We start from the raw sequence: 72,089 nt of genomic DNA, 5'->3' as shown, positions 1-72,089 counted from the left end.
CAATTAATCTCCTTTAAAAAAACTTCTGGAGGGAGCCAAAGGGGTCTAGGGTTCTGAACAGCACCCAGAGGGTGGAGGTGTACTGAATTGCTTTTTTGCAAATACTCTCCTATATTACGACAAGAACTAATAATGTTGAGTGCCAGCACTATTTTTGAGCTTTGCGTGGATTACATTATTCAGATATTGCTGTAACCCTGTGAGGTAGGTGCTGTTTCTTTCTCCTATTTTTACAGAAGAGGAAACTGAAACCCAAAGGGCTTAAGTAACCTGATCAAGCAGAAATGTCAAGAAAGCCAGAGACTAGGACTAGAATGCGGGCTTCTGACTACAGAGCCCTACTGTGTTCTCTGTTTGCCTCTTATGTGTCCCATTGAATTATAATTGATCTTTGCTGCCTCCTCACTGGTCTGTACACTCCCTAAGGGCAGGGCCCCGGCTTTATTATCTATGCCCACAGATGAGCCTCCTTCTCCCACGCCCCATCCCGTTAGTATCCCCATTGGTTGACTTGGTTCCGTGGAGGAAGTCAGTGTGAGCTGACCTCACACTGGCGGCTCCAAGTCAGAACCCAAACATTCTGTAAGGAGCAGAGTTTCTTAGTTCTGCATAAATATAGGGCAGATACTGCACTATAGCTAATATATCCTTTCATCCATATGATAAAAGACTAACAGTTTTGGAGTGATGGACAAGATTCAAAGTTCTTTCACCTTTCTAGTTTTGTTTTTAATGGAATGCCCACTTCTTTTATGCTTGCCTTATGGAGGTGAGTTCCAACCAGCTGAACTAGCAACAGACTAAATGGGTAGCTTCAAACACTGTTTTTACTTGGTTCAGGGGAAATAAAAAGGGTTAATTACATTTCACTGCTACAAGTTTTCTTTTCAAGGCTACAAACAGTCACAAACATCCGCAAATGTCACTAAGCAGGAAGGTGTTTTCTCAAGACTCAGAGGTAAGTCATTCGTTGAAATGAGAACTATAGTCTGGGGTCCTCCTAGTTACTATATGAATGTGTCTTTTCTTGTGTATTTGTTAGTAGCATGCTCCATACAATAATATAATTAGATAAACATTGCTTGGAAATTAGTCCGATGTTATTCTCTCTCTGTAAGCTGTGCTTTCTTTTTAGGGATTACTGTGCTTCTCTTTCATTTCACTTAGCACACACAGAAACTCTGACTGCCTCAGGATCATTTGAATGTGTCTGTATGACTTAATTGTAATTTGGGGCACGTTTTGGCGGTAGACCACAGGAATCCAGATACAGATGCGTTGCAAGTGTAAAATGTTCTTTATAATCATCTGTCTTCTATGCTTTGCATTTTGAGTCCTAAAATCTGTTTATCTCAAAACAGAGAAACTGACCCTGACAATTGGTGAAGTCAGGCAGTAACTCTTCGTGAAGATGTGTGGTACTTATAAACAGTCTCTATTCTGTACAAGGGAAATACGATCTGCACAATATAATAGCATCTAATTTCCGTAGGAGGAAAGGATATTGCCGTGGGGCCCTCCCTGGCACTGGCTGTCTGACCTTCTGATGATAGCACAGGCCCCTTCAAATCTGTCAGGTCCTCAACCAGCTCATGTGACTGCAAAAACAGACCGGAAGCCAAATGTGTTATGTTCTTAACACCATATTCGTGAAAGGAAACACTGGATGCAAACAGAACAAATTGCAAATCAAGCCACATATTTCTATGAGGCATTGTAATAAATTTATTCACAGCATTTTCCTTCTTAGCTGTTAAGTCCCCTTGTCTAATACCAAGTTATCTCTTTATTTTCTTAAATCTGTTAAACTTGTCTCTTCTGTCTAATCCCTTTGAACGGCCTTCTAGCTCCAAGACCTACCACGCGCAAGCAATTCCCAGGGCATAATGGTAAGTCAAGGGATCTGGGAGGGTGGCTGGGATTCAGGACATTCCCAAAGCTGTTGTGGTGTATGGCTCCCGAGGGCACCCCACAGTGGTCATCACTAGTCTGTACAGCCCTTTCTGCAAATTAGAAAATGGAGTGCCCTCTGGATGGTTGGTTTAGTCATGATGCTACTCAGAGCAGATTAGAAAATAGCACAGATGTCAAAGCATCAGAGAAATACAGAAAATCTTAAAAACAATTAATACATGTAGCCATCCCAAATACATTATTAATTTTTCTAAAGCTCAGCTATGAATATCTCACTTGCCTGTTTACCCCCCTACCGCCAAAGCCCAGAGATTGAATTCTTGCCAAGGTATCAGGACACCTGCATTCTGATCTTTACTTTGAAACTAACTTGGGTTATGAGCTTGCATTAGAGGTTTGCTGAGACCTCTGCTGCGCCTGAGCTTTGGGTCCCAAGTGCAGGTTCCAATATGGAGATAGAGGGCAGAATTGTTTTAGATCATTGCAAGACTCCCAATTTTCTCTGTAATCCTCAGTTCTTGGTTATATGGAAAGATGTCTAACTCATAATAAGGGAAATACTCATTGCAGATTTCAGCTATCATGTTGAAAGTGGACAAAATGTTTCATTAAAAAAACTGGTAAAGGAGTTGGGAAATATAATCGCTCGCTTTTTTATTTTATTTTTTTAAGTAGGCTCCACGCCCAGTGTGGAGCCCAACGCAGGGCTTCAACTCACAACCCTGAGATCAAGACCTGAGCCGAAATCGAGTCAGACTCTTAACCGACTGAGTCACCCAGGTGCCCCTAATCTCACATTTTTTAAATTGAAGTATAATTAACGTATAATATCCTACTAGTTTCAAGTGTATATAATCTCATATCTTGTGTGTAGGCGAGGAATGAGAGCAACTTCTATAGAGGGCAATTGGCAATGCTTATAAATACAAAAAGGACGTATTTATTTTTGGGCTCGGAGTATTGAAATATACCTGGAATTTATTTTAATCAGGTATGATAAGACATACAGACACAGAAATGATTGTTCATGAAGGAAGCACGTTATACTCACAGATCCCTAGAAGCAGGAAGCAGGGGGACAAGAGGAAAGAGCATGGCCCAGAGTCTTTATTGGTGTTTTCATGGGAAGGAATGGGTGAAGTGGGGTAGTTACACAGAGAAGTGGATAGTTGGAATGACTTTAATGGCTCTGGGCTATCGGAGTGGTTCCTACTTGTCCAGCACCTGGCCCTGGGATGATTTAGGGCAGAGGGAACATTGGCTTGGTGTGTGAGAGTTAGCTGGGGCTGTGGGCTCTGGATTGGTTGGTTTATGTCAAAGGCATGCTTGCAGGGGAGTTGTCCACGAACTGTTGGAAATAGCTAACCCTAGAAGGGACAGTCTGTCCAGGATCAAAACCTCAAATGGGAGAGCATCGAAAATACAGAAAATAGGAAAGCCTGGCTGGCTCAGTTGGTGGAGCATGCAACTCTTGGTCTCGGGGTTGTGAGTTTGAGCCCCATGTTGGGTGCAGAGATTACTTAAAAATAAAATACCTTTACAAAATACAGAAAATAAAAAATATCGTCAATACACCCAGAAATTTCATTTCTAGGAAACTTTATTAAATAATATGTTTCTCGGGGTGCCTGGGTGGTGCAGTTGGTTAAGCATCTGACTCTTGGTTTCGGCTCAGGTTGTGATCTCAGGGTCTTGAGATCCGAGCCCTGCTTTGGGCTCTGCACTCAGCAGGCAGCCTGCTGGAGATTCTCTCTCTCCCTCTACCCCTACCGCTTGTGCTCTTTCTTTCTCCTTCTAAGATAAATAAATAAATCTTGAAAAAAAATATGTTTCTCACTTCCCTAACCCACCTACTCTCCTGTTCTGCTTGGTGACGTTCGCATTTATTTTCTTGCTCTGCAAACCTCCCAACATGTTTACCTCAGCCTCACCCTCAGGGGATAACCTTGTTTCCTCCATCACTGGCAAAATACAAGCAGTCAAAAGAGAGTATCTGCATCCTCCTCCCCATCTACCTGCAATTGCACCCTTCTTCTCTGCCTTCCTTCCTTTCCAGGCCAAGGATGGCCCCAGCTGGCGCGCCAGCATCCGTGTCCACCAACTGGCACAGGCACAGTCGGCAATTCTCTCCTCATTTCCTGTAGTATCACAATTTTAAGTGTCACTCCCATTCTCCTATGAATGTGCTGTCAATTCTCCCATCTTAGAAAGCAAAACCCATCTCTTGATCCCTTAGCCCTTCTGGGAGCTGCCCTCATGTCTCCCCTCTCCAAAACCAAGTTCCTCAAAAGAGTTTTTAAAACTCACTATCTCTTAGGGGCGCCTGCGTGGCTCAGTCGTTAAGCGTCTGCCTTTGGCTCAGGGCGTGATCCCAGGGTCCTGGGATCAAGCCCCTCATCGGACTCCATGCTCTGCTGGAAGCCTGCTTCTTCCTCTCCTTCTCCCCCTGCTTGTGTTTCCTCGCTGGCTGTCTCTCTCTCTGTCAAATAAATAAATAAACATCTAAAAAAAAAATAAAATAAAACTCACTTTCTCCAATTCCTTCCCTTCTGTTCTCTTGAACTGTTTCAGTCACTGTCGTCGCCACCACATCACTAGCACTGCCTTCATCGATTTCTCCAATGACCTTCCCGTGGCCAAACCCAGCGGCCAGTTTTTAGTACTCACTATATTGAAACCATCTGTAATCCATTTTTTCTCCTTGCCCCAGTATTTCATTGTGAAAACCTGAAAGCTTACAGAAGGGTAGAGAAAATTGTAGAGTGAACACCCATATTCCCCATGCCTGCTGTCTACAATTAAGTATTTTACACCGCTAGCCTTTTCGTAGTCCAAGTTCTTTTTGTCATGATCGCCTGACCTTTCATTGATGGGTGAACCTCAGGGCATTTTTAGTTCACTTGCTGAACTCTTTCTGTCACAGAGAGTGAGGGAAAGCCAAGTGCAGGACGAAGAGTAATCACCTCAATTTGTCAGATTTTCCAAGTGGCTGAATAATGTACTTGCTTTGCCAGTTGCTCTTTTGTTCAATTTGTATGAATGATAACTCTGGTTATTATTATTTTTTAATTTCAGGTAATAGGAAGGGTGATACACCTAACCCTATTAAGAACAACCGGAGTTTTATAGCACATTCAACACCCATGAACACCGACACCTGGAATGCAGGTTCGTGGAATGGCATTCTCAATTTCTCTCTAACACCCTTTCAGCACCACACTGCACACCCTGAAACCATCAGTGCGACACCTGAATCATCAAACTAAAGCCACTCTCCTTTCAGCTACAGGATGGCAGGTGCTGCTAGACTGAGTCAGGGATCCTGTATTTCTACAAAGTAAAAGAGGGTTTTAACAAAGGACAAGAAGCAGAGGAAGCAAATGGAGTTAGGGATGACTTTATGTGGGAATTCAAATTATATTTGTTCACACAGGCTGTGCAATCTAGCCTCCATATTTTTAAAAATTAAGGATGCTATTTTTTAATGCTATTTTTTCTGATTTTGTCTCCCTTCCCCCTTTGAAATAACAATATGATTAACAAATATATTAACTGATAGACACAAGTGAAATGAAATTTTATGAGAACTTTTCTTTCCACTTTCAGCACTGATTTCACATAGACCTGCTCTTGTTCAAGTAATTGTAATTGCGTGTGTAGCCTTTACCATTGCCCTCATATGTGGAATCGCTATTTTCTATGTGATATAGTAAGTATATACTAAGTAACATTTACCATCCTCAACTAAGACATAACAAACTAACTAGATTATTATTTAGTAATGATGATGATGATGATTCTTATAATCACTAAATTAGTATATATAGTCATTCTAAATCTCCACACCAGTGGTTTTCAGAATATGGACTGTACTCATGTTGGGTCAAAATGTAAATGAAAAAAAAGAAATAGGACAGAATACAATTTTGTAGACTAGAAAATATTAAAAAGCATTACATTTGTTAATGTAAATGCTGATTTTTGACTTTTCAGACAGACAAATACACAGTTATGAGGTAAAATGTATTTCCTATTGTGGATCATGGTCAAAATGTTTGAAAGCCACTGTCTGAGATGCTGGCATCCTCCCAAAATGTGGTGTTCTAAAGTGATCTTGAGGCATCTGAATCAGCAAAGAAGCAGTCAAACTCTCAGTCTTTGCAGATGACCTGATACTGTATGTGGAAAACCCAAAAGACTCCACCCCAAAATTGCTAGAACTCATACAGAAATTCAGTAAAGTGGCAGGACATAAAATCAATTTGCAAAAATCAGTTGCATTTCTATACACTAACAATGAGACAGAAGAAAGAGAAATTAAGGAGTCGATCCCATTTACAAACGCACCCAAAACCGTAAGATATCTAGGAATAAACCTAACCAAAGAGGCAAAGGATCTGTACTCAGAAAACTATAGAATGCTCATGAAAGAAATTGAGGAAGACACAAAGAAATGGAAAAATGTCCCATGCTCATGGATTGGAAGAACAAATATTGTTAACAGGTCTATGCTACCTACAGCAATCTACACATTTAATGCAATCCCTATCAAAATACCATCAACTTTTTTCACAGAACTGGAAAAAATAATCCTAAAATTTTTATGGAACCAGAAGAGACCCCGAATAGCCAAAGGAATGTTGAAAAAGAAAACCAAAGCTGGTGGCATCACAATTCCGGACTTCAAGCTCTATTACAAAGTTGTAATCATCAAGACAGTATGGTACTGGCACAAAAACAGACACATAGATCAATGGAACAGAATAGAGAACCCAGAAATGGACCCTCAACTCTATGGTCGACTAATCTTCGACAAAGCAAGAAAGAATATCCAATGGAAAAAAGACAGTCCCTTCAATAAATGGTGTTGGAAAAACTGGACAGCCACTTGCAGAAGAATGAAACTGAACCATTTCCTTCCACCATACAGAAAAATAGACTCAAAATGGATGAAAGACCTCAATGTGAGACAGGAATCCATCAAAATCCTTGAGGAGAACACAAGCAGCAACCTCTTCAACCTCGGCTGCACCAACTTCCGGCTAGACACATCTTCAAAGGCATGGGAAACAAAGGCAAAAATGAACTGGTGGGACTTCATCAAGATAAAAATCTTTTGCACAGCAAACAGTCAACAAAACCAAAAGACAGCCGACAGAATGGGAGGAGATATTTGCAAATGACATATCAGATAAAGGGCTTCAGAATCTATAAGGAACTTATCAAACTCAATACCCAAAGAACAAATAATCTAATCGAGAAATGGGCAGAAGACAAGAACAGGCATTTCTCCAAAGAAGACATCCAAATGGCCAACAGACACATGAAAAAGTGCTCAACATTACTCTACATCAGGGAAATATAAATCAAAATCACAGAGAGATACCACCTCACACCAGTTAGAATGCTAAAATTAACAAATCAGGAACGACAGATGTTGGCGAGGATTCGGAGAAAGGGGAGCCCTCCTACACTGTTGGTGGGAATGCAAGCTGGTGCAGCCGCTGTGGAAAACAGTATGGAGGTTCCTCAAAAAGTTGGAAGTAGAGCTACCCTACAACCCAGCAATTGTACTACTGGGTATTTACCCCAAAGATGCTCATGTAGTGATCCGAAGGGGCACCTGCACCCCAATGTTTATAGCAGTGATGTCCCCAATAGCCAAACTGGAAAGAGTCCAGATGTCCATCGACAGATGAATGGATACAGAAGATGTGGTATGTAGATACAATGGAATATCACACAGCCATAAAAAATGAAATCTTGCCATTCACAACGACGTGGATGGAACTACAGGGTATTATGCTAAGCGAAATAAGTCAATCGGAGAAAGACAATTATCATATGATCTCACTGATATGTGTAATTTAAGAAATAAGGCAGAGAATCATAGGGGAAGAGAGGAAAAAATGAAACAAGACAAAACCAGAGAGGGAGACAAACCATAAGAGACTCTTAGGAAACAAACTGAGGGTTACTAGAGGGGAAGAGGGGAGGATGGGGTAACTGGGTGATAGACATTGGGGAAAGTTATGTGTTATAATGAGCACTGGGTGTTATATAAGACTGATGAATCACAGACCTGTACCCTTGAAACAAATAATATGTTATATGTTAATTAATTCAAATTTTTTTAAAAAGTGAACTTGATACTTTGGCAGGAATCTTAGTGCAAAGCAGAAAATTGTGACTGCTCTCTTTTCACTAGACACTGTTATTATCTGGGAAAACTGTAGCATTGGGGAAGATACTTCATCTTGTTTGCACAAATAACTGTGGTCAAGCTCTTTCAAATGATATGATCATATGTTGAATTAGTATTAGACAGAAGTGCAGACTGTGACATCATGCTACTCTGACCAGAATGCTATACTGATTTCTTCTCCAGGATTCAGTGCCAGGATTCTGTTATATCCCATCAGAAACAGCTTGAGGAAGTAATAAATTATTTGCTCTATTGGACTTGAGTATAAACACAAAGCATATGTTGCCACATATGGGATGTTTTTTAAGGTAGCCATTTTAGGACCACCTTCAAGTATGTCCAGTGAAGGCAAATAAGATTAAAGGTGGGGCGCCTGGGTGGCACAGCGGTTAAGCGTCTGTCTTCGGCTCAGGGTGTGATCCCGGCGTTCTGGGATCGAGCCCCATGTCAGGCTCCTTTGCTATGTGCCTGCTTCTTCCTGCCTTCCTGTCATACTGTTGTCTCCATTAGTCCGTTACCCCCACACAGTACCCAGAGGGGGCTTTGTAAATACAAAATCATTCTCTCCTTCCTGGTTAAAGCTGCTTGGGGGTTCCCAAAGCCCCTAGAATATCCTTCCAATACAGAAACGCGGCTTTCACACATGGTTTTGGGTATCAATGTATTGGAAATGAGAATGTCCAGAGTTAGAGTGTTTGTAACTGGGCTATTTATATCATGACCTTAAAAGACTTGCTTACATACATTTACATATAATGCATGTGAAAGATCTCCTCCCTGCCATTTAAAAATACATAAAAACATGGGGCACCTGGGTGGCACATTTGCTTGGGCCTTCGACTCATGGTTTTGGCTGGGGTCGTAATCTTGGGGTCATGGGATCAAGCCCTGCCGGGAGCTCCACACTCAGTGTGGAGTCTGCTTGGGGCTCTCCCTCTGTCTCCCTCTGCCCTTCCTCACTCCACCCCCTCTCTGAAATAAATAAATAAATCTTAAAAAATGTTTTTAAAGATTTTATTTATCTGAGAGAGAGAGCGAGAGCAAGAGAGAACACAAGCAGGCGGGGGGTGGGCAGAGGGAGTGGGAGAAGCAGACTCCCCACTAAGCAGGGAACCTGACAAGGGGTCAATCCCAGGACCCATGAGAACATGACCTGAACCAAAGGCAGATGCTGCACCGAGCCACCCAGGCACCCCTAAATAAATAAATCTTTTTAAAAATACATAAAAGCATGTATATAGGGATTCGCCTTTTTCTTTTGACTCAGGTTCCCATATGGTTCATTACAGCACTGTTGGATCCTATGTTTATTTGAAATTGTGATATTTGGTTTACCATGGATTTTTCCCATTCATTTCAGCTTGGTAAAATATTGAGCTAAAATATTTATCATTACTGAATTTTTTTGGTATGCCCTTAAATTTTGCAATTGTAATCAAGACATTGGGACAAGACCAGGATTTGGGTAATTACTGTTAATAATGTTTAGGATCAGGCCAGTTCTTCCTAATTACATACATCAACCAGTTGAGAAGGTATGTATGTTAGGGAAAAGGAAAGCATTCTGTTACCCCTTTTCACATCAAACAGAGATAGCTGCTTAAAAATCCACTTCCAGGGCTGCATCTGGGGTGGGGTGAGCAAGGCACTCATCTCAGGTGCAAAATTTAAGAGGGTGCCCAAAAACTCAGTCATCAAGATGAATAATATTTTAATGCAGTGTTTTATAAAATCTAAATTTATTTCAAAAAATATCCACGATGAACAAAATACCAACATTTTACATACAGGATCAGTAACAGTGTTGGGCCAAGCCATATCAGAGAGTGAGCAAAAGGAAGAATCAGTATACCTATATGGACTTTATTTAAAATATTGATACTTTGTTAATCATAGATTTCTTGGCATTCATTTTTCTTTTGTAAAATGTTGCATTAAGGGGCACCTGGGTGGCTCAGTCGTTAGGCGTCTGCCTTCGGCTCAGGGCGTGATCCTGGAGTTCTGGGATTGAGCCCCATGTCGGGCTCTTCCACTGGAAGCCTGCTTCTTCCTCTCCCACTCCCCCTGCTTGTGTTCCCTCTCTCGCTGGCTGTCTCTATCTCTGTCAAATGAATAAATAAAATCTTTAAAAAAATAAAATAAAATATTGCATTAAGATATTATTTAGCTTAAAAAGAAGATATTATTATACTATTTTGAGTTCCTTATTCACCTCACCTAGTCGTGGCCCTGAGCCACATTTGGCATTGTTACTCCTCTTCTGCCATCAGCACACACTAGAGATCAATCTGTTTTTGCCTTCCTCCCCTGCCTACCACCATGTATCAGTGACTGCTTTTCAGTTAAAAGTCACAGGATTAATGATTTCCCATGAAAATTGTGCTCTCAAATTCATCTACATTTATTCTCCAGTCGGCTGGTCCAGGCTGAGGAAAGACAGCAACTGGTGTGGCTTTATAACAATGTCAGGATACCATTCCTGGGAGACGACGTCAATGACCAGGACTCTGAGGAAGACAGCCTGGATGAGTCCACCTGCCTACTTCCAGAGAATGAGAAGGAGCTGGAAAAGTTCATTCACTCAGGTAAATGACCAGTTTATCTTGTCAGATGTGAAGTCACATGAAAGCTGAGCTGGCCATGATGGTGTGGTTTTCAAAGGCAAAGCTAAGAGGGATTTAATGGAGTTTGAGGTAATAAAGGTGAATATTTACAGCCACATCTACAGAAATAAACTGTTCTCATCAAATTATACAGAGGGGCGAACAGCCATGAGTTGCTTGGAATTGTGGGGCAATTCCAAGGACCAAAAACAGAGTTCAGGCGACAAAACTTTCCCCAGACTAAACACTTCCCTTAAACACACTTAGCAGTGAGGCATTATTCCTGAGTCTAGAACACAGATAGACAGATGTCCCTCTTGCCCAGTCTGCCTCCATCTGATGTGGGAACGGCCCACAGAACAAACCCTTGTATGAGAGAAGCTCACCATACCTGCAAACCTTTGTGAGGGGAAGGCAGCATATGTGTTCATATAAACCTGATTTTGTAGAAGTTCTGAGATACCCACTTAAAAAAAATTGTAGAGCAAAAATATGTAGAGTGCAGTGTCTGATTCGACCATATCAGTCTTCTCTCGTATGGATTCTCCTTTCACCCCCAGACACAGACAGTCAGAGACAGGCTGGAAGGCCGGGAGTACAGTGATCAGTGATGCTTACTGACGCAAATGCCCTTGTTTACCCTTAGGAAATACTTTTTCAATGTCTTTTCCTTACATTAAAGTATTGCGTTTCTGCATTCTTTTTTTTTTTAAAGTTTCTATTTAAATCCATTTAGTTAACATACAGTGTAATATTAGTTTCAGATGTACCGTATTAGTGATTCATCACTTCCATACATCACCCAGTGCTCATCACAAGTGCCCTCCTTAATCCCCATCAGCTTCTTCTCCCCATCCCTCCACCCACCTCCCTTCTGGTAGCCATCACTTTATTCTTTATGGTTAAGAGTCTGTTTCTTGGATTGCCTCTCTCTTTTTTCCCCTTTGCTCATTTGTTTCTTAAATTACACATATGAGTGAAATCATCTGGTATTTGTCTTTCTCTGACTGACTTAATTCATTTAGCGTAATATTCTCTAGCTCCAACCATGTCATTGCTAATGGCAAGATTTCATTCTTTTTTATGGCTGAGTAATATTCCATCGTGTATATACGCCACATCTTCTTTATCCATTCATCAGCTGACATTCTTTTTTTTTAAACTGAGCATTTATAAAGCTTGTATATAAGAAGTGGGAAAATAATTTTATTTTGAGGGGGTAAATAATTTTAAAATTCACCTTTCACCATCTTTTTCAGACAAATAACATTTATTATATCTTGAAAATTCTACTGTTTGTACCTTTATTTTTCCATACTTTCCCCCTCACCTCTTTTTTCTCTATTCCTCATTTATTAGTATCTCAATAACATTATATCTATATTTTAGTTATTAGATCCAAAAGAAGAAAGCATATGGAAAACAGGAGCTTGAAGAAAGAACAAATTTTATTAACGGAAGCAAAAATAGGGAATTCAATGGACAGTATATTCTCAGAGGATCTGTGAGAGCAAACGAAAGAGAAGCAGGACACGCTAGCCAGCGTGGAGCCAGCAGTTGCAGGGACAACCCATGACTGGGGACTTTAGTATGACTTACTCCTGGAGAGCTCTGTTCAGAGCACTCTAAGGAAGAAAACTAGAAGTATATAACAAAAAATAAATCCATATGTGCAATGATTCTGGCTTCTTAGGTCTCATAGTCCATTAGTTATTATAACTTAATTGGAAAAGAAAAAAATTCAACTTCGTGAGTACCAAAGAGAGACTTAGGATTTTTTCTCTTTAAAACTTTATTTATTTATTTATTTATTTATTTATTTATTTATTTATTTATTTATATTTTTTAGGGTTTTCTTTCCTTGCTCCTAACGAAAAGCACAAATAATTTCTTTGGGCAGTCTCTCAGACGAAACTAAGGAATTGCTTTCATGATACAAAAGTTTTCCGGGGATATTATCTATCAATTCCAGTACCTTGTCTCCATTTTCCTCACAAGGAAGCTGAGAATATCAAAATAGATATGACACTGGATTAAGATGCAATCATCCCTGTTTTTAAGGAGCTGAGACCTGGTGAGGAAAAAGGGCCTGCAGACAAGGAGCTGTAAAGCATGGCCAGTTGTGGTGGATGCTATAAGCTGGGAGCTGCTGAGAGCTATGGAAATACAGGAGTCAAGGCTGAATCCAGATGGATCAGTGCTTTGGAAAACGGTCTGATGGTTCCTCAGAAAGTTAAATACAGAGTCACTACATGTGACTAGCAATTCCACTCGTAGGGTTAGGTCCGAGAGAACTGAAAACACACATACACAGAAAAACCTGCACATAAATGTTCACAGCAGCATTACTCATAAGAGCAAAAAGGTGGAAACAACCCAGCTGTCCATCAACTGACAAAAAGATAAGTAAAGTGGGGGTCTCTCCATACAATGGAATATTCTTCAGCCATAAGAAAGAAATACCAATACATCTACAGCATAGAAAAACCTTGAAAACATTATGCAAAATGAAATAAGTTAGATGCAAAGGGCATGGATTTTCTGATTTCATTTATCCAAAATGCCCCAAATAATCAAATCCATAGAGGCAGAAAGTAGATAAGTGGTTCCAGGAACTGGGTGAGGGGAGAAAGGGAAGGACTGCTGATGGGTGTGGGGTTTCTTTTTGGGGTAATGAAAATGTTTAAAAATTAGATAGTTGTGATGGTTCTACAACCTGGTGAATATACTAAAAAAAGAAAAAAACACCACGGGATCATACTCTTTAAAAGAGTAAATGTTCTGGTATGTGAAATAGATCTCAAACAAACCATTAAAAAAAAAAAAAAGATCCTGTCTAATTTAAGGGTGAACTGAAGCCAGACCCAGGCTTCCTGACTCTTCCTTTCAGTTTCCATCTTTCCTAAATTAAAAAAATTATAACAACAACAACAAAAATTATAATAGCATGACAAAGGAATAGGGGGGTATATACTAGAAATTGGGACAGTCCAAAGTATCTTTCAGCCAACAGTTTGCCCCTGCCTGGGTGGTGCAGCCAGGAAATAGTTATGTGTGGGATGGGTGGCCCAGGCAACAGCAGGGCAGAGCTGGCCAGTGCGCTGCATGGACTCACAGCCCCCAGACCCTGCATGGGCCTTCAGTGTCCCTCACTGCAACTTCGTATCCTTGGGCAAGACATACACCCAGCCCCTGTGAGATAAAATCCTAAGTTAGGGAGAAAGACTGCTATCTTAGTCAGCTCGGGCTGCCCTAAAAAAAAAAAAATGCTATTGACGAGGTGGCTTAAACAACAAATATTTGTTTCCCACTGTCCTAGAAGCTAGAAGTCCAAGATCAAGGTGCTAGCATGGTTGAGGTCTCCTGCAGGCCCTATTCCTGGTTTCCTCACATGGTGGAGAGAGAGGGAGAGAAGAAACAAGCTGTCTCCTGTTTCTGATTATAAGGGCACTGGTCCCATTCATGAGGGTTCCACCCTCATGGCCTGATTATTTCCCCAAGGCCTCACCTCCAAATGCCATCACTTTGGGGATTAGGGCTTCAGTGTGGAAGATGGGGGAGTCACAAAGAGTCTATAGCAATTGCTTTTTTTAAAAATTCTTTTAAAAGATTTTATTTATTTCAGAGAGAGAGGGCATGTGCAAGCATCAGTGGTGGTGGGGGGGGAGGGGGAGAGGGAGAAGCGGACTTCCTGCCAAGCCAGGAGCCTGATGTGGGGCTTGATCCTGGGACCCGGAGATCATGACCTGAGCCGAAGGCAGATGCTCAACTGACTGAGCCCCCCAGGCATCCCATATTTTACCATTTGTATACTTCATTGCTTCAGAATATATTTGAAAGCTTACATTCCTATTGCTATCTGGTGCCACGTCCCCCATAATCAAGGATCGAAATATACACATGACCCTTTAAATGAGCTCTATATTCTGTTCTGTTACACTTTTTACCTAAATTCTATGCCCCTATAACAATATCACAGTGCTTTTTACTGCTCTTTCAGAGAAATTACTACAGATTTATTTAGATTATCTTTGTATATGATCATTTGCCATATGATTTTTAAAAAGATTTTATATACTTACCTATTTTAGAGAGAAAGAGAGCGTGCACATGGGGGGAGGGGCAGACGGAGAGGGAGAGAGAGACTCTTAAGCAGACTCAGAGCTGAGCGCAGAGCCCAACAGGGAGGCCCAATCGCATGACCTTGAGATCACAACCACAGCCAAAACCAAGAGTCAGACACTCAGCGGACTGAGCCACCCAGGTGCTCCCCATATAATTTTTTTTTTTTTAAGATTATTTATTTATTTATTTAACACAGATAGAGACAGCCAGCGAGAGAGGGAACACAAGCAGGGGGAGTGGGAGAGGAAGAAGCAGGCTCATAGCAGAGGAGCCTGATGTGGGGCTCGATCCCATAACGCCGGGATCACGCCCTGAGCCAAAGGCAGACGCCCAACCGCTGTGCCGCCCAGGCACCCCTGTAACCATGATTTTTCTAAATGGATTTAGAATTACATGCTCTTAATTATTTGATCTTATATTTGCATTTTTTCTCTTGGGATGAAAACTTTGGTTCTCAATAGCATTGACATTTGAAAATAGCAGTGCCATTTGTTTACTAATAATGTGATCATAGAAAACAGTTTGAATATTTTCTTTCTTTTTTTTTTCTTTAGATATAATCCACTAGTGATGTAGAGTCAGTTGTTTATATTTTTAAATCTAATGAGTCTCTCTCTCGGTGTGGAAATGTCACTAACTTTCCAAGTACTCAGAATATTAAAAAAATATTACTTTTGTTTTAATGTTGTTGATTAAATACTATTTTTAATTAGATGAAATGTTTACATTTGTTGAAATGTCAAAGCAATAACATAACATTAATTCAAATAATTGTAGTGTCACCATGATCATGTCTGCTCTTATATGAAAATATGTCAATAACTATTTCCTGTCTTATTTATTAAAAAAATAGATGTATGTTTAAATTCCTCTGCATTTTTTAAACAGACTTTCTTTTTTGGAACAGTTTAGGTTCACACAAAATTGAGCAGAAATTGAGATTTTTTTGCTACACCCCTTCACCTGCACATTCTTGTCTCCCCCATTATCCATATCCACCACAAGAATGCTACATTGTTACAGTTAATAAACCTACACTGACGCATCATTATCATCCAGACCTCAGCTTCTGTTTATTTCTTGATAATTCTGTCTGCTCTAAATGTTCTCCTGAGCTCTCCCGACATGCTGGTATTGCTTAACGTTCTCAAGAATGAAAAAGATTCACACTTTGGAGATGAAACCTTCAGAATGACCATTTTAGTCCTGTGCTAAGTTTCTGTTCTCAGACATTTTTGCTAAGACTTCTCTGAGGTCTTACCTTTTTTCACCACCCATTATGTTTCATCAAGCTATTTGTGCCACCACTTTTGAATCACTACTAAATCTTTAGTTCTTTGTGATTTGCATTTTACAACTTCTGAGTTAATATCAATTACCATGGATGTCAGTCCCTGCAATCACAAAAAAAAATAATAATTTCCCAGCAAAGAGATGAAATCACGGATTTAAGATATTCCCAGTGTCTCAGTGTTCGGAGCAACCTTTATGTATGTGTTCCACGTTTGAAAACTGCAGCCATTGCTCTGTACCAAACATCATGGTTTTTTGGTTCTCTTTTTGACATTGATATCAGATTCCTAAAGGAATTGAATATATGTCAGAATATAAAGGGAAAGAGGGGTGCCTAGCTGGCTCAGTCAGTAGAGTATGCAACTCTTGATCTTGAGGTCATGTGTTTGAGCCCCATATTGGGGGAGTAGAGTTTACTTAAAAAAATAATAATAAAGTGAGGGTTTTCAACACATGGAAGTGTTGTTCAATGAATTGTACACGATTAACTCCAAAGGCAGGAGAGACGTTTTCTGTGGGAACTTCAGAGGTCCATTTTTGTACTTCTACTTCAGGGTGGCCCAGCATCCCTCCTCTATCTTTCTTGTCCTGGCACTATCAGGATTATTTTTTCTCTTGTTCCTGACCAAATATACACAAAGGTGACCGACAAAAATGATTCTAAAGCTTCAGAGTGACGTAGTTGAGCTGCAGTGGGTACTGTTCATTACCGTTAAACAAAATTCAACTGAGTAAATTTTTTCGTAATCTTACTGCCTTTGCTTGGCAATTTATGAATTGGGGAGCATCCAATCTAGCAGATAGTAAAGAGCCCTGAGAGCTGTACAAAATGAACGATTTGTATACGCTTATTTGTATACTCTGAGAAGAGAGCAGGAACAGAGAAGTCATACTAGGCATTTGCTGATTGATGTGGGAAACAAAGGCAGAAGAAAAATGTCCTTACTACTTAACAGCCCATTGACAAGTTCCTTGAAACAGGCAAAGTGGCCATCCTCTGGGAGCTCAGCTGCCTTGATGTTGACACTTTGCTAAGACCAAAAGGCCATCTTATCTTGACTCCTTCAGATCCTGTGAGTCTGCTTTAAACATACAGGAATTCCTTTGGAAACTTTCTTTATCTTTACCCCCACCCCCAAGATGTATGTTAGCAATCATACTCCAAGCATATGGCCCACTGATAGACATCTGAAGGGTCTTATGACTAAGTTTTTAAACAGTAATAAGTGACCTTTTCCTAACAATGGCTAGCCCCCTCAGGGTCCTGGAAACCTTGTTTCCAAAATACCTTGGAGGTTTGTGCTATCCATAACCCCCTCCCAGTTTGAAAGTATATAATCGCCCACCCCTCACAACCCCAGTGCAGCTCCTTCTGCCCACTGGTCCTGCCCCTGTGCTTTAATAAAACCGTCTTTTTGCACTGAAGGTGTTCAAGAGTTCTTTCTTGACCTTTTGCTCCAAATCCCATTTCCAGACTGATTGTTTAAGGCAAGGTTACTTTCCTTAAATGGAGCAAAGAAAAGTCTTGGAGTGGGGTCAGGTAATGTGCAGGACAGGCAAGTGCTAATTGGTTGACCTAAGTGTCTGGTAAAGGTAAACATAGAAATTTAGTTATATTTTGGTTTGTGGACATGGGGCTTAGCATGAGTGACGTCATTTTGGGTGCAGCTGGATTACTTTAACGTTAGATTCAGCTTCCAGTGAACGCATTTTGTGTCTGAATGGCTCTATGGAATTATATATACATTTGGATTTGTAACCTTTTAGAGCATCTAGCAATATTTTTAGCCATTAGAACATGCTGAGCTTCTGGGAATCATAAATCCTGTCTCCAAACACTTGGCTGATTAGTTGTAAACAGTACTCCACAGAAATCCGGTATAGCCCGTTTGGTAAGGTGCAAAGCTTCTCCTCTGCTCTTTAACCAGTAGTCAGCCTCTCCAAGTTCCTGGTGACTTCCTCCAACGGATCAGAATTCGGTTAGGAACCAACCCCCTCGGGCGCCTGTATATCCAGGGAACTAGATTACCCAGAATGCTCAGCGCGGAGCGGCAGCGACGGTGACCAGTGAAATCTCAGGAAATAGGCGGTTCCGTGGGAGGCATGACTCGTAGGGGCGGGACTTCCTGTGTTCTCCTCTCGGCGGTCTTTTTGACTGCTCTGGGAGGGGGTTTCTGTGGTGATGTCCTGCGGAGCGCCGGCTGGGGACTGAGGTGACTAACGGAGAAGGCACGAGGGGACGCACTATCCCCGTCGCACACACTTGAGTCCGGGTGTCCGCTCCTGGTAGCGCTGCCGGCCCACCGACAAGGTAAACGTTCGTCCCCTCGCCCTCCCCGAAGTCCCCGCACCCAGACCCGAGAGGCCCGAGCGCGGGGCGCCTGCTCGCGTCCCTGGGCCCTAGGCCCTTGTGTCCGGGACAGGGAGGCGCCGGCGGGCGGCGGCCCGTGCGTGAGCGCCGGCGTGCTGGCTGCGGGAGCGGGCTCCGGGCTGAGGGGCCGGCTGGGGCAGAGGCTGGAGGGGGCCTGAGACGGGAGGATTCTGCCCTCAGGTGACAGAGAGCGTGAGGTGGAGTCACGCCCAGACTGGTTAGCCAAGGTGAGGTGTGGTACCTTCAGGTGAGGACTCTAGACTCCAAGGAGAGTTTTGGCCCAAAGAGGGACACGATCTCCATTAGGGTTTCGAAACTCCCCCAAGGAGTTCAAAGGAAGAGCAGATTGGAAGAGGGTGATGAGTTCACTGAGGTCACTGCTGGTAAGAGGAGATACTGAGCACTGAGGCCCAGGAGTGAGACAGCTAGCCTTAGGTCACCTGGCACCGGGGCTAGGAAAGGCAACAGAGAGGCATGGATCATTTCTCTAAGACCTGCCTCTTTGCACATGTTCCCATGAGTGCAGAAGCTCTTATGGAACCCACACAGATGGTCCTAGGCCCCCACCCCATGTTTTCTGGATTGTGGTGTTGTGGGACGCTTAGTGCTATTCCTCCAGTCCTCGAGTCTGGGGACACTGGAGAAGTCCCAAGCCCAGGGTCCTAAGTCTATTGCAGGCAGTATATAGGGGTATTCCCATTACTGGGACCTGATGTGAACAGGTGTGGTAAGTGAATCTAGGAGCTGCTACCAGGATGTGCGTATGCTTAGAGGTAAAACTGATCAGAATGGGGAAGTGATATCAAGATCTTAACTGACTCCATCTGGGTGCAGAGTCAACAGTCGACTTGAGAGAGGGGGAAGGAAGATCAGGGTGAAGCTACTATCATAGGCTAGGTGAGAGTTCATGGACAGAGTTGTGACTTATGAGTTGTGGTTGGAATGTGGCTGCCTGTTTTAAAGGGTAAGTAGATTTTCTAATGTGGAGGGTGAGGGAATGAAACAGAATAATCAGTGATGACCCTAGGGTGTTTGGTCTTAGCAACTGTGGGGATGAAAGTTGCATCATTTGAGATGAGCTACTTGGTAATGGGTATAATATTTCCTGGGGATATAAGGAGGTTTGTTTTGACCATGTTAAGAGTCTAAGATATGTCAGAGACCACAAAATGGAGCCCTAAAATAGGCAACTGGACACACAGGTTGAGAAATCTGGGAAGGAATTCAGATTGGATACATCTAAAATGAGGTAGATATTTTGAAGACCAAGGTGAGTGAGCTGTGGTCACATTTAAGAGAGGCAAACTTCAGGTTATGGTGACAATGCTATTAGGAGGTAAGGAAGGAGAGGGGGGAGCTAAGAACTGGGTCTTTTGCTTGGGTACCAGGGTGATGGTGTTGGGTTTCATATCTACAGGTAAGGGGAGATAAGTGACCATGAAGGCAGAGTCTATCAGACAGGATAGTCTGGCAGGTGGTGAAGGCTTCCAAGGGAAAAGTGGACATGAGATGGAGGCAGAGGCAAGGGGTAACCGAGGCAAATTATACTCAGTCTGGAACAGGTGCTTATTTGGACTTTATGGACTCACCAAGATTTTGTTATGATTCTGGTGGAGCCTGGTCTGTTTTCATTCAGCCTGGTATATGGTGAGGAGCAAATGTGGTCATCGGTGGGAATCACTAGGCCTGAGGGGGTTGGTCAGTGGGGCTGGCTTGGAACGAGGATTGGATGGATAGAGGAAAGTTGTACTTGCTGAGGGCACAGCAAGTGCAGCAGAAGTGGAATAGGACCTTGAATGTCTGAGATCCACACTTGTTTCTGAGTGACTAAGTCTGAGGCAAGGTATGTAGCTAGACTGTCAGAATGATTTGGGGCTGCCATTGCTAATGCAAACCATGGGAAGTCTATTGTAATATTGGATCCTGTTTGAATTTGTCTAGCATACTCTGAGTCAGAGGTCATCCTGTGGTGGGAACAGTTGCTATGACAATCTTTCGTGCTTCTAGAGCAACATGATCTTGTTCTCTTGTTCACGGGGGTATTGCATCTTGCTCAGCACTGGTGAGGGATATCTGTTCCCAAGTCCAGCAGTGGAGCCACAGGCCCTGATGTCCTGAATTCCTTAGGGTAGTGTCACTGGTTTTAAGATTATAGGGACACTCATACTTGTTACAGAAACACTGGATTTCTGTGAAGTAGAGGGAGAGACTGCAACAAATTGGTTGAAATGCACTCTTTATTTAAGGGTGTCCACAATGTTTAGTCACTGTGGCTATGAAGGATGAGCAGGCACACAAATTCTCAGGACCTCCAGAACTGTACATCTTGTGTGTCTGAGGCTTGTCAGAGAAAATAATCTAAAGGTTTTGTGGATTTCTGTAGCCTCTCTGGGCTTTTCACCTAAAGACCACTGCAGTACAAGTAGATGATGAGCATGAGGAGGAGGGAAATCTTTTAGTTTAGCTCTGTGGCCTTTGTGACCAGCCTGCGTTCCTGTTGAATCCGGTGGAAATGGCCTTCATTGCTCACCAGTATTTGTTACTGCTGAGGCAAGGTGCCCCTTCCGGGGTGTGCAGAGACAAATGGAATCAATACATGTTGCCAAGCTTGATTTTTCCAAAAACAGAAGAAATTCCAGATTTTTATTGGGAATCACGATTTAAAGCTTTAAGAAAGTACAAATGATGGGCAATAAACTGTATATATTTAAATCGTAAAACTTCGTAAGCTTTGATATTAGTATAAACTACTGAAACCTTTATTACGATCGTGATAATGAACCTATTCATCACCCCCATATTTACTTCATGCCCTTTTATAATCTCTTTTCTTCTGCTCTCCAGTTAGCTATTGATTTAGCTTCCTTTACAGTAGAGTTAATTTTTTTCTAAGAATTTATATCATTGAAGTCATAAAGTGTTTACTGTTTTTCCTGTGGGTACCCTCATGCAGTATATTCATTTTTAGATTCATTATTGTTGCTTATATGAGTAGTTCATGCTTTTTATATTGCTGAAAAAGATAGTGTTCTGTGGATATACCATTAAGTGTTTATTTGTTAATCTGCTTATGGATATTTGAGTTGTTTCCAGTTTTTGGCTGTTGCAAATAATACTGCTACATAGATTTTAATGCAGTTTTTCATATGCATGTTATTTAGGTTGTGTTAATATCTTGGGTTCCAATACCTGAATCACAGGGTAGATGAATGTATAACTTTTTAAGAAACCTCAAACTGTGATCTATAATGGTTTTTCCCTTATGTATTCCTACCAGCAGTGTATGAGTTGAAGTTTTTCCATATCCTAACCAATAGTGGGTATGGTTAGTCTTCTAAAATTTTAACCCTTTTGAATAAACGTGTAGCGGTATCTCACTGTGATTTTAGTTGCATTTCTCTGATATTTCACCATGGTGAGCATTTTTTTTTTCCCATTTATTTGCCACCTCTATGTCTTCTTTGGTAAAACATCTATTCATACCTTTTGCTTTTGTTTTGTTTTGCTGTTTTGTGTAATCTCTGCCCCCAACATGGGGCTTGAACTCACAACCCCAAGATCAAGAGTCACATGCTCCACCAGCCTGCCAGGCATTCCCATCTCTTGTTTATGTTTTAAAGGAATTTTGGCTATTTCTCTTTCTGTTTAACAAATAAGAGAGTGAAACAACAAAATTTATGTTAAAAATTTCATTCTTCAGTGATGTGACTTGTTTGCTGTCAGCCATTATCATTTTTGAATAGCAGGAGAATATTTCCAAAATGTTCTTTGTGCTGTACACAACACAGTGACCGCATATAGCATGTACTTTTAAGTTTTATCTGCATTACTAATATGTTCTCCATCACTTTCTTAGGTATAGATATTCAATACAATAAATCAAGCCGTGATTTGTAGTGTTTGCTTTTTCAGTTTTCCTGGTGTAAATACTACCAGCATGACCAATTTAAAACTGTCAGTGGAAAGGGCAGTTGGGAAAATGGAATTGGGGAGAGGTGCCAGTAGCACAGTTGTATTCTATGTCTACCATATGATAGAATAGCTGCAATTAACACAAGAACATACAAATAATAAAAAGTAGTGTAATGATTAGGAAGTCAGAAGTTTTTATATTTGATTTTAAAACAGGGTAGGTATATTGACTTAAACTGCATGTAATTAAAATGTATATTTTTATCTTTGGATTCATGCTTACACCCTGAAACCAAAAGTTTCCTCCTGCCTTTTAAAATTCATCCTTCTCAACATAGAAAATTACTGATACAATGACATAGTCTATCTTTTGTTATGGCTACTTTCAAATATATGCAAGGGCACCTGGCAGGCTCAGAGCATGCAATCTTGATCTCGGTTTGGCTATGAGTTCAAGCCACAAGTTGGGTGTACAGTGTACATTAAAACACACACACACACACACACAGGAAAAGACAAATGTTATGAAGCCAGATGAACCCTTCTCCAGTTTTCCACCATTATTTATCACTTCATGGCTGTTCTTGTTTTATCTATCCCTGTGTACACAAGTGGGTTAGTTTACATATATTTCCAGACATTGTTATCATTTAATGCATAATCTCTTCAGAACGCATTTTAGAAATGTTAGGTCTCCTTTATAACCCAATAGTTACCAAAATATAAATATTTTGTCGATGTTCGGTTGTCTCAAAATGTGTTTGTTTTTTCTTTTTGTTTTTTAAAGATTTTATTCATTCGACAGAGAGAGAACAAGCAGTGGGAGCAGTAGAAGGAGAGGAAGAAGCAGGCTCCCCGCCGACCAGGGAGTCCAATGTGGGGCTCGATCCTAGGACCCTGGAATCATGACCTAGGCCGAAGGCAGACACTTAACCATCTGAGCCACCCAAGTGCTCCTAAAATGTGTTTAAGTCAGATTAATTGCAATCAGAATCTAAAATACATCCTTACAGCTTTCAGTAGCTGTGTCTCATAAGTCTCTTAGCATGCAAGTTCTGCTTACCTTTTTGAATTCTTATTTATCTGTTGATGTTGCTGGGTCATTTGTTCATTACAATTTGGTATGTTCTAGCTGTGGTTGATGGAGTGTGCTTATTACGGCTTATGGAGTCAGTTGGACACCATCCAACTGATCACCCTCGCCCATAATCTGCTCACTGGATAGCGATGAGGTGGGTGATGGGGTTCGTCACTGTAGACATGTGTGATGGTGACTTTTGGGGATATAAAGCAGAACCTTCTCCCACCCACAGATCCTCTCCACAGAAAGAGTAGAGACAGAAAACACTATTAGCGAATAAGCATATTAAACCAGATGAGACATGCATCACAGGCCATTTACTATGAAACTGCAAAGACTAAAAAAATACCTCACTTCCCCATATAGCCAAACAGACACAACCCATTACATACATGTTTTTATGCTAAACAATAACTAGTCCTCAAGAAAGACAACTTGACGGCAGTATTTGCCGTGCAGAGTTTGTTCTACCTTGACAATTGAGGCGACTTTCTGTGTTAGCTTATTGGGAAAGGAATTGAGGAAAACAAACCTCATCCTAATAACAGGCGGTGGTTTTGTAAGTTGGAGCAAGGTGTCCACTAAGAGGAGGCTTCCACTCTCCCAGGGTAGGGGACTATCGGAAACTAATAGTCCCTAAGGAGCTGTCTCCCTTGATGTTTTCATTTTGAAGGTATGGCTTCTGGGTTCTTGAGAAAGACATTTCTGGGTCCTAAAGCTGGAGAATAGTAGGTGGAAAGGACTATTTAGGGACGCCTGGGTGGCTCAGTTGGTTAAGTGTCTGCCTTCGGCTCGGGTCATGATCCCAGGGTCCTGGGATCAAGTCCCACATTGGGTTCCCTGCTCAGCGGGGAGCCTGCTTCTCCCTCTGCCTGCAGCTCCCCCTGCTTGTACTCTCTCTCTGATAAATAAAATAAAATAAAATAAAATAAAATAAAATAAAATAAAAACAATAAAAACAATAAAAACAATAAAAACAATAAAATAAAATAAAGGCCTATCTGGTCTTGAAAGGCATTCATTTTAAAGAGATTAGCATAATACCCTCTAGTTCTAGCCACGTCATTGTGAATGGCAAGATTTCTTTTTTTGATGGCTGCGTAATATTCCACTGTATGTATACACCACATCTTCTTTATCCATTCATCTGTTGATGGACATCTGGGCTTTTTCCATAGTTTGGCTATTGTGGACATTGCTGCTATAAACATTGGGGTGCACGTGCCCCTTCAGATCACTACATTTGTATCTTTGGGGTAAATACCCAGGAGTGAATTGGGTCATAGGGCAGCTCTATTTTCAACTTCGAAAAAACATTTGAACAATATTCTGGAATGACTCCTGAGAATTTTCAAAATCATCCAAGTGATTCACTCTCACATTCAGCCTTTCTAGAAGGTCTGGATTAAGAGCTGGCTTTACTGGTAGAGCAATATGACTTAGGATGGTCAACATTACTTACTAATGCCCTTGTTTCCCTCGTGGATCAACTTTCTAAGGCTTTGCGAAAGAAAGAAAAGGAAAAAGCAGCTAAAGTTATGAATTTACAATTAAGACAGCTGAATGGTCCCACAAAAATGCCTTTCCAAAAACTCACTCAAAAGCAAAATGACTAGCAGAGAAAGACAACTATCATATGATTTCTCTCATCTATGGAACATAAGAACTAGGATGATCGGTAGGGGAAGAAAGGGATAAAGAAAGGGGGGGTAATCAGAAGGGGGAATGAAACATGAGAGACTATGGACTCTGAGAAACAAACTGAGGACTTCAGAGGGGAGGGGGGTGGGGGAATGGGATAGACCGGTGATGGGTAGTAAGGAGGGCACGTATTGCATGGTGCACTGGGTGTTATACACAACTAATGAATCATCGAGCCTTACATCGGAAACCGGGGATGTACTGTATGGTGACTAAGATAATATAATAAAAAATCATTAAAAAAAAAAAAAAAGCAAAATGACTGTCTATTACTGTAAAATAACCTGGACATTTCAAATTAGACTGTCACAAATTTAAGTGGGACATCAAACATTATAATAATAATAATAATAATAATAATAAAGAATAAGGATGCTCCAAGGGAAATGAGGACATTTCCTTCCTCCTCACTGATAACTTTAGAAGTTGACATCACTGTTGGAGGGAAAACTTCAAAAGCCCTACTACATCTTGGGGCTATATTATCTGTTCCCAGCCTACCTTTTTCCATTGCCCTCTCCCTTGGAGTAAAAATTCATTTTCACAAAATTCATTTGGTAGGGGTTTCAGGGGCACCTGGCTGGCTTAGTTGGTACAGCTTACGACTCTTGACCTCCTGGTTGTGAGTTTGAGGCCTACTCTGGGTGTAGAAATTAAAAAAAAAATTGTGGTGGTTTCACATCTGCCAGTTTGAGTATTTAAGTCAGAATCAATGATTTTACAGTTAGGAAATATTACAGGAAATTGTGTCTTTTTGCTGACCAGTTTTGCTCCAATTCATCTTAAAGGGTAAGATCTTTTAGAAACATAATGCTCATATCACCTTTTCTCTAAAAAGGCAAAATGTTTTTGGGTTTAGAAGATATACATGAAGACCACAATTTGGTCTGAACACCTAGTGATTATAAAACAAGTAGTCCAAACAAACCAACAGGAAGATAACCATTTATTATTACAAATCCTGAAAGAATTATAGTCCTCTCCTTCTGATATTGAGAAAAGTAAATCAACTCGTTTTAAGGTCACAGTTGATAACATTAAATCATTACCTAATATTCAACAGTATCCACTGAAATCAGAAGCATTAAGTGGAATAGGACCAATTATCCAGTATACCTAGAAAAGGGGCTCATAATTCCTTGTACTAGCCCTTGTAACACACCTATTTTACCAGTAAAAAGGCCAGTTGGAATAGGTTGGAGAGTCATTCAAGACCTGACAGCTATAAATAATATTGTGGTGCCTCAACATCCGGTGGTTCCAAATCCACATACTTTGCTCTCCTCAGTGCCAGCCAATATACATTACTTTTCAGTGTGTAGCGCCTTCTACACGATTTCCTGTAGACGAAGGTAGTCAGTATCTTTTTTGCTTTTACATGGGAAGGCTGACCACATACATGGACAGTCCTACCTCAAGGTTATGCTGAGAGTCCTACTTTCTTTTCTCATAGTCTCAGGGCTGATCTAGCTGATGTTGAATTCCCTAATGGTCCTACCTTAATTCAATGTGTAGATGACATGCTTCTGTGTTACAAAGCTAAATTAGACTCCCAAAAGGACACTATTAAAGCAATTGGCTGCTAAGGGACATAAAGTCCCTCCCCTTCCCCCTTCCTTTTCCTTTCTTTCCCTTCCTTTTAAAGGGCCTCTATTAGGGAAAACTTTTCAAAAAGTATTCCTTTAATGGGGCACCTGGGTGGCACAGTCAGTTGAGCGTCTGGCTCTGGTCATGATCTCAGGGTCGTGAATTTGCTTGCGTTTCTCTCTCCCTCTCCCCCTCCCACCTTTGTGCTCTCTCTCTCTCTAAAATAAATAAATCTTAAAAAAAAGAGAAGAATTTCCTAACTCATATTTAACCCATGTTATATATAACACTCAACAGATTGACTATTGTGTCTCTGCAAACCTTGATGATAATGTATTAAGAAAGGTTTCCAGGGGGCGCCTGGGTGGCACAGCGGTTAAGCGTCTGCCTTCGGCTCAGGGCGTGATCCCGGCGATCTGGGATCGAGCCCCACATCAGGCTCTTCGGCTATGAGCCTGCTTCTTCCTCTCCCACTCCCCCTGCTTGTGTTCCCTCTCTCACTGGCTGTCTCTATCTCTGTCAAATAAATAAATAAAATCTTAAAAAAAAAAAAAAAAAAGCATTAAAAAAAAAAAAAAAAAGAAAGGTTTCCAGGTACAATGGAAGAATCTTAGCAGCTTGTCTAAGATGCCAAAATATCCAGTATACTCACGAACCATATTTTTGTGGATGGAATGGTCTAAGATAAGAAAAAACATTGAGTATCTATCAAAGATGGTACATTAGGAGTAACATGATTGCATTCAGCCACCTCATAACTCTAACTTTGGCATACAGCCCAGGTGATTATGGGAAGCCTTATGGCATACTCAGACTAATTTACACTAGTTCTTACTATTATTCACTTAACACTTATCTGGGGAAACCCACAGTTTTGGATTCAAAATATTTATCCTAATTATTACTAAGGCTGTTAGTTTACAATGGAAACAACACATCTGGTGGATGAATCAACATAAGCCCCAAAGAAATAAGGGTATTGTATGATCAGACCCGGGTATGCTCAGTCAGGCCAAGTTTGCCTTTAATGAAGAAAGACATGCCAAAGAGAAAAACACTTGTACCAAAAGGAAAATTAAGATTTTTTTTTTTTTTCAGGAAGAAAGTAAAGGATGGAAATCTGCTTGGCCCAATAATCGAGCATTAATAAAACGGCTAAATCAAACTCCATATATTATGACCCAAAATGCTCATATCCCACAATGGGAAAGAGCATGTACTTTAATCCTACAAAGACTCCTTGACACCCTAATCCAAATGGAATCAGAGGTAGCCATGGGTTATTGGCATTCTTTATTAACTGCAGAAACCCCAAATTTACATTTATGGAAATTATATAGCTCTCCTAATGTACAGAAAATCATTAAAGACTCCTTTAACTTAGATAAATGTTTAATTACTGCCTTGGTACCCAAATTTATGGCCAGCCAGTCTTATGGCATTGTTCAATTAGTGGGAATGAGGCATGTAGAATAGGGAAATGTTGGTTAACTGGAAAAGGAAGAAGGATAAGAAAGAGTGTGACCACTCTCTAGCTAGCTCTGGTTTCTTATGCCCACAAGCATCCTGTCATTGCTCAAGCCCATGGCCTGCATGTGCATACGGACCCACTTAGCTTGGAAATGACTGAGAATGAACCCTCCATTGCGGGCACTAGAGGACTCCTACCAGATCTTGATTATATATGGAGTATCCACAACAGAAAAAGCAGACTGCACCTGCAATTAATAACTAGCATAGAGCATGCACAATGGTATGCGGAGTTCTCAGAAATCCCTGCTTAATCCCCAGAACCCCACATGAATATTCTCTGCCCAAATTATGCCTCTTCATAAAAAGCAGAACCCCGCATCTATCCTGCACAATTCAGATCCTCTATCTGCCTGTGCCTGCACTCCCCCTCCCTTCAAGTGTGTTCTTTTGCTTTGCAATAGCTGTTTCTGCGATACTTTACTCTGTCTGGTTCTTGAATTCTTTCATGCAGGGAAGTCAAGAACCTGGCACCTACTGGTGGTTGAGGTCTCAGGGCCAAGAACTCCCCCGGTATCCAGCATCAGGAAAAGGAACTATTATAAATACCACCAGGATTCTTCCAGATGGAGGAAGATAAGCCTTATTAGCCAGTGATTTTTAAAAAAAAAAAAAATTTATTTATTTGAGAGAGAACACAAACGGGGGGGCAGCAGGCAGAGAGAGAGAGGGAGAAGCAGGCTCCCCAGTGAGCAGGGAGCCTGATGTGGGGCTCAGTCTCAGTCCCCTGAGATCATGACCTGAGCCAAAGGCAGCCGCTTAACCACTGAGCCACCCTGGTGCCCCTAGTGAGTGATTCTTACGGATTCCAGTATCTATTGACATCTGTGAATTCATGCAAAATATGTGGTTATGCCCTAAACAATAGTGGTATCTCCTGAATTTGGTCCATCTTGGCCTATGTAGCTACACCTATACAAACTAACACCTGGAAATGGGAAAAATAAGATTTTGTTGGGAAGGTTCACAAAACAACTTTCTAATGCTTGATTTATTTTGTAACCATAGGACTTTTCATCATAACTCTATTGGTATGTGGTGTAATACTAGCTTTGCAACTCAAATTAGAATTGCCTAATGTTAACAAAAATTATGCTAATGTTGATACTGATGACCAAATGTTTTGAGAGTCAGAGTAACAACCATCACAAGATGTAATATCTATGGAAGCTGGTTGGCCAGAGAAATCATTACATATAATAACAAAACTTAATTGCCATTTCCATTTTATTTTTATTTTCTTTAAAGATTTATGAGAGAGAGTGAGCATGCATGCCTGCGCAGAGGGGAGGGTCGGAAGAAGAGGGAGAGAGACACTCAAGCAGACCCCCTGCTGAGCACAGAGCCTCATGTGGGGCTTGATCTCACAACCCTGAGATCATGACCTGAGCTGAAATCCAGATTCGGATGCTTAGGCGACTGAGGCACCCAGGCACCCAAAACAATTCTTTTCTTATATTGCAGTTCTTTCTGATCAGTTTGTGTTAACACAGGCTAGACCAGATCTAGATCTAGCCTCTCCTAAAGCCTTCATCTGTCACACAGGGCGCTCCAGATACACTTGGATCTCCAGGCTGTGTTGCAGTATCATCACATACTGGTCACATTTGATTCTTGAAATGTTTGATTCCAGACTGTGGAGCTGTGTGCTTGGAAAACACACTGTATGTGTTTCCAGGAATGTCATGTAAAAAGACAAATACAAATGAAGAGTCTTAATTCTCCCTGTTGAAAATGAGGTGTTTCTACTCCCCTCCCTGTTCTCATTGACCTTAGAAAACGTGTAATTCTCCATCTCTTTTTTGACAGATAGGTCTCTCCTTTTTTTTTTTTTTTTCACCTTTATGAACAGGAATGTCTTTCTCAAATATCCGGGATCCACCTCTTAAAATAAAAACATATTGAGAGCTTTCTTTTTGAAAAGCATATATCAAAGGAGATGGCACAGGCCCTGTGGCAAGGTTAGGAGCCTCTTCTTGGTGGATACCTTGTTCCAGTTTACAAAACTACATCCCATCGTAAAGATATGAGATATCTGGGGGCGCCTGGGTGGCACAGCGGTTAAGTGTCTGCCTTCGGCTCAGGGCGTGATCCCGGCGTTATGGGATCGAGTCCCACATCAGGCTCCTCCGCTATGAGCCTGCTTCTTCCTCTCCCACTCCCCCTGCTTGTGTTCCCTCTCTCGCTGGCTGTCTCTATCTCTGTCGAATAAATAAATAAAATCTTAAAAAAAAAAAAAAAGATATGAGATATCTGTTTTACCTCTTAGTAAACGCAGTTAGCTAAAACAGTCAACCCCATTTGGGAAGAACCATGGGTGATAAGTGGTACCATCCAATTCTCTTTTTTGACTAGCTGGTTTTTGGTTCTTTGTTTTTTTTCAGGGCTAATTTCCTTACTTTTAGACTAGACCTACTTTTGATGCTTTTAAGAAATGAGATGGAAATTTCAGAAACTAAGAGATAAACCCGTCAAAGGGTTATTCTGCCTCTTTACTCTGTCCAAACCATATTTAAAATTATTCAAATATAAACGATATAGTTTCAGTCTTGGGCAGCTATGGAAGTGTGATGCTGGACTCTCCCTTCATGCAGGATCCTGCTGTAAGGAGTGTAGTTGGCCAACAGCCCCCAGCTACTCTTCCCTGGGGATCCACTGTAGTATTCCAGAAACTACTGGGTGGGCTGCTCTCAGCCAGTGAATAAGCATGGTGTGAATATTAGAGATGACGGCTAGTTATTGTTTATCTTCAAAATGTGTATATAACGGGATGTAATTGCTTAGCTAAATAAGGGGTTTGTCGGGGCGCCTGGGTGGCTCAGTGATTAAGTGTCTGCCTTTGGCTCAGGGCTTGATCCCAGGGTCTTGGGATCGAGCCCCGCATCGGTCTCCCTGGTCTGCTGGGAACCTGCTTCTTCCTCTCCCACTCCCCCTGCTTGTGTTCCCTTTCTCGATGGCTATCTCTCTCTCTGTCAAATAAATAAATAAAATCTTAGAAAAAAAATTAGGGGTTTTTCTGCCTTTGCAATTCTGTAAAACATTGCCCATGATGTGCATATGATTTTTATTTAATGCTTATTCAGCCTTGAAGTGTTTTCTGTCTCTCCTGTGTCTGGAGAATATCTGTAGGTGGGAGAAGATTCTGTTTTATGTCCCCAACAGTCACCATCACATATGTCTGCAGAGGCAAACCTCATGACCTGTCTCAATACTATCTAGTTGGACAGTGTCAGAGACTCAACAAGTCTTATCTAGAAAGTGGCAACTCTAATGAGCAAATGTCTCAGCAAATTCAATGAACAAATGAGTAAGGGTAAGTCAGACATAGATAGGGGCTAATAGACACAACTACAGAAAGTAGTCAAGATACATTTTGCTCCTGGTTGCAGTAAATCTGCCTTAAGCACATTTTGAGAATACTGATTGGTAATGTAATTGCCATACTTTAAAGTGTTTTTATTTTGTGTGATAGTTATTTGGGTCATGAAGAAGCCCTCAAATTTTAAAAATGCAGTCTGAAGAGATTTTATATTAAAAGGTATGTCAGAGATTAAAAGTGTAAAAGTACACCCACTAGGGGCACTTGGTTGGCTCAGTTGGTAAAGCATGTGACTCATAATCTTGGGGTCATGAGTTCAAGCCCCATGTTGGGCATAGAGGTTTCTTTAAAAAATTTATAAGTACACCCACTAGTGTCCATGGGGTAAATGAAACAAGAGTGGCCATGAAGTGATAAGTAATGGTGGAGGATTGGAGAAGGGTCCATCTGGCTTCACAACATAGTCTTTTCCATTTTTGTAAAGACCAAAAAACAGCCATAACAAAAGATATGTTATTGTATCAGTAATTTTATATGTTGAGAAGTTAAAAAGAATAATAGGGGAGAAATGGGGGTAATAGGAAACATTTTTTTTTTAAGATTTTATTTATTTATTTGCGCTACCCAGGCGCCCCGGTAATAGGAAACTTTTGGTGTCAGGTATAAGCATGTAGCAAAATATTAAAATGTACATTTGAAATATGTGCAGCTTTTTAAATGCAGTTGTACTGAAATGAAAGTGCTTAAAAAGGTATAAAAACTTCCACCTTCCTAGTCACTCCGCTACATTTTTTTCTGTGTTCTTGAGGTTACTTGTGGCTACTGGATTGCTATGGTGGAAATAAAATATATTGGTGGAACTCTGAACTCCATGTTCAGTGATGTCACACTGGCAGTTTTAAGTCGGCTATGCTGGGAATATTCATATTGGGGAAATTGCAAACACTACAGATCATGGCTTGATTTATTTTATTGTTGAATATCTAGACTTAAGTGATAGAGAATATGTTAATGCGGGTTAAACTATAAAGTATATGCTATATGTGGCCACTGCGTTGTGTACAGCACAAGAAGATTTAGGAAATAGTCTTCTGGTATTTAAAAAGAATTATTTCTTACTGCAAAAAAGCCACATCACTAAAGAACAAATAAAGTTCTGAATAAGTCTTTGTTGTTTCATTATCTTATTTGTAAAGGCAAATGCATCTTAAAAACTTGGCAAAAGTATGAAAAGACATTTTTACCAAAAGAGACATACAGTTGGCAAAGAAACAAATGAAAAAATGCCCAACATCAAAAAATATCTGAGAACTGCAATTTAAGGGGGGCCTGGGTGTCTCAGTTTAGCATCTGCCTTTGGCTCAGGCCATGATCCCAGGGTCCTGGGATTGAGCCAGTCTTCTCCCTCTCCCCCCTGCTCGTGCTCTCTCCTGCTCTCTCTCAAATAAGTAAAATCTTTGTTAAAAAAAAAAAAAGAAAAGAAAGAAAGGAAAAAAAAAAAGAAAAGCAATTTAAAACCACAGTGAGATACTGCTATACAATTATTAGAAGAGTTAAAGGTTTAAAAAGATTAACCATACCCACTACTGCCAAGTATATGGCAGAATTGGCGGTCCCAAACACTGCTGTCAGGAATTCAAAAGGAAACAAACATTTTAGATCACAGTATGGAGTTCATTAAAAAGTTATATATCCATTAGCCGTGTAACTTAGACATTTCACTCCAAAGTATTGAGAAGAAAAATGAAACATATCCATATGATTTAAACCTCTGTAGCAGTTTTACTTGCAATATCAAAAACTGGAAACAATTCATACAGATAAATGAGTAAACAAATAGTAATATATCTACAGAACATCAGTACTCAGCAATATAAAAAGAATGAACTACTCATATAAGCATCATTGATGAATCTAAAAAAAAAAAAAGTCACTGAAGGCACCCTAAGGGAAAAAATAAATACCTAATGACCTTAAGTATATGAAGTTCCAGACAATGCAAACTAATGTATTCCAATGAATGGTAAATCAATATTTGGCTACAGGGCACAGTGACACCATTAAAGAATGTGAGGTAAACATGGGGGTGATGGATAACTTCATTATAAACATGATGATGGGGGCACCTGGGTGGCTCAGACAGTGAAGCGTCTGGCTCTGGATTTTGCCTCAGGTCGTGATCTCAGGGTCCTAAGATTGAGCCCTGCATCGGGCTCCACGCTGAGTGTGAAGCCTGCTTAAGATATTCTCTCTCCCTCTTCCCCTCACCTGTTCGTGCTTTCTCTTTCTCAAAAAAACCCCAAAAAACCATGATGATGGTTTCAAGCCTTTATATAAATGTCAAAACTTATCAAATTGTATGTTAAATATATGTATACCTTATTAAAAATTTAAAAATATAATTCAAAGTAAAAAATTTGAATTTCCTGGGGCGCCTGGGTGGCACAGCGGTTAAGTGTCTGCCTTCGGCTCAGGGCGTGATCCCGGCGTTGTGGGATCGAGCCCCACATCAGGCTCCTCCGCCGTGAGCCTGCTTCTTCCTCTCCCACTCCCCCTGCTTGTGTTCCCTGTCTCGCTGCCTGTCTCTATCTCTGTCAAATAAATAAATAAAATCTTTTAAAAAAATTTTGAATTTCCTGTTTTTAGGAAATCCCCTACATTGACTTTACCATATCTCCTTATGCTCTGGGAAGGGCTCCTTGCCTCAGTGGTCAAAAATTAAGTGCATAATGAAGACTTTCCACCAGATTCAATAGGAATACTGGCTGGGTCATAAGGTTCCCATAATTTGAAGAAGATATCCCTTCTCTGGGTCCTCATTTTTTTCTCTGCACAGAAATGGCCTTGAGGACAGTCAAGAGAGGCTACAAGAATCCACAAAACTTTGATTATTTTATCTCATGCCTAATGCTTTATGATTCATAGTTCGGGTCTAGGAATTTTTGTAGCTACTAATACTTGACAGCCACAGTGATTGGAACATTGTGGGTACTCGTTTAAAAGTGGCACATTCTGAGCAGTTTATTAGTCTCCTGCTGCTGTTAATCTCGTGGGTTTTTGTTGTTGTTCTGTTTTGTTTCTTTAGTAATCTCAATACCCTGGGGCTCAAACTCAAGACCCTGAGATCCCGAGTCACATGCTTTTGTGACTGAGCCAGCTCGGTGCCCCTAATCTAGTGTTTCTGTGGCAATTATAATTTCCCCTACAGTCTTACAACCATCAGGGCCCATAGCCCCATTGCAGGACCTGGGAGGTTTTCCTCACCAGTGCTGACCACAAGGCAACATCCCCTGTGAATAAGAATTTCATGGTGCTCTCAGAAGCACCAAAATGTCATGAGAACTGCTCCCTTCTGAGGTTGACCTTGGAACCCAGAAAATACTACATCATTTAAACTACAAATTGGGACCCGACTGCCTGTAGTCTTTCATTGGAGGCCTTGGGCAGCAATGCAAACAAGGGCAAAACTGGAGAACTACTCTCTGCCATCACACTGTCCCCTCAGAGGCACACAAAGCTTGGTATCCCAACAAAAGGGCCATCCCCTTGTTTGTAAAACGCAACTGTTTTTCAAATCATCCCATAGAGTGAACAGAACACCTAGATTAAAGGTGGTGTAACCACTAAGGCCTCTATCATCAATCATACAAAGCAGAGCATAGGGAGGCAAGTTTCTCCTGGATTGGCGACTTGATGGCTGGGAAGTTCCATCACAGCAATCACTTCAAACCAATACCCCTGGAAAAAGACCATACTATCAAGTCAAGAGCATAGCCCACTGGACCAAAAATGGGACAGGTACAAGGCATAGCACATCAAAGAGAAAAAAGAAAGGAGTACTCAGACTTCTTAGTAATCTCTGCTGTGAATGGAAAACACCAAGGTTCCCTTGCCTGAACTCACTGGATTGGATGAATGCTGAACTACGGGCGCCTGCCAGGTAGTAGAGGTAAAATGGCTTCTTCTGCAGAAATTACCAGTGGCATAAATCTGGAAGGGCCATGGGCAGGTTAAAAAATGCAATGCAGCTCCAACATACTTGGTATTTTTATATATGTTTGAATGAGGTTCAGTTCAGACAGCATCATCATTAGGGGTCTCCCCAAGTTTTGATATATGGAACAAGTAAATTGTATATCCCTGCAAATGAAAGATATTTTTACCTATGTTAAATTCGTGGTATCCAAAGAGTGAAGGCTTTGGGCTTCTGGCTGTCTCACATTCATTGTATTCGTAAGACCTTGATGCAGTGTGAACTCTCATGTTTCATGAGGCTGGAGTTTTTAGTAGGGGATTTCCCACATACAGTGCACTCTTTTCTTCAGAGTAAGCATTTTGGTATTTTAAGAGCCTGAGCTGTAGTTCTAGAATTGCACGCATTCCTCAACTTATATGGTCATTTTCCAGTGTGAATTTTCTGATGGGTGGTGAGGGTAGAGCTTTGGCTAAAGGATTTCCCACATTCCCCACACTCATAAGGCTTTTCTCCAGTGTGAACTCTCTGGTGTGTAATGAAATTAGACATATATCTAAATGATTTCTCACATTCACTGCACCGATAAGCCTTTTCCCTAGTGTGAATTCTCTGGTGTTGAAGGAGCACAAAATTTTGACGAAATGATTTCCCACAATCACTGCATTCATAAGGACTTTCTCTGGTGTGAGCTTTCTGATGTGTGATGAGGTTGGATATATGTCTAAATGATTTCTCACATTCATTGCACTGATAAGGTTTTTCTCCAGTGTGAACCTTCCTGATGTTGATGGAGCACCACATTTTGGCAAAATAATTTCCCACATTCACTGCATTCGTAAGGCCTTTTCCCAGTGTGAACTCTGATGCTGAAGGAGTGCAGAGCTTTTCTTAAAGGATTTCCCACACTGACTGCATTCATAAGGCCTTTCTCCAGTGTGAACTCTCTGATGTGTAATGAGGTTGAACATATATCTAAAGGATTTCCCACATTCACTACATTCATAAGGCCTTTCTGCAGTGTGAACTCTCCTGTGTTGAAGGAGTGCAGAGCTTTGGCAGAAAGATTTCCTACACTGACTGCACTCATAAGGCCTTACTTCAGTGTGAATTCTCTGATGTTGAATGAGATTAGAGTTTTGGCTAAAAGATTTCCCACATTCACTGCACATATAACATCTTTCTCCAGGGTAGACTGTCTGATGCTGAACGAATGTGTATTTGCAGCTGAAGGTTTTTGTGCAGTCTCCCCTGTTGTAATGAGTATTTTTCCTTGGAAAGGCATCCCCACACTTGGTTCCACTATTTGACTTCTCCCTGGTGTGTGTGGCCTGTTGATGATGAAATTCTGAGTTGTCCAGGAAGTCTTTCCCAACCTCCCCAAGGGTGAAGGGCTTCCCTGACACACAGGATTTGCAGTTGTTCACAAATAAGGCTCTCCTTACATCTCTTCTCAATAGTTTCTCTCCAGTGCCCTGCTTTTGGTGCTGATAAAGGTTTGCTCTGAAATAAAATAGTTTCTCACATGCCCCATACATGCATAATTTCTGCCTGGGATGTGTTCCCTGGTGCGCAGCCAAAAGAAAAATGTCACTCAAGCTCAAGTCACACATCTCATAGGGGTTGGCCTTCAGGAAGAAAGACCTGCATCGACAGTCCTGATCTGTGATCCCCCTCGAACTGAAATATGCTGCTCAGAAAGTGCTTCCTCATCCTCTGCTCCATCCCAGCAACCTAAAAGCAGAGAAATGCTGGTGAAGTACATGTTGACTTTGTGTAGGGACACAGCACTATTACAAATGTATGTCTGACAAACCCAAGAATGCGTCCATGGGATTATCTGTAGGACGGGGGGTTGGGTTCACACTGAGGATGGGGCTGCTTAGCAGTATTGGCCAATTGAAGATGACAGAATGGGGGAGGTCACAAGATGAAGGGCAAAATCATGGGATGTGACACAAAGAGAACAGGCGGGATCTACACCTCATTCCTCTGCAAACAACTTTCAGCAGCAATTGGTGGCATGAGTGCTATGTTGAATGTTATGTCCAGGCCCTTGAAAATCCAACTGCAACAGAGTTGCTGTTGTTCAGAGATTGAGAATGTGCCTACCTCATGACACAAATGTATAGGCCAGTGTCTACAACACTGCAGAGGACCAGTGTGCAAAAGCACTGAGATGTGGAGTCCAGAGAGGTGAGGATTATCCCTGAGCAGAAGAGACAAGTAGTAGGGGCGCCTGGGTGGCACAGAGCTTAAGCGTCTGCCTTCAGCTCAGGGCGTGATCCCGGCGTTGTGGGATCGAGCCCCACATCAGGCTCCTCCGCTATGAGCCTGCTTCTTCCTCTCCTACTCCCCCTGCTTGTGTTCCCTCTCTCGCTGGCTGTCTCTATCTCTGTCAAATAAATAAATAAAATCTTAAAAAAAAAAAAAAAGAAGTGACAAGTAGTAGAGTTGACAAAGTGTGTTAAGTGTGAAGAATGGGTAAAAACGGGCAAAAATGAGGTGTGGGTGCCACTGTGACTGGCACCAAAAGATAAGCAAATAGGTCTCTGGTATGATTTGTACACAGCCCTGGTATCATGCCCTCCCCCAGGTGCCACTTCTTAGGACCAGGCTATGTTTGAGTTTGTCTTGCTTCAGTTGGATTCCTTTCCATCCTGTGAACCTCTCCACCCTCCTTAATGAGCAACTACACAGAGCTTGGATGATTCAAATACTAAGGTAAAGACAGGACAGATAAGCAGCTCTCACTGGCCAAAAATAACTCAGCACATGAAGGGAAACTAAATATTACAAAAAGAACCTGAAGAATAGCCCATGGTCCACATAAATAACCAAGTCAACAATCACAATTTCTGGCACAAGGAAGAATGAAGAAATGTTAGCTAGTGGAATGAAGTAGAACCAAGGTACCTTGGACCTGGAAAATTCACCTGGTGATGGAGAGGGCAAGCAAGATGGAACCCATGACTACAAGTCTTCTGATTCTGGATCCATCCCTTCCAGGCTAGGAGTAACAGGTGTTGGGCCTACTCAAGGAAGGAGAGGACAGTGTTCACCAACCACAGCACCTATTCAGAGAACTGGGGAAGGAAGCAGTGCCCAGAGTCCTGATGTGAAAAGGTCTGACATGCCAATGGATAAAGGGGAAGAGCAGAGACTAGTTCATGGCACAGGGGTACATTTGAGGGCCTTACCCAGTGAGACCACAAGTTCCAAGTTCTCCAGCATCACATCATGGTACAGGTGTCTCTGAGCCTCAAAGGAGACTCCATTCTTCCCAGAAATACACAGCCACATCCTCAAAGGTCACACTGACCTGTCATGATTGGGAGAAATGAAACCGCAAATAGCCACTTTCTCGAAGACCTATAGGCCACCCTCGCACGTGGCTATACTATGCCCATCCTCCCAGTTCCTCAACTCAGAGTAGAAACTATGTGGTGCTAATGGTGCTGCTGTCTCCTTATGGGGGCCATTAATTATTAGGCCCAGCCATCAGCAATAAGCAGGTAGGCAAACAGATATCTAAACTGTGAACCTGGCACAGAGGCATTCAACACCCCTGCCAGGCAATTTTCCTGGTATGGCCAAGGTCATGTACGCCCCAATACCAGGACCCTGGGGCCCTCAGACATACCGTCTCTCCATGTCCACATCACTCTAGACTGCACATCCCTCACATCTCCTGTACCGCCTCACCATCCCTCTGCTTAACAATCTGCCTGGCCTCCACACATGTTCAAGTATTTTGATCACCTCCTTTTCACTTCACTGGTGAGGGTGGGATTCCTATTTACAGTTATGGGAATGGCCAGACACACAAGAATAATGAACAGAGGTGACTAGCAGCATATTATTAACCGTACATAGTCACAGCCTGGGATAGGAGGCCACCACACACTACATAGGGCTACATGGGGTTATACTCTGGAAAACACTGAACGACCAGCAGCTGTTGGATTCAAGTTTTGTACTGTCAAGAGGGTAGGTGCCCCCTGGTTCCTACAGGAGGATACAATTCTCTTTTCTGAATAACCAGAACGAGCAGAGAAGGAAGTGAAACCCACTACAAGGAGATAAGCAGGAACTACTCCTGGTCCCTTTTATAAAGAGGATTCGATTAGAAGACCTTATATGCAGGGCACCTGGGTGATTCAGTTAAGCATCCAACTCTTGATCTCAGCTCATGTCTTTTTTTTTTAAATTAATTAATTAATTTATTTATTTATTTGACAGAGAGAGAGACAGCCAGCGAGAGAGGGAACACAAGCAGGGGGAGTGGGAGAGGAAGAAGCAGGCTCATAGCGGAGGAGCCTGATGTGGGGCTCGATCCCACAACGCCGGGATCATGCCCTGAGCCGAAGGCAGACGCCCAACCGCTGTGCCACCCAGGCGCCCCTCAGCTCATGTCTTGATATTAGGGTTATGAGTTGAAGCCCAGCATCGGGCACCATGCTGGGTGTGGAGCCTACTGCAAACAACAAAACAAAACAAAACACAAAACAAAACAAAACAAAAAAACAACAAAAAATACAAAACCTTATCTGCAGGAGCATAGTGAATTGGGGAACTGGTGCTTAGGCCATTTGAGGTTGTCGTGGTCTCAACATGTGTTAAGGTAGCAAATAACATTGGGACTTAATTTCAGGCCTTATACCACATTTAGCAAACAGCATCCAGAGTGTGGTTGTCAAATTCATACAGGATCCAACAGTAACCTAGACTTCCCATGGCTCTTGTTAGTGATGCCAATGCCAAAGTCTTCATTGAAGGCCTCCCTGCTTGGCTCCATTCCTTGCCTCAGTGTTGGCAACAAGAATCATGTGTTGATTTCAGATAGCTACAACCCTCTTCCACTTCTGTACTGCACTTGCTGTTCCCTTACCAGTCAACATTCCTCTTCCTCTGTCCAGTTGAACTTCGTTCAAGGTCAGGCCATTGGTGGCCCACCTGAGGCCTATTGACTCTAACAGATGACAACATTTGCCCCTGATTTCATCGTCTAGATTGAATGAAACACGCCAGAGCACACCAAATTCGCCAAAAAATCCTGGAGAGGCCACAGAGCAGCAAATGAGCGCCAACTCCAACCTGACGGTCATCTTGCCTCAATTACTCCTAGGCCTTCCATGCCCATTTTTCCCTTGGGAGCCTTGGTCACCTGCCATACTATCCTGTCCCCAACACATCCTCCCTTCATGGCCAGAATTCAACAACTTTTCCTAAGCCACCACTCTGATCCATTAACCATCCCTTGGACTATGGCAATAGCCTCTGCTTTTCCCTTCCTCCTCCCATATCCCCAGTCTGTTCTATACTCAACAACCTGTTAAGACCTTGGTAATATGGCCTCTTCCTCCTCTGATCCAAACCTCCCACCACCTCAAGATAGACAAACATCTTTTCAGGTAACCATTCTTAACCTGACTATTGTCCTTTGCCTTTTTTTTTTTTTTTTAATCTCATCTAAAAGAAAGGAGACCTGTGGTTTCCTGACCACCACCAACTCACTTTTACCTGTAAGCCTTTGGAAATCTTGCAACCAGTTCCCAGGAGAACCCTCCACACCTGTTTATACTGGTTGCCAGTAATGGGAATACCTCTACATAAAGTGGACATAGACATACCCCAGGGCTTGGGGTTTCAGCAAGGTACTGACTTAAGGACTGGATGAGGAATAGCAGCACTAAGTCCTCTGACACCACAATCCAGAGAAAATGGGGGTAGAGGCTGGGCCCTCCGATGATCTGTTTGGGTTCCATAAGAGCCACAGTCACAGGAACATGTGCAAAGAGACAAGCTTTAGAGAAACAGGTTCATGGGGGGGGGGGGGTTCAATGGGTTCATGCTTCCCTGTATTCTTCCCTAGCCCTAGAGCTGGGTGACCTAAGGGTAACCGTCGCACTCCTGGGCCACAGTGTCACCTCTTAACAGCAGTGACCTCAATGAACTCATCACCCTCCTCTAATCTACCCTTTCTTTGAACTCCTTGGGAGAGTTTTAATTTTTAAAAATTTATTTGAGAGAGACAAAATGAGTGGGAGGGGAAGAGGGAGAAGAAGAAAGACTCTCAAGCTGACTCCGTGCTGAGCAGAGAGCCCCACTCAGGGCTCCATCTCATGACCCCAAGATCAGGGCCTGAGCCAAAACCAAGAGTCGGAGTCTTAACTAACTGTGCCACCCAGGCACTCCTCCTGGGGAAGTTTTAAAACCCTAATGGAGAATGTGTCCCTCCTTTGGCCAAAACTTTCCTTGGTGTCTAGAGTCCTCACATAAAGGAACACACCTCGGCCAGCAGTTCCAGGTGTGACTCTCCCTCACGCTCTCTGTTCCCTGAGAGCATAATCCTCATGCCTCAAGCCCCCCTCTAGCCTCTGCACCAGCCAGCCCCTTAGCCTGGAGCCCACTCCTTCACACCAGCATGCCTAGCGCTCACACACGGGGGTGGGGGGTGCCCACTGGTGCCTACCTATGATGTGGGAAACAAAGGCAGAAGAAAAATTAATTTCCCTACTATCTACATACACCCCATTGATAAGTCCTTGAAATGGGCAGAATACAGTTCCTCTAGGAATTCAACTGCCTCAATGTTAATACCTTGCTAAGGGCAACAGGTAGCTTTAGCCCAACCCTAGGATCCTGTAAGTCTACACATAAAAATTCCTTTGCAAACTTCATCTCTACCCTCCCCCCCGCCAAGATACACATTGGCAATCATCCCCTAAGTATATGAGCCACTGATATACATCTGAAGGGTCTCATGACTCAAGTTTTATTCGACAGTAAAATAACCCTTTCCCAACAATAGCTAGCCCCTTTAAGGTCCTGGAAACCTTGCTTCCAAAATTCCTTAGAGACTTACACTGCCTTGAACCCCCTCCCAACTGGAAAGTACGTAATAGGCCATTCCTCACAACACAGTGCAGCTCTTTCTGCCCACGTGTCCTTTCCCCATGCTTTAATACAACCACCTTTTTGCACCAAAGACATCTCAAGAATTCATTCTTGGCCCCAGGTTTAAATCCTAACATCTTTCCTACATCACCTGTCCAGGACACCGGTGCCTGGGCGGCAGGGACTCAAGCAGGCGCCCCCTGGTCGGTCCTTTAGGGTCTGTGTAGGGGGAGAACTTGGGGGTACGATGGTTTACCTGAGCCAGGTCCCTGGGTGCCCCAGCCCCCATCGGACTGCGTGGACTGAGGGGACACCCAGGCTGGGATCCCTAACCCGTCCCGTCCCCCGCCCCGTGGGGGCAGCCTAGGCGGCAGCGGCGTTGCCCAGCCGTGGATCCACCTCTCTGCCTTATGGACCGTTCCCTCTCGTTCTCACCCCTACATCCCTCGCGTGTGTAGACTGCACTGAAACAGACCCATGAGCAACCAAAACTACCGTCATGCGGAGGACACTGGAAGTCACGCCCTGACCGTTTGTGCTCAAAAGGAAACGCCTATTATCAATGCCTTCATTGGCTCAGCCACGCTGTGTTCGTGGCATGACTTGCCGGGAAATGTAGTTTTCCCAGTGCACCACCGAAGTTGCAAATTCCGCACCTGACTCCGGGAGAAAAGACCTAGATCGTCCTAAGGGGCACTGGGAAATGGCATGCCTCTGTCTAAAGGAAATTATGAAAATGGCTTGAAAAAGAAAAGCTATCCAACACTTACCTCCCTTTGGTGTATAGACTGCACTTCAGGGTAAAAAAGTAGGAAATTAGGAAATTTTCTTTAGATATGATTTCTAGGTAAGAAATGCATAAGTCCTGATAAAATTAGGTAGACTATGGACCTGTCTCAAGAGCTTATGAAATAATGGATTTAACCAAAGATCAGGCAATTGCTTTAACCAAAAAACTTATAACAACACCTGACACAATAGATAATAGTCCAGTTGGCAAACCTGATAGTAGATAAAGAAACCTATTAACAGTTGGACCCGCTGTGAAAAGTTAACAGCAGGAGTCAAAGACACTCAGACTTCAGAGCATTTGTTTGTGATACAATCAGAAGTCTCAACCCTGCCTATGGCACACTGTGGCCAGAGTTAATCTGAATTTGACTGATGCCTGTGGTTCTAATTATACATTAATTGGAAGCAATGTGATGATGAGATAGGGAAGCTGAAGGGACCTGATAAAGGACTGCTTTTTGCTCCTTTTCCTGCTTCTGTTGTTGCTAGGACTTGCATCCCACTCTACACATGCCTTGTAGTACCTATAATGTAGGTCCTCCTTGTAAAGGTCAAGGAGTTAATGATTCCTTTGAGTCTTCCGGCACAATAGATAACATCTAAGGAGTGACTGGTCGGGGTCATCATGTGTTTTCCAAAACCATTAACTCCACACATTGACACCAAGACGCCTGGCTCCAGGGTATAACTGACTTAGGGAGGACACCTGAGCACTCATCCTTCTTTTGACCAGTTCCTGGACACCTAATACTACATGATAAATCATTATAGAGCATTCAGATGTCTCCTTAACTGTGCATTTCATTTCAATTTTTATAATATTTTATAATGAACAGAAGCCCTTCAATTTAATGTAGTTGAATTTATTTTGATGTATCTTTATGATGATGCGTTTTATATCTGCTTTGACAAAATCTGCTCTGTATATTTAACAAAGGGAATTTCTTCCATGATCTTCGTTTTTCTTTTTTCTTTTTTCTCTTAGGGAGAGAGAGAGAGAGAGAGAGAGAGAGAGAGAGAGAGAATGTGCAGGAGGTGCAGGGGCAGAGGGACAGAGAGAGAATCTTAAGCAGGCTCCACGCCCAGAGCGGAGCCTGATGTGGAGCTGTATCTCACGACCCTGAGATCATGACCTGAGCCAAAATCAAGAGTAAGATGCTTAGCTTCTGAGCCACCCAGGCATCCTACTTCCATGACCTTTTAAGAGCTGTAATTCTTGTTGTACCATAAAGCCTTATCCACCTGAAATTAATATTTGTGTGTGTGTTGAAGTGGAAGTCTAAATTAGTATTTTACCAATTGGGTATCCCATTGGTAATATGGGATAATATATTTAACAGCTACTATTTATTTATATTTACAGACAATATATTTAACAGCTACTATTAGGACAACTATATCCATAAGCATAAACAGAAGTTGAACCTTTGGAAGTCTTACACAATTGCAACAAATAGTGAATTTAACTTGATATCTGTGGTAGGTTGAAAAAGGCTCCCTTGTAGGGCAAAAGAAATTTTGCAGATGTGATTTTTTTTTCAGATGTGATTAAGATAAAAGTTTTTCGATGGGATGATAATTTGGGATGGATTAATCTGGGTGAGCTCTAAACATAATCACAAAGTTGGGGACAGAGGAACATTTGACTATGGAAGAGGAGAAGGCAATGTGATAAGGAAGGCAGGTTATTCTGATGCAAGGAATATGGACAGCCACCAGGAGCTGGAAAAGGCAAAGAAAAAATCTCCCCTGGAACCACTCTGCCCACACCTTGATTTTAGTCTCATAAGGTTCATTTCTGACTCCTGGCTTCCAGAACTGTGAGAGAATAAATTTCTGTTGTTTTAAAGCAATAAATTTGTTACAGCAGCAATAGGAAATATCTAATGCAAAAAAAGGTAAACCTCTTATTTGCCTGCAACAGGAAGCCGTATTTATAAGACACGGTCTCCACGAACAAAGGATGGAGCTAATCTTTTTTATTTTTTAAGATTTTATTTGTTTGAGAGAGAGAGAATGCATAAGTCGGCGGCAGGGGAGGGTTGGGGGGGGGGCTTGGCAGAGGGAGAGGGACAAGCCGACTTTGCACTGAGCTGGGAGCCTGACAGGGCTCAACCCCATGCCACTGAGATCGTGACCTGAGCTCAAAAGCTCAACTGACTGAGCCACCCAGGCGTCCCATGATGGAGCTAGTCTTATATAGGATATTAGGAAGTTTGGTATTTAGTGAATGCTGGACTTTCAGAAATGGGAGTGTTTAGGGCTGGACAGATTTTTGGCTCTGTTATCACTGGAGTACCTTCACTGTTCAGAAGCTCACTGTCAGAAACTTGGCCATTGGAGTGAGGCACTTAGCTGATTGGCTTTTGGCTAGGAGCCTGAGACTGTCCCTGCTTGGCTGTCTTTCTGGACTGGGATTTATAACTGATTGATTGATTTTCAGAAGTTCAGTAAAGATACTAATTGTCTCGCTTTCAGAAATGTGCTACTGGGGGCGCCTGGGTGGCTCAGTTGTTAAGCGTCTGCCTTCGGCTCAGGGCGTGATCCCGGCGTTATGGGGTCGAGCCCCACATCAGGCTCCTCAGCTGGGAGCCTGCTTCTTCCTCTCCCACTCCCCCTGCCTGTGTTCCCTCTCTCGCTGGCTGTCTCTCTCTCTCTGTCAAATAAATAAATAAAATCTTTAAAAAAAAAAAAAAAAGAAGGAGGGGCGCCTGGGTGGCACAGCGGTTAAGCGTCTGCCTTCGGCTCAGGGCGTGATCCCGGCGTTATGGGATTGAGCCCCGCATCAGGCTTCTCCCCTATGAGCCTGCTTCTTCCTCTCCCACTCCCCCTGCTTGTGTTCCCTCTCTCGCTGGCTGTCTCTATCTCCGTCAAATAAATAAATAAAATCTTTAAAAAAAAAAAAAAAGAAATGTGCTACTGGAACAAGGCTGACTCCAGTGGGCTGATATTCAGAGCCATGTGTATTGATGCATAGGTATCTCAAATGAACTGTGAGTAGTTGTTAAAAGTCGTTTTGTTTAAAGGATGGTCTTTCCTTTCTTTTTTTAATAAAGATTTTATTTATTTGTTTGTTTGTTTATTTATTAGAGAGCATGTGTGAGAAAGTGCAGACGGTGGAAGGGGCAGAGGGAGTGGGAGAAACCCACGCCCCGCTGAGCAGGGAGCCCAACACCAGGCTCAAGCCCAGGACCCATGAGATCATGACCTAAGCCAAAGGCAAATGCTTCACTGACTGAGCCACCCAGGTGCCCCACTTTTTCTTTTCTTGAATTTGAAAAATAAGAATTTCAAATTCTAAATGCCATCTATTGATCTTCCCTTAGCCTATCTTGCAGGACAAATCATAAGGAATTGTCTCTTCGTTTTTTGTTTTTTAAGTAAGCTCTGCACCCATTGTGGGCTTGAAATCATGATCCTGAGATCAAGAGTCACGTGCTCTACAGACTGAGCCAGCCAGGTGCTCCAGGAATTGTCTTGATCTTTATTTGTAGAGATATGATTTTCAACTAGTGTTGTCATTTATTTTAAGATTTTATTTATTTGTTTATTTATTTGACAGAGAGAGAGCACATGCAGGCAGAGCGGAAGGCAGAGAGAGAGGGAGAAGGAGGCTTCCTGCTGAGCAGATAGCCCAACGTGGGGCTCGATCCCAGGCTCCTGGGTTCATGACCTGAGCCGAAGGCAGATGCTTAACTGACTGAGCCACCCAGGCACCTCAATAGTGTTGTGACTTAACTGAGTGTAGTGTCAATTACAGTGGTGGGAAAATAGATCTAACTGCTGAATTTTGGTAGTTTATTGAGAAAAGCTGAATATAAAACACTTCAGGCATCCTGACAGTGTCAATGAAGAATGCAGAACAAAAATCATTAAAGGTAGGACATGTCCTATATTATAGAGAACTCCTGGAAACCCCTATCATGATGTGCCTCATGCAATTAAGACAGTGCCTAAAACCTAGTAGTTGCTCATTGAACATATATATGAGAGCATTGAATTTCCCTGACAACAAGTTTTGCTATTGATTTTTACCATTCTGACCTTGTCTAAATACCCTCTTTATCTCTTCCTCCAATTGCTCCATGTTTCCAGGAATGGAAAAAGAGAAGAAGCAGAGGAGGAGGGGGACAGGGAGGAGGAGCAGGAGGGCCTGTAGACAAAGCTTTGACTGTGGTCAAGATTCCAATACCGCTATGTGCTGAGCTTCATTCTTTCATTTCTCATACTTCAGGACTCAGAAATTTTTTCAATGATAATCTCAGCTCCCTGCTGAAACCTACCTAAAATAACACGTGAGGGGCACCTGGGCGGCTCAGCCAGTTAAGCGTCTGCCTTCAGCTCAAGTCATGATTTTGGGGTCCTGGGAGTGAGCCCTGCACTCAGCATGGAGTCGGCTTGTCCCTCTCCCTCTGTTCCTCCTCCTGCTCTCTCACTCTATCTCTCATATAAGTAAATAAAATCCTTTTTTTTTTTAAGTCAGGAACCCGCTTTGTGTTTGAGCAGCAATCTTTTTTTTTTTTTTTAAGATTTATTTATTTATTAGAGAAAGAGTGCTAGAGAGAAAGCACAAGTGGGGGGCAGATGGAGAGGGAGGAGCAGACTCCTCCTTAAGCAGGGAGCCCGATGCAGGGCTGGATCCCAGGACCCGGGGATCACCACCTAAGCCCAAGGCAGACACCCAACCAACTGAGCCATCCTGGCACCACAAATAAAATCTTTAATAAAAAAATAACACGACATGACCTCATGGTGTCTCAAACATTTGACAATGACAGACACTGTACAGGAGAAAATGGCATTCAAATGGTTGTGATCCTTTTCAGAGAGGTCTCAGATCTTAAAAGTAATTCTACCTATCTTAGGATATGGAATAAGAAATATTATCTGGGAAAAAAAGTGCCCCTTGCTGGGTTGATACAGTTACTGATTATACAAGCAGGAGAAAAGTTTGAGGAAATTTGTCCACTGACTTCATGGGTGCTCAACATCCTTTTTTTCCCTTCCACTCCATAGCCTTGTCTGGAGTCTTTTCTCTCTTGTCCCTAACCAGAACTGAAGTTTGCAAAACTGATCTTAAAACGCGTTCAATATGTTATTTAAAAACCAGCAAGGTAATTGTTATTAGCTCCCAGATACAAGTGGACTTAATGGTGGTGTGTGTCCATTTGATTTTGTAGCTTTGGGGAACATGTGAAATAGTACAATGTCTACAAACATATCTGTGATTGGTCCACAGTACACTTCACGAAATCTGGATGCGGGTCTCTAAGGAGGAGAGAAGTCCCACCGAATCCTCGAGGAGTAGGGCGTACCACTGACCACGCCCTTCGCCGTGGTCCCTTGCTTTTCCCAGGAACTTCCGCGCAGGGCCACTTACCGGTGCCTATAGCTCATAAAGAACTACATTACCCAGAAGCCTAAGCGCCGCAATCCAATGAAGGCCCAGGAGGGGGGCGTTTCCATGAGTGCGAAAGGCGGCTGGGCGGGACTTCCGGCATCCTCCTTGCATTGGCCAGGATCTACGCAAGCCGGAGCTTTTGATTGCTTGCTTAGGCCGGAGGTGGGCGGGGTGGGGGTCGTCTCCGTTTCACTGAGGCTAGTCGGAGGCTCGGTGTTGGCGGCGCGCATCGTGGCCCAGCGGCTGGGGCGAGACTTGGGACGGCCGTGTTTGCGTCTCCGACCTAGACCTGGACCTCTCCGGGCCCCCGCTCCGCCCACCGAATCTGATGGCGGCGGCCGCGCCCACGGACCCGGCTCAGGTAAACGCTCGTTCCCCCGCCCTCCCCACATCCAAACCCTAAAGGCTTGAGCCAGGCCCGGGTGTTCCGGACACTGAGGCGCCGGCGGGCGGGGTCCCGGTGAGTGAGGGGCCGGCTGGTGCAAAGGCTGGAGGGGCGCCTGAGGCGGGGGTTTCTGACCTCAGGGGACAGAGAGCGTGAGGCGGCGGCACGCCTTTCCTGAGAAGTTGTACTCGCATTATGAGGACTCTGGGAGCTATAGGGGTTTTGAATAGAAGAAGGACTTGATATGAGTGGGGACTAAAAAGATAGCCACATTTTTCCGCAGAGCAAAACAGATTAGTTTGGGGCGTGGTATACGAATGTGGATTCTTGGAGACCATTAAGTAGGCTAGTGCAGCGGACTCCCCAAAATGTTCTGATGGTGGGTGAACCAGAGTAGTGCCAGAAGACAGGGAAGAAGTGGTCAGATTCTGGATAGATTTTAAAGATATAACCAACTGTAGTTACTGCTGCATCACATGTGGGTGTGATTGAGAGTAAAGAGTGAAAAACCAAGTCTTTAATTTTTGCTGTTCGGTTTTTCATGGACGTCTTGAAAATGGAAATCGGGAAGTCGATGTAGGGAGGTTTCAGAGGGATCATAAGTTGAGTTTTGGACATGGTTGATTCTGAGATGTCTCGGGATAGAAGTGTCACATGGGGATCTGGGATGGAAGGTGGAGGGTTCAGGGAGAACCGGCTGAGTTGGAGATATCCACAGGGTGAGAATAGTGGTCTGGACTAGGTCAGGGCCTGGAGATCAGATTTAGGGGTAGCAGTTATTTTATTTTATTTTAATTTTTAAAGATTTTAAATCTCTACACTCAACATAGGGCTGGAGCTTACAACCCCAAGATCAAGAGCCCTGTGCTCCACTGACTGAGCCAGCCAGGTGCCCCATAAGTATGTTATTTTAAATGGTCCCTGGTGTGAAAGGGGAGGACTGTTGTGGGGCGGAGGGGGGGCAGTAGGGGAGAAAGCGTGGGCATTCCTGGCACTTCCCACCAGAAAGATGGAGTCCTGGCATTTGAAAGGATTCTGCCCAGTGTCTGCATGAAGAGAAGGCTGTAGGGCATGAGGATCCTGGTATGGGATGGTGACCCACCAAGGTCGGGGTGCTGTAAAATCGCTACTGTCTGACGACCTCACCTTCACTTTTGAACACCCTGGCCTAAGGGAAACACACGTTGAAAAGCTCCTCCAGTGCTAAGAGTGATTCCACTTCACTCAGTCTTAACAAGACAAAATACCTCAAATACCATATGATAGATTGTCCCAGCCTCTTTATGTTTTTGACTTAAATTTTCCATGGACAAACTCTTTGGGGGCATATTGCCTCACAGGAAGTTCCTACCAAAGCATTCCTCATATTATAAGTTGTTACAACATAAGAGGTGTTTCTGCTCACATGCCCTATATGTGATTTTTATGAGTGTAGTGGAAGCAAAACTGTAACCATCTTAGCTTGGATTCTTTTTCTTTTAATGGAAGTATAATTGACACACAAAGTTACATTAGTTTCAGCGTATAAGACAGGTTTACATATAATTGGCTGGGACTCAAGAAACTAACAAGAGAAAGATAGTTTATTGATGTATGCAACACAGATGGGAGAAACCTAAATCAAAAGTAACTCAAAATGGTGGCTCAGAATTCCAGTTGATAGAGCATTTTCAACAAAGAACAATAAGTTTATCGAGAAATGACAGGAAGAAAAGTTGTGTTAGATTTCCAAAGGTAGGAGACTGTGGGAAGGTAAACACATGGGAGGAAACTGATGTGTGATTTGTTTGCAGATTCCTTTGGTGCCAGTCTTTGGTCTGGTAAGGATCTATCTCCAGTAAATGGAGAATTTATATCCTGCTTTTGGGAAGAAAAGGGAGATTTTTTCTGTGTTTGCTGTTTCATGATTGTCTTCAGCTCAAAATAATTTTTTTGTCAGAGATTCATATTTTGGGATATAGATTCTGGTTTCCTTCTTGAACTGCAAAACAGCCAGTGAAAAAAGTTTGGAATATCTAAATTCCTAGATTGTTCTCACTTTGTATCCCCTGTCAGATTGATTTCATGAGAGAATTAAGCATTTATGTCCTGAAGAATCCATTATAGTTAATGAGTTGATTTTTCTTCCATGCATTTAGACTGCTCCTAGGCATGTACCTTCCATGTTGTTGTTGCTGTTTTTAAGGTTTATTTATTTATTTGTCAGAGCGCACAAGCATGGTGAGCAGCAGGCAGAGGGAGAAGCAGGCTCCCCACTGAGCAAGGAGCCCAGGTGCGATTCAGTCCCAGGACCCTGGGATCTTGACCTGAGCCCAAGGTAGATGCTTAACTGAGCCACTCAGGCCTCCCCTTCCATGCTCCCCCCCCCATGGGGTTTTTAAGACAGTATTCACTGAAATTATTTTATGTAGGAACCAATTCTCTTATGGAGCCCTATTTGTGAAACTCTGTGTAAGATTATGACCACACCAATTCCAGTGTGTAGGGGTGGGTTTACCCCACACCAAGTCGCAATTCTCTGACCCACCTGGGTATCCTACAGTTCAGTTCAAATCTGACACTATTTACCGGGAAATACCATCAGATCTTAAGTGTTTAGTCCTGTAAGACTGTCTGCCCTTCCCCCTTCAGACACCAGTCACACATCCATGTTGTCACCTATGTTTCTGACCAACTGGCTATAGATTGGAGGTTCTAATGACGCCCCTCCTTGGTTTTGATTAATTTACTAGAGTGGCTCACAGAACTCAGGGAAACATTTTACTTAATAGATTAGTGATATATTATAAAAGGATATAATTCAGAAACAGCCATATGAAGAGATGCATAAGGCAAGGTATGGGGAAAGGGCACAGAGCTTCCATGCTCTTTCCTAATGCACTGCTCTCCCTGAATCTCTACTCATTCACCAACCAGAAGCTCTTTGAACCCTTTGGGGGTGGTTTTGGGGCTTTATGGAAGCTGTATTATGTGGGCACGATTGATTAAATCATCAGCTGTTAGTGATTGATTGAACTCAGTCCCTAACCATTCAGCTCTCTCCAGAGGTCAGGGGGTAGGACTAAAAGTTTCAACCCTACAATCACATGGTTGATTCTCCTGGCAACCAACCCTCCTCCTTAAATGCCTTCCTAAAGTCACCTCATTAACAAAAGAAAAGACATCTTTTCCTCATCACTTAGGAAATACCAGCAGTTTTGGGAGCTCTGTGCCAGAAACAGGGACGAAGATCAAATATGTATTTCTTGTCACTGTCTTGTATATCTTGTATATCTTGTCACAGTGTATGTCACTATCACACTGACCTAGTAAATAAATATATACCTATGTCCATTGAGAATTCAGAAAACTTTTAACCTGTATTTAATCTGATTTATTTTTGCCTTAGTGAATGTAAGTGTTTAAATGTTCAGTGATGTAAAACCAAGGTGAATGTCTTGTGAACGTTACATTCTTTTTTGAATATTGTATTCTTAATATCACCTGTATGCTTATTTTTTGTTTGATTTATCTCTTTCTGAGAGGATAGGCAAGAGCAAGTAATTTACACATTTGTACCCACAATTCTGTTCAGTTTTTTACTTTAAATGTTTTATATAGTGTAATTATAAAGAGAGATTGTCAGACTGTGTTAAATACATAGGCGAAGTCTGTGCAGTCTGTAATAAATGAGCCTTCATTACAAAAATAGAGAAAAGCTAAAAGGAATGGAATGAAATAAGACACAAATACTAATAAGAGGGTTGGAGTGATTATATTAATATAAGAAATTGTCAGCTTCAGAGAAAGTAGTATTACCAAAGATAACATAGGGACATTTAAAATATTAGATAAGTAATTTAATCAAGAAGATGTAAGAATGCTAACTGTATTTGTACATAAGAATAAGCCTTCAAAAACTCTTTAAAATTTTTATTTTTAATTTTCCTGAAGATTCATTTATTTATTTGAGAGATAAGTGAAAGAGAAACCACATACAAGTGGGAGGGGCAGAGGGAGGGGGAGAGAGAATCTCAAGCAGACTCTGTGCTGAGTGCGGAGCCTGACATGGAGCTCGATACCTTGACCTCAAGGTCACAACCTGAGTGACTATAGGAGGGAGGGACACTGCAGGCACAGAGAAGGAAGAGGAGCAGACCCCACACTAGGTACCCTGGACACCAGGAACCCACAGTAGGAAAACTAATACCCATAGTATTTGGCTTTGAAAACCAGAAAGGCTTAACTTCTTGAATTCTTAAAATCAGGAATGCTTAACACCTAAAACTTTAAAACTCAGTGGCCTTGGAGGGAGATAGGAAACAGTCCCTGACCTTAAAGAGACAGCATAAAAACAGCCCCACTGAGATACAGCATAGAAGCAGCAGTTTGAAAAATGCCTGATGGAAACTGAAAGGAGATTTATTTGCTTGTTTCAGAACATGTGCTGGAGGGGCAGGGATTTTAAGGAGACTTCTCCAAGAATAAAGGAGTTGTCAGATGCCATTTCCTTCCCCTGCACCCCTAGGCTAGATACATGGACACCTGCAGGAACTACCGCAGAATGAACTCTCTTCATTTACTTGCCACTGGCACACCCCACCCTCTCTAATCCAGCCTTACTGGAGTCCGTCCAAAGTGACTGTATGTCCCCTGCCATAGCAGACCAGTGAAAACCTTGCTAGTACCATGGGTGTCATGCTCTCCTGTGGACCCCACTCTGCAGGAGTTCTCCAGTGTGACTTCAGGTTCTCTCCCAGAAGCAGAACATCACATACCTTGCTAACATGCTCGTGTTCTCCAGCAGACCTACCCCTCCAACACCCCTTCTGCAGCACTCTGTCAAAAGAGGCGCTACGAGCATGGCAGTGTGCAAGGAGTCTGGACAGGGGCCAGCACTACTGCAAAGTGACTTCAGTCCTGGGGAGAAGGGAAGATAACCACACACAACAGTTTGACTGCAGCCCCAGCACTGGGTTGGGAGCAGACATTGGGCTAATTGCAGGCTATGCCCACCAGCGAAGTCCTCTCAGGACAACACAGAGTGCCCTGCTGTTCAGTGTGACTGCAGCTCTGTCAAATGCCTGGTCTGACTCAACTCAAGCCCAGGGGTGGCCCCCGACTGCCCCATTAACAATACAGGTACCAAACCCTGCCCACAACAGGCAGAGCGCCATTGCAAATTACTGAACTGAAGGCAAAAGTGGCTCAGCCATAACAGTAGGGTGCACATAACACACATAGGGGACACCGCTGTAGCACCAGGTTCTGGTGAAAAGGCAACATTGCACTGCAGGACGCTACAGAGCCTTTTCTTCATAAGGAATAAACGACCACTGAACCAGCCCTACAAGAAATGTTAAAAGGGACTCTAAGTGGAAAGGAAAGACTAAACAGGAGTAAGAAAAGTAGGAAGATCAAACACAGTAAAATTAAGTATATCTATAAAAATTGCTAAAGGGATTCACAAAAGGATGTAAAGTACAACACCACAGACTTAAAATGTGGGGTGGGGGAAGAGGATTAAAGAATGGGTTCACACTTGTGACTGTCAGCTTAATATAGACTGTTATATGCATAAGATATTATATACAAACCTAATGGAAACCACAAATCAAAAACCAGTAATAGATATGCAAAAAAAGGAAGGGGGGAGAAATTTGAGTATATCACTAAGGAAAGCCAGAAAACAATGAGAGCAGAAAGCAAGGGAAGAAAGGAACAGAGAAGAACTGCAAAAATAATCACAAGACAAGTAACAAAATGGCAGTAAGTACATACCTATCAACAATTACTTTGAATGTAAATAGACCAAATGCTTCAGTCAAAAGACATAGGATGATGGAGTGGGTAAAAAAGCAAGACCCATCTATATACTGCCTACAAGAGACTTACTTATGACCCAAAAATACATGCAGATTGAAAGGGAAGGGATGGAAAAGCACTCATGATGTAAATGGAAATGAAAAGAAAGCCAGGGTACCAATACTTATGTCGGACAAAATAGGCTTTAAAACAAAGACTGTAATGAAACAAAGCAGGGCATTGTATAATTATAAAGAGAACAATCCAACAAGATATAATAATTTTAATTATTTATGAACCCAACATGTTAACACCCAAATACATAAAGCAGCCAATAGCAAACATGAAGGGAGTAATTGATAGTAATACAATAATAGTAGGGGACTTTAACACCCTAATTACATTGATGGACAGATCATCCAAACAGTCAGCAAGGAACCAGTGACTTTGAATGACATGTTGGACCAGATGTATCTAACATATATTCAGAACATCCCATCCTGAAACAACGGAATATACATTCTTCTCAAGTGCGTGTTGAACGCTATCCAGAATAGATCATGTTAGGCCACAAAGCAAGTCTCAACAAATTCAGAAAGTCATACCATGCATCTTTTCTGACCACAATGCTATGAAACTAGAAATAAACCACAAGAAAATATCTGTAAAGAACACAAATATGAGAACACAAATACAGAAAAAGTCTGTAAAGCCACAAATGAGTGGCTCAGATGGTTGAGCGTCTGCCTTCAGCTCAGGTCATGATCTCCAGGTCCTGGGAATGAGTCCCATGTCGGGCTCCCAGCTCAACGGGGAATCTGCTTCTTCCTCTCCCTCTGCCTCTCCCCCTGCTTGTGCTCTCTTTCTCAAATGAATAAATAAAATCTTAAAACAAAAACAAAAAACCCCACAAATACATGGAGGTTAAATAACATCCTACTAAGTGATGAATCAGTCAACCAAGAAATCAAAGAAGAAATAACAAAATACATGGAGACAAATGAAAATGAAAATGCAATGGTCCAAAATCTTTGGGATGCAGCAAAAGCTGTCCTAATTGGGAATTTTATAACAATACAGGCCTACCTCAAGCAGCAAGAAAAATCTCAAACAACCTAACCTTACACCTAAAGGAGCTAGAAAAAGAAGAACAAACAAAACCCCAAACCAGTATAAGGAAAGAAATGATAAAAATTAGAGCAGGAATACAATAGAAACTAAAAATACAACAGGTCAATGAAACCAGGAGCTGCTTTGAAAAGATGAACAGAACTGATAAACCTTTAGCCACACTCATCAAAAATTAAATTAAATTAAAAATTAAAAAGAGGGGTGCTTGGGTGGTTCAGTCAGTTGAGCATGTGCCTTCAGCTCAGGTCATGATCCCAGGGTCCTGGAATAGAGTTTCACCTCTGGCTCCCTGCTCACCAGGGAGTCTGCTTCTCTCGCTCCCTCTGGCCCTTCCCCCTGCTCGTGCTCTTTCTCTCTCTCAAATAAATAAAATATTCAAAAAAATTAAAAGGAGAGGACTCAAACAGAATAAAAAATGAAAGAGGAGAAATAACCAATGCCACAGAAATACAAAGATTATAGGAATATTATGTAACATTATATGCCAACAAATTGGATAATCTAGAGGAAATGGATAAATTACTAGAATCATATAACCTCCCAAAACTGAATCAGGAAGAAATAGAAAATTTGAACTCACTGATTACCAGCAATGAAATTGAATCAGTAATAAAAAATCTCCCAACAGGGGCGCCTGGGAGCCTCAGTCATTTAAACGTCTGCCTTCAGCTCGAGTCATGATCCTGGAATCCCAGGTTCGGGCCGCGTGTTGGGCTCCTTGCTCAGCAGGGAAGCCTGCCTCTCCCTCTCACTCTACCTGCTGTTCCCCCTGCTTGTGCTCTTTCTCTCCCTCTGTCAAATAAATAAATAAACATTTTTAAAAAATCTCCCAACAAACAAAAGTCTGGGGCCAGATGGCTTCACAGGTGAATTCTACCAAACATTGAAAGAAGAGTTAATACTTACTCTTCTTAAACTATTCAAAAAAATAGAAGAGGAAGGAAAGCTTCCAAATTCATTTTATGAGGCTAGTATTATTCTGGTACCCAAACCAGATAAAGACACTACAAAGAAAGAGAACTGCAGGCCAATATCTCTGAACATAGGTGCAAAATTTCTCAAGAAAATACTAGTAAACTGTATCCAACCAAACATTTAAAGAAATCATTCACTACAATCAAGTGGGACTTACTCCTGGGATGCAAGGCGGTTCAATATTCGCAAATCAATCAGTGTGATATAACAAGAGAAAGGATAAAAACCACATGGTCCTTTGAATAGATACAGAAAAAGCTTTTGACAAAATGCAACATCCACTCGATAAAAACCCTCAACAAAGTAGGTTTAGAGGAAATATACCTCAACATGATAAAGACCATATATGAAAAACCCATAGCTAACATAGTTAGTGTGAAAAACTGGCAGCTTTCCCCCTAAGATCAGGAGCAAGACAAGGATGTCACCACTTTTATTTAACGTATTACTGGAAGTCCTAACCAAAGCAATCAGACAACAAAAAGAAATGAAAGGCAGTCAAATTGGTAAGGAAGAAGTAAAACTTGCATTATTTGCAGAGGATATGATACTCTATATAGAAAACCCAGAAGGCTTGTCCAAAAAACTACTAGAATTGACAAATGAATTCACTAACGTCACAGGATACAAATCTATTACATTCTTATACACTAATAATGAAGTGCCATAAAGAGAAATTAAGAAAACAGTCCCATTTATAATTGCACCAAAAATAATAAAATGCCTAGGGATCTACTTAACCAAGGAGGTGAAAGACCTGTACTATGAAAACTATAAAACACTGATGAAAGTGAAGATGACTGAAACAAATAGGAAGATGTTCCATGCTCATGGGTTGGGAGAGTAAATATTGTTAAAATCTCCCTATTACCTAAAGCAATGTACACATTTAATGCAATCCCTGTTAAAATAACAACAGCATATTTCACAAAACTAAAACAAACAAACCTAAAATTTGTATGATACGGAACTACAAAAGACCCCGAGTAGCCAAAGCAATCTTGAGAAAGAAGAACAAAACTGGAGGTATCACGATCCCAGATTTCAAGATACACTACAGAGCTCTAGTAATCAAAACATTATGTTACTGGAGGAAAACAGACACATAGGTTAATAGAACAGAACAGAGAGCTCAGAAATAAACCCACTACTATATGGTCAATTAATCTTCAACAAAGGAAGCAAAAATATCTAAATAGAGGGGCGCCTGGGTAGCGCAGTCGTTAAGCATCTGCCTTCGGCTCAGGCCGTGATCCCGGCGTTCTGGGATTGAGTCCCGCATCAGGCTCCTCTGCTGGGAGCCTGCTTCTTCCTCTCCCACTCCCCTGCTGTGTTCCCTCTCTCGCTGGCTGTCTCTGTCACATAAATAAATAAAAAAAATCTTTTAAAAAAATCTAAATAGAAAGTCTCTTCAATAAATGGTGTTTGGAAAACTGGACAGCTATATGCAAAACAATGAAACTATCATTTTCCTACACCATACACTAAAATAAACTCAAAATGGGTGAAAGACCTAAACAGAAGACCTGAAACCATAAAAATCCTGGAACAGAACACAGGCAGTAATTTCTCTGATGGGTCATAGCAACATTTTTCTAGATATGTCTCCTAATGCAAGGGAAACAAAAATAAAATATTGGGACTGCATCCAAATAAAAAGTTTTTGAAGAGCAGGGAAAATGATGAACCAAACAAAAAGACCACCTACTGAATGGGAGAAAATATTTAAAAATGGTATATCCAATAAAATATCCAATAAAAAATATAAATAATAATATATATATAAAGAACTAACACAACTCAACACCAGAAATCAATTAATTTAGTTAAAAAACGGGCAGAAGACATGAACAGATGTTTCTCCAAAAAAGACATCCAAATGGTCAACAGACCCATCAAAAGATGCTCAACATCACTCATCATCAGGGAAATGAAAATCAAAACCACAATGAGCTTTCACATCTGTCAGAGTGGCTAAATTCAAAAACACAAGAAACAACAAGTGTTGGTGAGGATGTGGAAGAAAAGGATCCCTTGTGCACCGTCGGTGGGAATGCAGCTGGCAAAGTGATAAATATATATCTCCAAAGGAATATTATTCAGCCATAAAATAGACTGAAACTTTGCCACACGTGATAATGTGTTTGGATCTTGAGGTATAATGCTAAATGATATTGGTCAGAGAAACACGAATGCCATATGATTTCAATCATATATGGAATTTAAGAAAGAAAACAGACAAATGTGAAAAAATGAAACAGGAAACAAGACTCTTTTTTTTTTTTTAAATGATTTTTTATTATATTATGTTAGTCACCATACAGTACATCCCCGGTTTCCGATGTAAGGCTCGATGATTCATTAGTTGTGTATAACACCCAGTGCACCATGCAATACGTGCCCTCCTTACTACCCATCACCGGTCTATCCCATTCCCCCACCCCCCTCCCCTCTGAAGTCCCAGTTTGTTTCTCATAGTCCATAGTCTCTCATGTTTCATTCCCCCTTCTGATTACCCCCCCTTTCTTTATCCCTTTCTTCCCCTACCGATCATCCTAGAGGAAACAAGACTCTTAAATATAGAGAACAAATGTGATTACCAGATGGGAGGTGGGTGGGGGATGGGTGGAAAAGCTGAAGGGGATTAAGAGTACACTTACGATGGGTACTGAGTAATGTGTAGAATTGTTGAATCACTATATTGTCCACATGAAACTAATATAACACTTTGTTAATTGTACTGGAATTTAGAAAAAAAAAAAGTTGAGAGAGGATATCTCCAATGTCTAAAATGGTGAAGGGATCAAAACGTAGTCCATACAAAGAAATAGTATTAATTGGAGCAAGAAATAAGACTCTAGGCGCGCCTGGGTGGCTCAGTCGTTAAGCGTCTGCCTTTGGTTCAGGGCGTGATCCCAGGGTCCTGGGATCGAGCCCCGCATCAGGCTCCTCTGCTGGGAGCCTTCTTCTTCCTCTCCCATTCCCCCTGCTTGTGTTCCCCCTCTTGCTGGCTGGCTATCTCTCCGTGAAATAAATAAATAAAATCTTAATAAAGAAAGAAAGAAAGAGAGAGAGAGAGAGAGAAAGAAAGAAAGAAAGAAAGAAAGAAAGAAAGAAAGAAAAAGAAAGAAAGAAAGAGAAAGAAAGAAAGAAAGAAGCCTCTAGTCTAAGGGGGAACCCTTGGTGGCTATGAGACCTATGAAAAGATACAAACACATTTAAGTTTAGGAATTCATACCAAGTACAACTGTCTTTACCGAACACATAATAGAATGTAAAGACAATTCTAAGTCATCTGAAAATTTTACTAGAATTAATCTCACAAATATAGACACAAATAGCACTAAGACTATATTAATAATATTCAGCAGTGTATAAAATGTACTGTATACTATAACCAAGAGAGATGTATTCCAGTGATCCCAGGTTGCTTTAATATTAAAAAAACAAAGAATGTTATCTAACATATTAACAGCTTAATGAAGAAAAAGTATCAATTTGTGCAGAAAAATCACTAGCATGAGTGAATGTAACAGTGCTATGTATAGGTTCTTTCCCTTTACGTATATGTATAAATACACATGTGGGAGGTAGATATAGATGTGAGTGAACTGTAGTCTATATGTCAGCAACGTGTAGAACACAACAATTGAATGATAAAATTTTTACAGATCAATTCTATGGCATCAAATAATAAAATTCTTAGGAATGAATATGATGAAATATGTTTAAGTTCTTTCATTAACATTCATTTCCAAATATTTTATTGAAAACTACAAAAGTTGTCTGAATATTACTGAAAACTTCATTGTTGAAACCTACAAACACTTCTGCTCAGAGAAATTAAATGTGTCCTAAATAAATGCTATTTTCCATAGAATTGGGTGGTTTCACTTTTTCTCCCCAGAAGTGTACAGTACCCTCCTTTGGTCTTCAGTGTTAAAGGATATTGTTCTATTGGACACAGAACCTGGTGAGCGTGAGTCAGTAATTCATCTGAGCTTCCATTGACTAGAGAGGTCCGCCTGAGGCCCAGTTTACCTCAGGACAATTGGAGAGGTTTGAGGGGTGAGTTAATGGTTCCCACAGGTGATGAGCACCTGGAACCCTCTGAATCAGGAGTGTAGGTTAAGAGGATGTGGGTGGTCAGGAGTCACTTTCCTCCATTGTGAAGTGTTTAAAGTAGTGTTGGGAGATTGACCAGAGGATAGCATGTATATGAGCCTGCTTCTTCCTCTCCCACTCCCCCTTCTTGTGTTTTAGATACTATTATTTCCCCCATGTCAGCAATGAGGAAATGGAGGCTTAGAGAGGTGAGGCTTCCTGTCCACGGAACCATAATCAGTAATGGGGTTATTTGCTTCATACCCAGGTAGCTTCTCTCTAGAGCTCAGGCCCTGAAATCAGATGCCATCTGCCAGATTCCATTGCCAATTTGAACCCAAACACCATGTGATTGGTTATAATTCAAGTTTAGCATTTATGAATTTGAACATAAGATCTAGAAGAAATGTGCTACAGAATTTGAATTAATGTCCACCTTTGGCTACCATTTAGTCCAAAGGAAAAAAATATTTCCTAAATTGTAAATCTTGAATCATCTTGCTTAGAAAAACATCCTTTGTGTAATGGGCTACCTGAAATGTGTAACAGCATCAAAAATAATTTTGAATGTCACAGATTGTACACACTGTGCCATCCTGTAAAATTTTTAATCATTCCTGTTAAGTCTACTTGTTGGTCTGGGGTATGTGTATTTGAATTTTGATAGATACTGTCTTTAACTCTGCAAATAGGCAATCTGGACTCACCTTCCACCACATGGGTACATGAGCCTGTTTTGTGGTGATGAGGTTCGTATCCAGGACTAACTGTGCACCTTGCTCCGTTTTTAGTGCTTTATAGATAACATCACCAAGATGTAGGTACCATTTTTTCTTGCCATTTTAGTGAATGGAGCGTTTGTGCAAGGATCATTTAAATAATCGTCACAGAGTTCTGCCAGGGAGGTTTTGTCTTCATTTTTCATTTTATATCATGGAGGTGAAATGGGACATATTCTCCTCATGCCCCAAATTAGGAGGGGTGAGGCGCACCTGGGTGGCTCAGTGGGTTAAGTGTCTGACTCTTGGTTTTGCCTCAGGTCGTGATCTCCGGGTCTTGGGATTGAGCCCTGGGTTGGGCTCCATGTTCAGTGGGGAGTCTGCTTGTGGATTCTCTCTTTTTCTCTCTCTCAAATAAATAAATAAATAAATCTTTTAAAAAATTAGGAGGGGTGAGGCTGGGATATACAAATCCTGAACCTCCAAAATAGCCAGAGATAGTTTGTTCATGCTTAAGACATGGGCCACCTGCTGGAGACTTGAAGAGGAGGTGTGGAGTGCAAAATGTGGCTTGGGAACAAATGGCAGGCTCAGCATACCTTAGGCTTTCAGTAAATGCTTCCTTTGCCTTTCACCTGCTGACCACCCTGGCTTCTTTTCTGAGCCCTGTGGAGTGGTGGTTACAACAATACCCAGAAGGCTTTGTGTCGTGAGGTGGCAGCTCCCAGCCAATGATGGCCTGGAGAGGGGGTCTTTTCCTGCCAGTGCTTCAGTCACAGCAGGACTCCTAAGAGTCATTGTCTTCGTGGTGGCCGTGTTGTTTTGTTTTGTTTGTTTGTTTTCAGAGAGGACTCTGTATTGGAAGGCAGGTGGGCCATCCTGGGAGACTTGCTCAAAGAGTTAAGGCAGGATTCCCACAGGCAGAGGGGACAGCCCACTGCTGGAAACTGTAGTTATTTTGAGATTATGGACCCCCCCCCCCGGGGAAAGGGCAGGATACAAATTAAGTCAAATGGTGTGAAAACCTGTGTGCCAGAACTAGAGAGAATCTAAATTCTGTCTCCCTAGCATGACCAAAGCTGTATCGGGAATGTGCACAGAGGACCTTTGAGCTGTGGAAGAAAGTCATGGGCACTTATTGGATATGCTTAGCTGCAAAAATGATCCACTTTGGGCAACCCCAGGAGACCCCAGCAACTCTACAGCCTTTATCCCAACATATAGTCAGTAAAACAGTTGTGAGCTGCACTTAGCTGTGCAGCCAGCCTCGGCACCAGTTACCCAAACTGCTTCCAAATCTGTTCCCATCCTGGGAAGAAGGATTCAAGAAAGGGGTTTTAAAATATGTTACTTTTTCTAAAATCAATATCCTAATAACTTGGCTAATCCTGTGCAGCTGGTGGCACGGAGGCACCCTTCTGGCCCCTGGCCCTACAGGTCAGGTGCAAAGGCCAGTGGGCTGATACTGGCCAACCACACAAAAGTTAGTGATTAAGAGACAGCAGTGTCAAGGTATCGTCCTACCCCTACCCCCACCAGAGGTCACATGCTGGAAAAATTCCATCTTGACCACACTTTCTTGTAGAACCTGATGTCCTCAGATTTAGGAGGGGGTCCTGAAATTTCTTGGTTGGCTCCAGGGATGGGTGATGCTGTTGATGTGAAGGCCACTGATGGCATTCAGAAAGACGAGGAAGGAGGTGGTGAACTTGCACCAAAACATCAGGGTGAAGCCAGTGGATCTAGAGGATCTTTTCTTGTCCTTGTGCTGTAAGATTAATAAACCCCTATGTGGTATGTTGGTTTCTAGGGGTATAGAGTGACTGAGGGAAGCACTAGCATCTCCATCTCCAGCCTTTGTGCTCCCGTTTTATCCACAGGCTTCAGTGAGGACTGCTGAGGTTATGGCTGTGTGCTCACCTTCCCCCAAATGGGATATGTCTTCCTTTATTCCATCCCTAAAATTGTGTCTGTGGGCCCTGAGGACATGGGCTCAATCCAAGCAAGCAGTTACGTGGAAAGATTCCCCAAGAGGACCCAGAGAGATAAACCCATCCTAGGCAGATGGAGGTGCTTGGAGGCACGGCTGAGCTGTGTTCAACACACCACAGGTCTCATTCCTTTCTGGTAGAGACAGCAGAGGGACAGGATTCAAGCCTAAAATGGTCAGCTCAGCCTCTGTTCTGAGGGTGGTGGGAGCCATAGGGAATTTGGAGCGGTCGCAGCAGGTCCCCTCACTGTGGAGTGGAGAAGATCGTAGAGGGCTGGGGTGCTGGTGGAGGCGGTGTGGAAAAAAAAGAGCCCCCCCCCCCCCCAATGAGAACAAGCAAAAGCTGTTCAGAGCTTGCTGGCAGCATCACTTGCGTTTGGCTGAGGCTTGAAGACAGGCAAGGGAGCGGGAAAGCTGATTGGAAGCAGGTGCAAAAGTTAGGAAAGATGGCGGGTTTTTCTGAGTCTTGACCCTCTTGGTCCAGTTGCTGCAGTGGTTGTGGTTTGGCTTCTGCTAGTGGTTGCAGAGGTGGTGGGTCAGAAAACTTATGTATGTATGTTTGTATTCATTCATTCATTTATTTTTTAAATACTTTATTTTAATATTTTTAGTTGACGTACAGTGTTAAAGTACAGTTGACATACTAGTTTCAAGTGTACAGTATGGTATTAACCATAAAAATAAAACTGCCAGTTATTGTGCCAGCAAGAGATGGGTTTATTTGGGAATCGCAAGAGAACTGCAGTCTGGGCCAAGCAAGCTGTGGCAAAACTATAGGCAAGTCTCCCAAAGGAGAGGAATACGCTTATTAGGGGAAAGTGGGAAGTTGGGAACGTTCTTATAAACAAAATGTCCACCGAAGTAAACTGGGAGTTTGAGGTATAGTTGCTTCTCATTGGCTGGGCTGAGAGCTGTGATCCTCTCTCATTGGCTGTGCTGTTGGGGCGTGTGTGAAGAAAGCCTTTCCTCCTTGTGGGTTAGGATAGTAGTTCCATGCGCAAGATCTGTCTCTTCCCGTATTTGCAGATGACTGTCAGTGGTAGAGCATGTGAAAGGTCCCCTTCCCGCACCTGCCAAGTCCATTTTAGTGAGGTTTCCCTGTATTAATTTTCACAATAGTGATTTTGACAGTTAAATACATTATGAAATGCTCAGCAAGATAAGTGTAGTCACCATACAAAATTATTACAATATTATTGACTATATTTCTTGTGTTATACTTTTCATCCTCATGACTTATTTCTTTTATAACTGGAAGAATTTTATATTTATATATGGTCACGCCACAGAACCAAGGAGGAGGCTATGACTATAGTGCCGGTGAGTATTGATGAGGTGTGTCGGAGTGATTGCTGTGAAGGAGGCAGAACAGCTTGTGTTTTCTGTTACTTTACTCGGGCCTGTTTTGTTTGCTGAAGTACATCGTGAGAGGGAAGGTGGGGAGGCAGAGATGACTCAAAGTTGTGAACATGCTGCGGCCGCCAACTGAACCGGGGACGTCAGTTGTCAAGTGGATGTTCAGGGGATTAGGTGGAGATAAGAAGGGCACAGCATGTGTATAACAGATAAAATAATCACCTCCCAAAGCCGTCCATGTTCTAATCCCTTGAACCTCTGGATATGGTACCTCACATGGCAAAAGGGACTTTATGTGTGTAATTAAATTGAGTATATGGACAACATGGAGAGATTATCCAGTGGGCCCAGTGTAGTCGCAGGGGGATAGAGTCAAAGAAGATTTCAGGAAGTAGACAGAGGTCAGAGTGATAATAATTGCTGGCTTTGAAGATGGAGGAAGGGGCAGAGAGTCAAGGAATACACGATGTCTTCAGAAATTGGGAAAGGCGAGGAAACAGATTCTTTTGTAGAACTGCCCGAAGGAACACAATCCTGATGACATCTTGATTTTGTCCTAGTGAAGCCCATTTTGGATTTATAATCTTTACAACTGTAAGAAGAAAAATTTGTGTTGACTTAAGCCGCAAAGCCGGTAACGATTTGTTACAGCAGCTGTAGGAAACTAATCCAGTGTGCAGCAGAGAACTGGAAGAAGGCTGAGGGTACCTGAAATATGCATGTAGTCCTGGGTGCCTGAGTTTGAAGAAAAGGTCCAGATTGGGAGGCCTTCAAGCAGGAATGGGGGCTTTCCTTTGGCAGTTGGGGCCACTGGAGGTTTGGGGCGGGATAGGATCCTGGTTGTATTGCCAAGCGGTCTCTGCATGCTGTGTGCAGAGCGACATGTGAGGAGTCTGGTGTGCTGTCTGTGGTGTGGGTGAGAAGAGCTGTGGTGGGTAGCTGAAGCTGTGAGGGAGGGGTGGCCTGAGAAGTGATGTGCACAAGAGGCGTGAGTGGGAACTGATGGTCCTGCAGGCCCATTACTGGGGGCTTCCATGAGAACAGTGAGCCCACGCATGATTTAGGGTACCCCCGGGGGATTGGCTGGCAAGTGGGAAAGTGGGTGAGCATGACATTGTTGTGGGTAGAAAGAGTGGGGATACTCTGTTAAGAGACTTTTCCCGGACCTTGCTGGCCATGTCATTGCAGGTCTGTGTGATCTCTGAGGACGTGTTCGTGTGCTTCTCCCGGGAAGAATGGATGCTCCTTGATGATTCTCAGAGACTTTTATATCAGGATGTGATGCTGGAGAACTTTGCACTTTTAGCCTCACTGGGTAAGGTCTGCATGCCATTCCCATCTGCTTTCTCTTTTTCTCCAGGGGCTGCTCTGTCCTTCCCATGGTCAGATCATGGGCACTGCCTCCTTGCCAGGTTTCCTGGAGTAGGTGCTGTGGATGCCCAGTTTGCGATGTATGGAGTGTTCTCATCTCTGAGTCAGCTAGTCCTCAAGCCATGCAGCGAAGGGTTTGGGAGTCACAAGGTGTGGTTTGCCAGTGGATCCCATGGTCTTGGTCATTTGCGGGGCTGGTGAATCTGTCCAGAATTATGGCACCTCTGTGCCTAAGGTTCTGCTTCCTTTCTCTAGGGAACATTTTCTGGGGCTTAATTGTACCAGGAGTTACAGGCACTCACATAGTTCCTACTTATGGGGACCTGTGTGCAGTTCCTTCAAAACCTTCCTTCAAGGTTTTTTAAAAAAATGTTTAAAGATTTTATTTATTCATTTTAGACAGAGAGAGAACATGAGCAAGGTGAGGGGCAGAAGGAGAGGGAGAGGATCCCAAGCAGAGTCCACGCTGAGTGCAGAGCCCAGCTTGGGGCTCGATCCCATGACCCTGAGATCGTGACCTGAGCTGAAACCAAGAGTCAGACACTCAACCAACTGAGCCACCCAGGCACTCTCCCCCCTCCCCAAGGTTTTTGTTTTGTTTTGTTTTTAACTTAAAGAGTGTCATAGGATGCGTTGCTCTGGCCAGTAGTGGCTGTTCACCTGTCCTGTGTCTCTCTTAGGAATTACATCCTCCAGATCACACTTAGTCACCCAACTGGAGCAAAGGGAAGATCCCCGGATGCCTGATCAGGTGGATACAACCCCAGCCACAGAAAGAGAGGCTCAGAAGGGACTTGGACCTGGTGAGTGTATGTGAGGGAAGGGCATGATATCAAGGTTGGGCTCAAAACTAGCAGTACTAACTTTTCACACCAGTGTTCGGCATCAAGCCTGGTGGCTCCACAGTATTTCTCCCCATCCTTCCCCATTCTTGACATTGCAGCTTATCTACTGTCGGACTTCTAGCCCCTTGCCATCTTCTATCTGCCCTGATCCCAGGCTACCCCCCTGCTGGGTCTGCATTGTTCTACAGAATTGGCCTACACTTAACGTGTCGGGAGATGCACACATACCCTTAAATAATCCTTGAGCACCAGCTGTACACTTGTAAGTGGATCTTCCTGGGCCTGCATGGGCCCTTCTGCACAGCACCCACCTGTCTGACAGCCAGATTTCTACTGGAAGCCATTTGGTGTACTCCATCCACATATCGTTGTCTTCAGGAGGCTCCCTTCATTCAGTGACCTTCAGAGACCCAGTTCTGCATTGCAACCCCTTCCTCAGCCTGTCCCTACCTCTCTTGTCCTGTGAACTGTGCCACTGAGGTACTCCCAGGTGTGTCGTACACACAATAACACTAGGGTCGCCCCTCCCCGGAAGCCTAACATGCATGTCAACAGTACTTCTCTGCTTTCAGGTTGTTGGTGTGCAGTGGAGGATGAGGCTACGTTCTCTGAGCAGAGTGTTTCTTTAGAAGGAGTGTCACAGGTCAGGACTCCGGTGGCAGGTCTGAAGCCCCAGCCATGTGACATATCTGGCTCAATATTGAAAGAAATCTTACACCTCACTGAATACCAGGGGGGAGAAGCCAGGCTGGAACCACACACGGGTGGGGCCTGTTGGAAGCACTTCTGGCTCAGTGCAAATGTCCATCAGCACCACGTTGCAGAGAAATCCTTCAGAAGAGATGAGGGCAGGGACTCTGTGAAAAGCTGCAGATTCTATGTGCCAGAAAAGACGTATTCATACAGTGAGCGTAGAATGGACTTTCCAGCCACCTCTGACCTTCTTCAGCACCAGGTCCCCCACATTAGGATGAAGCCCCACAAGAACCCCAGGCTTGGGGAAGCCCTTCGCCCTGGACAGCGGCATCACAAGTGCATTGAATGTGGGAAATTGTTTACCCGCAAAGACACACTTACTCGGCACCAGAGAATCCATACTGGCGAAAGGCCTTATGAGTGCAACAAATGTGGGAAATTCTTTAGTCAAAGCTGTGACCTTTTTAAACATGAGACCGTACACACTGGAGAAAGACCTTACGAGTGCAGCGAATGTGGGAAATTCTTTAGACAAATCTCTGGCCTGATTGAACACAGGCGAGTTCACACTGGTGAAAGACTCTATCAGTGCAGTAATTGTGGAAAATTCTTTAGTAGTAAGTCTAACCTCATTAGACACCAAGAAGTTCACACAGGAGCAAGGCCTTATGTATGTAGCACATGTGGGAAAGAGTTCAGCCGCAAACACACACTTGTTCTGCACCAGAGGACTCACACTGGAGAAAGGCCTTATGAGTGCAGTGAATGTGGGAAGGCCTTTAGCCAAAGTTCCCACCTTAATGTACACTGGAGAATTCATAGCAGTGATTACGAGTGCAGCAGGTGTGGGAAGGCCTTTAGCTGCATCTCTAAACTCATTCAGCACCAGAAAGTTCACTCTGGAGAAAATCCTTTTGAGTGCAGCAGATGTGGGAAAGCCTTTACCCAAAGGCCAAATCTTATTCGGCACTGGAAAGTTCATACTGGAGAACGGCCTTACGTGTGCAGCAAATGTGGGAAAGAGTTTAACCGCAAACACACACTTGTTCTCCACCAGAAGATTCATACTGGAGAAAAGCCTTAATACCACAGCAGATGTGGGAAATCCTTTAGCCAAGGGCCCCAACTTATTGTCCATTTGAGAATTCCTAGCAGTGATTATGAGCACAGCAGACATCGGAAAGCCTTTACCCAAGGACCAAACTTTATTCAGCACTGGAAAATCCATACTGGACAGAGGCCTCAGCAGTACAGGGAATGTGCTGTCTCCTTGTTCAGCCTAACAGCTCTCCCCAGAGTGAAGCTGTGAGGGTAGGCTTTGTGACGGAGCCATCATTCAGAAGTGGTACCTCACACATCTGAACATCTGTACTAAGGAGGTTCCTTGTGAGTGCCTGGTATGTCAGGTGCTGTCAGGAGCTGTGTTGCACATTGTAAATTGCCAAGTCCCTTTGCCAGTGGCAAAAGCTGTCCCACTATTACCATCTCTCAGAGTCCCACAGTGCGTGTTAGTCACTCCAGCACGCTTAGGCAGGCAGACCTGTGCTGTCTCCACAGTCCCTAGAAGGAGCCATGATTGGACTCTGTGGCCCATGGGGGGCCTTGTTTCCTCCCTTTTGTCTTGGTGAGGCATGGAAAAAATCACACAAGATGGGTTTTCCAGGTAACTTGCAAAGGTTTATCTTGATGGACTTTTTCGTCTTGTGTGATGCTCGTTGCGGATGTGTGCAATCTCAGCCTCCAGCCCTGGAATCACATGCCTCACATCACTCATGTTTATACAGTAATAAAGGGCTTATTCTTTGAGCTACTTTTATTTTTTTTTAAGATTTTGTTTATTTATTAGAGAGCCCGAGTGGGGTTGAGGGGGGTGGGCAGAGGGAGAGGGAGAAGCAGGCTCCCTGTTCACCTGATGTGGGGCTCGATCTCAGGGTCCCGGGATCATGACCTGAGCCAAAGGCAGATGCTTAACCAACCGAGCCATCCAGGTGCCCCTCTTTGAGCTACTTTTAATCTGGAGGGTTCTGCTCATTGTGTGGAGTGTGTTGAGGACACAGTTTTGTTCTGCCAACATAAAAGGATAAAGTTTGTGGGAATCCCCTCTTTTCCATGTCTCAGAGGGGACATGGTGAGGGCAGAGAAAAGCTCTCACTCCAGGTTTGGCCTAATTTGCATTGCTACCCAAGGTCCTCTAGGAAAGACTTAGGAGCTCTCTGAGCCCTGTCATGGCAACTTGGGTGTTAGTTTAATTTGTGGGTCCATAAGTAACTCTGTGGAGAGCTGGTTGTGACAACCTCCAGTGCATCTGGAAGCAGAATGAGTTTGGTCCCTTGTCCCTGTGGAATGTTTCATACCCCAAGCACTATTAAGAGGAGACTGGCCTTTGGTACCTGGCAAGGAGCCTGAGTTCAGAATTCAGTAGGAGGTGTCACTGGCTGGAAGACCTACAGGAGCCAGGTGGGAACTATAAGGGACGTAGAAACAACGTGTGATTAATACGGAGTTACAGAGATTGCAGCGACTAGAAGGATGCCCCACGAAAGGTACCTGCTCATAGTATTCCCATATTCTGGTGGAGCAGCATGAGAAGAGTACAGAAATTTTCAGGACTTCCAGAGCTGTTTCCTGTGGCCAAGATCACGTGTAGGACAAATAACCTAAATATTTTGTGGATTCCCTTAGACTCTAGATGCCTCAGGTTGGAACTGTTGCTGCGCCAGCAGGAAAATGGATTGAGGGAAGGGAGGTCTAGGATTCCAGGGATGTGGCTTTTGTGACTTATCCAATATTCTTTTTTTTTTTTTTTTAAGATTTTATTTATTTGTCAGAGCACAAGCAGGGGGAGTGGCAGGCAGAGGGAGAAGCAGGTTCCCTGCTGAGCAAGGAGTCTGATGAGGGACTCGATCCTAGGACCCTGGGATCACGACCTGAGCTGAAGGCAGACGCTCAACTGACTGAGTCACCCAGGCGTCCCGACTTACTCAGTGTTCTTGGTGACTCACAGAAACAGCTTTCCTGAGTTGCCAGTTTATGCTGCCAGAGGCGGGACTACTCCCAAGGCACGAGAGAGAGATGATGGAGTAAATAGGGTTGCCCATAGGATTTAATTTGTCTTTTTCCTATTTTCTTTTTTTTTTTTTAAAGATTTTATTTATTTTATTTGACAGAGAGACAGCCAGCGAGAGAGGGAACACAAGCAGGGGGAGTGGGAGAGGAAGAAGCAGGCTCATAGTGGAGGAGCCTGCTGTGGGGCTCGATCCCATAACGCCGGGATCACGCCCTGAGCTGAAGGCAGACGCTTAACCGCTGTGCCACCCAGGCGCCCCTGTCTTTTTCCTATTTTCTTAAGGTAGACTATGTTATTTATTTGAGAACTCCCTTTTAATGTAGTCATTTTTTAAGTTTCCCTATAATTACTATGTTAGCAGAATTCCCCACATTTTGATACATTGTGCATTTGTTTCATCTAAGATAGAATTAGTTTAAAATTGGACTGAAAAAGTTCTAACTTTATTTCTAGGGACTTCTGAGTATCTATCTTTGACAATCTGCTAAGATAAGGGCCATGGGATTTATTATGTATTGTTTAATATCCAAAAATTTTCTGACCACACCTAGTCCCAGTTTGGTTGCTCATGGTTTCCAATTGACATAATGGTTAGATAGTCTGGCTTGACTGTGTTACCAGAAAGGCACAAAAACTCCTGCTGGAGTCTTCTGATTCTCTGGAAGCCAGGTTCTTCATTCACATATTTGTGGCTTAATCTGGGAGTGAATCACAAGAGTGTGTGAATAAGAATCTGGGAAACCGCGTGGATCTTTGACCCCCAATATGGCCCTGCATTTCTTTCTCTTGCTATGTTATATCCTTTGCTTTTAAGAAAACCTCATGTGAGTATGTTCTGTGGAGTCTTGCAAATATTTTCACTTACAATACTTGTGAAGTGTTTGTAGTTGGTGATGAGGATGGGATATTTAACATGACCCCTGATCATAATTTAAATAATAATGACTAAGAGGGGAGCG

At 42.6% G+C, this 72,089-nt stretch overlaps 2 protein-coding genes and 1 pseudogene across 2 annotated transcripts in view; 2 read left to right on the top strand and 1 right to left on the bottom strand.

The window, feature by feature from the left end:
• CUNH19orf18 (chromosome unknown C19orf18 homolog) overlaps positions 1-12,401 on the top strand; it is a 14,503-nt gene extending 2,102 nt beyond the window's left edge. Inside the window, exons 2-7 of the mRNA XM_040632903.1 lie at positions 893-958; positions 1,848-1,889; positions 4,990-5,082; positions 5,521-5,623; positions 10,532-10,704; positions 12,112-12,401. Of these exons, the coding sequence (XP_040488837.1) occupies positions 5,058-5,082; positions 5,521-5,623; positions 10,532-10,704; positions 12,112-12,230 (420 nt within the window). The 5' untranslated portion in view covers positions 893-958; positions 1,848-1,889; positions 4,990-5,057 and the 3' untranslated portion in view covers positions 12,231-12,401. The remainder of the gene's footprint in view (positions 1-892; positions 959-1,847; positions 1,890-4,989; positions 5,083-5,520; positions 5,624-10,531; positions 10,705-12,111) is intronic.
• Positions 12,402-35,863: 23,462 nt separating this feature from the next.
• Positions 35,864-48,937, bottom strand: LOC103677293 (annotated as a pseudogene).
• On the top strand, positions 48,839-69,869 carry ZNF671 (zinc finger protein 671). The gene is made up of 4 exons (XM_008706493.2): positions 48,839-49,068; positions 66,340-66,466; positions 67,203-67,325; positions 67,940-69,869. Exons 1-4 carry the CDS (start codon positions 49,036-49,038, stop codon positions 69,145-69,147), a joined length of 1,491 nt encoding a protein of 496 aa, XP_008704715.2. The 5' UTR covers positions 48,839-49,035; the 3' UTR covers positions 69,148-69,869.
• The last annotated feature ends 2,220 nt before the right edge of the window (positions 69,870-72,089 follow it).

The sequence above is a fragment of the Ursus maritimus genome, unplaced genomic scaffold (genome assembly GCF_017311325.1).
Source record: "Ursus maritimus isolate PB19 unplaced genomic scaffold, ASM1731132v1 scaffold_19, whole genome shotgun sequence".
NCBI classification, from domain to species: Eukaryota; Metazoa; Chordata; class Mammalia; order Carnivora; family Ursidae; genus Ursus; species Ursus maritimus.
The sequence above is the reverse complement of the archived record's forward strand: the minus strand, read 5'-3'. Positions and strand labels throughout refer to the sequence as shown.

What these genes read in the sequence shown, in the direction of transcription:
- ZNF671 (XM_008706493.2), top strand. Translation starts at nt 49,036, where the DNA reads ATGGCGGCGGCCGCGCCCACGGACCCGGCTCAG. An exon ending in TGCACTTTTAGCCTCACTGG is followed by an intron (nt 66,467 to 67,202) that starts GTAAGGTCTGCA and finishes TGTCTCTCTTAG; the next exon opens with GAATTACATCCTCCAGATCA. An exon ending in TCAGAAGGGACTTGGACCTG is followed by an intron (nt 67,326 to 67,939) that starts GTGAGTGTATGT and finishes CTCTGCTTTCAG; the next exon opens with GTTGTTGGTGTGCAGTGGAG.